The 71,437-nt window shown below is 44.7% G+C and overlaps 5 protein-coding genes across 6 annotated transcripts; 2 read left to right on the top strand and 3 right to left on the bottom strand.

The window, feature by feature from the left end:
* Positions 1-18,190: 18,190 nt before the first annotated feature.
* On the bottom strand, positions 18,191-21,978 carry LOC123449818 (C-terminal binding protein AN-like). Its single transcript, XM_045127159.1, has 7 exons — positions 21,349-21,978; positions 20,809-20,977; positions 20,572-20,702; positions 19,398-20,189; positions 19,226-19,273; positions 18,701-18,823; positions 18,191-18,572 (listed from the first exon to the last, which is right to left on the bottom strand). Exons 1-7 carry the CDS (start codon positions 21,928-21,930, stop codon positions 18,498-18,500), a joined length of 1,920 nt encoding a protein of 639 aa, XP_044983094.1. The 5' UTR covers positions 21,931-21,978; the 3' UTR covers positions 18,191-18,497.
* Positions 21,979-28,012: 6,034 nt separating this feature from the next.
* Positions 28,013-31,692, top strand: LOC123449817. 2 transcript variants are annotated; one of them, XM_045127157.1, is made up of 2 exons: positions 28,013-28,317; positions 28,931-31,692. In XM_045127157.1, the coding sequence occupies exon 2, from the start codon at positions 29,068-29,070 to the stop codon at positions 31,363-31,365; it is 2,298 nt and encodes a 765-aa protein (XP_044983092.1). In that variant the 5' UTR covers positions 28,013-28,317; positions 28,931-29,067; the 3' UTR covers positions 31,366-31,692. The 2 variants fall into 2 exon arrangements, with proteins under 2 accessions (XP_044983092.1, XP_044983093.1); XM_045127158.1 differs by having other exon boundaries at positions 28,047-28,344.
* A 1,807-nt stretch (positions 31,693-33,499) lies between these two features.
* Positions 33,500-40,280, bottom strand: LOC123449816. The gene is made up of 8 exons (XM_045127155.1): positions 39,991-40,280; positions 39,710-39,762; positions 36,542-36,601; positions 36,119-36,196; positions 35,656-35,785; positions 35,366-35,418; positions 34,718-34,882; positions 33,500-34,632 (listed from the first exon to the last, which is right to left on the bottom strand). The coding sequence occupies exons 1-8, from the start codon at positions 40,250-40,252 to the stop codon at positions 34,486-34,488; spliced, it is 948 nt and encodes a 315-aa protein (XP_044983090.1). The 5' UTR covers positions 40,253-40,280; the 3' UTR covers positions 33,500-34,485.
* A 2,492-nt stretch (positions 40,281-42,772) lies between these two features.
* LOC123449815 lies at positions 42,773-46,887 on the bottom strand. The gene is made up of 9 exons (XM_045127154.1): positions 46,545-46,887; positions 46,399-46,451; positions 45,844-45,903; positions 45,294-45,371; positions 44,855-44,984; positions 44,563-44,615; positions 43,647-43,811; positions 43,245-43,553; positions 42,773-43,162 (listed from the first exon to the last, which is right to left on the bottom strand). The coding sequence occupies exons 1-8, from the start codon at positions 46,840-46,842 to the stop codon at positions 43,407-43,409; spliced, it is 984 nt and encodes a 327-aa protein (XP_044983089.1). The 5' UTR covers positions 46,843-46,887; the 3' UTR covers positions 42,773-43,162; positions 43,245-43,406.
* A 21,191-nt stretch (positions 46,888-68,078) lies between these two features.
* LOC123447360 (zinc finger protein 2-like) lies at positions 68,079-68,731 on the top strand. Its single transcript, XM_045123959.1, has one exon. The coding sequence runs from the start codon at positions 68,143-68,145 to the stop codon at positions 68,578-68,580; it is 438 nt and encodes a 145-aa protein (XP_044979894.1). The 5' UTR covers positions 68,079-68,142; the 3' UTR covers positions 68,581-68,731.
* The last annotated feature ends 2,706 nt before the right edge of the window (positions 68,732-71,437 follow it).

The following is a 71,437-nucleotide window of genomic DNA, read 5'->3' as shown; positions in this document are numbered from 1 at the left end:
ATAGGATCCATGTATGAGAACAAAGTGTGGACTTTAGAGATACTACCCGAGGGCCGCTAGGCTATTCAGAATAAATGGATCTTTAAGAAGAAGACGGACGCTGACGGTAATGTGACCGTTTATAAAGCTCGACTTGTGGCAAAGGGTTTTTCACAAGTTCCAGGAGTTGACTACGATGAGACTTTCTCACTCGTAGCAATGCTTAAGTCCGTCAGAATAATGTTAGCAATAACTGCATTTTTCGATTATGAAATCTGGCAGATGGATGTCAAAACGGCGTTCCTTAACGGTTTCCTTAAGGAAGAGTTGTATATGATGCAACCCGAAGGTTTTATCGATCCTAAGAATGCTAATAAAGTGTGCAAGCTCCAGCGATCCATTTATGGACTGGTGCAAGCATCTCGGAGTTGGAACAAACGCTTTGATGAGGTGATCAAAGCATTTGGGTTTATACAAGTGGTTGGAGAATCTTGTATTTACAAGAAAGTGAGTGGGAGCTCTGTGGCGTTTCTAATATTATATGTGGATGACATATTACTGATTGGAAACAACGTAGAGCTTTTGGAGAGCATAAAAGGTTACTTAAATAAAAGTTTCTCTAAGAAGGACCTAGGAGAAGCTGCTTACATTCTAGGCATTAAGATCTATAGGGATAGATCAAAACGCCTGATAGGACTTTCACAAAGCACATACCTTGATAAAGTTTTGAAGAGGTTCAAAATGGAACAGTCCAAGAAAGGGTTCTTTCCAGTTTTACAAGGTACGAGATTGAGTAAGACTCAGTGCCCAGCAACTGATGAAGATAGAGAGCATATGCGCTCCGTCCCCTATGCTTCAGCCATAGGTTCTATCATGTATGCAATGCTGTGCACTAGACCGGATGTTAGCCTGGCCATAAGTATGGCAGGTAGGTTCCAGAGTAATCCAGGAGTGGATCACTGGACAGCGGTCAAGAATATCCTGAAGTACCTGAAAAGGACTAAGGAGATGTTTCTCGTGTATGGAGGTGACGAAGAGCTCGCCGTAAAAGGTTACGTCGATGCAAGCTTTGACACAGATCCGGACGACTCTAAGTCGCAAACCGGATACGTATTTATTCTTAATGGGGGTGCAGTAAGCTGGTGCAGTTCCAAGCAAAGCGTCGTAGCAGATTCTACATGTGAAGCGGAGTACATGGCTGCATCGGAGGCGGCTAAGGAGGGTGTCTGGATGAAGCAGTTCATGACGGATCTTGGAGTGGTGCCAAGCGCACTGAATCCAATAACCTTGTTCTATGACAACACTCGTGCCATTGCCTTAGCAAAGGAACCACGGTTTCACAAGAAGACCAGACACATCAAACGACGCTTCAACCTCATCCGCGACTACGTCGAGGAAGAGGACGTAAATATATGCAAAGTGCACACGGATCTGAATGTAGCAGACCCGCTGACTAAACCTCTTCCACGGCCAAAACATGATCGACACCAGAACTGTATGGGTGTTAGATTTATTACAATGTAATTCACATGGTGGTGTGAGGGCTAGATTATTGACTCTAGTGCAAGTGGGAGACTGTTGGAATTATGCCCTAGAGGCAATAATAAATATATAGTTATTATTATAATTCCTGTATCAAGATAATAGTTTATTATACATGCTATAATTGTATTGAATGAAGACTCATTTACATGTGTGGATACATAGACAAAACACCGTCCCTAGCATGCCTCTAGTTGGCTAGCGAGTTGATCGATGATAGTCAGTGTCTTCTGACTATGAACAAGGTGTTGTTGCTTGATAACTGGATCACGTCATTGGGAGAATCACGTGATGGACTAGACCCAAACTAATAGACGTAGCATGTTGATCGTGTCATTTTGTTGCTACTGTTTTCTGTGTGTCAAGTATTTATTCTTATGACCATGAGATCATATAACTCACTAACACCGGAGGAATGCTTTGTGTGTGTCAAACGTCGCAACGTAACTGGGTGACTATAAAGATGCTCTACAGGTATCTCCGAAGGTGTTAGTTGAGTTAGTATGGATCAAGACTGGGATTTGTCACTCCGTGTGACGGAGAGGTATCTCGGGGCCCACTCGGTAATACAACATCACACACAAGCCTTGCAAGCAATGTAACTTAGTGTAAGTTGCGGGATCTTGTATTACGGAACGAGTAAAGAGACTTGCCGGTAAACGAGATTGAAATAGGTATGCGGATACTGACGATCGAATCTCGGGCAAGTAACATACCGAATGACAAAGGGAATGACATACGGGATTATACGAATCCTTGGCACTGAGGTTCAAACGATAAGATCTTCGTAGAATATGTAGGATCCAATATGGGCATCCAGGTCCCGCTATTGGATATTGACCGAGGAGTCTCTCGGGTCATGTCTACATAGTTCTCGAACCCGCAGGGTCTGCACACTTAAGGTTCGACGTTGTTTTATGCGTATATGAGTTATATGGTTGGTTACCGAATGTTGTTCGGAGTCCCGGATGAGATCACGGACGTCACTAGGGTTTCCGGAATGGTCCGGAAACGAAGATTGATATATAGGATGACCTCATTTGATTACCGGAAGGTTTTCGGAGTTACCGGGAATGTACCGTGAATGACGAATGGGTTCCGGGAGTTCACCGGGGGGGGGGGCAACCCACCCCGGGGAAGCCCATAGGCCTTGGGGGAGACACATCAGCCCTTAGTGGGCTGGTGGGACAGCCCACAGTGCTCTATGCGCCAAGAGAAGAAAAATCAAGAGGAAAAGAAAAAAAAAGGAGGAGGTGGGAAGGGAGGGGGACTCCCTCCCACCAAACCTAGTCCAACTCGGTTTGGGGGGGAGAGTCCTCCCCCTTGGACTCGGCCGACCCCCTTGGGGCTCCTTGAGCCCCAAGGCAAGGCCCCCTCCCTCCCACCTATATATACGGAGGTTTTAGGGCTGATTTGAGACGACTTTTCCACGGCAGCCCGACCACATACCTCCAGGGTTTTTCCTCTGGATCGCGTTTCTGCGGAGCTCGGGCGGAGCCCTGCTGAGAGAAGGTCATCACCAACCTCCGGAGCGCCGTCACGCTGCCGGAGAACTCTTCTACCTCTCCGTCTCTCTTGCTGGATCAAGAAGGCCGAGATCATCGTCGAGCTGTACGTGTGTTGAACGCGGAGGTGCCGTCCGTTCGGTACTAGATCGTGGGACTGATCGCGGGATTGTTCGCGCGGCGGATCGAGGGACGTGAGGACGTTCCACTACATCAACCGCGTTCTCTAACGCTTCTGCTGTACGGTCTACAAGGGTACGTAGATCACTCATCCCCTCTCGTAGATGGACATCACCATGATAGGTCTTCGTGCGCGTAGGAAATTTTTTGTTTCCCATGCGACGTTCCCCAACAGGTTTTACTTTGTGCCACCGACTGGCGGGCGAGGGGCGGACGAGCGCGCGCGTCCTGCCCGTCCGCGCGCTGTCCGTTTCACCCCAAAATCGGCGCAAAGTTGGGCCGGGGATGGGTCGAAAACGGACAAAAACGGACAAACGTCCCTTTGCTCCCGCGCGCTGGGCCGTTTGTTTTGTCCGTTTTGCCCCTAACGGACACGAGCGGGCAGGATGGGGTCGCGCGGTGGAGTTGGCCTGCCCCCGTGGAATCACATAAGTTTTCGATAGGGTTGTGCATCCTATCGCGAGGATCTGCGGCGGTAGGCTGTGATATCCTACCGCCAGGGCCTCCACGGTAGGGTATGATCATAGTGCATTTTTTGCACAATACATGTTTTTTGTCTCAACTTTTTTACCACAACAATATTATAGACTAAAAAACTATAAAATTATGTAGAACAACATAGCACATAGTTTCACATAGTTCAACTAAAAAATATAGCACATAGTTTTTCATAGTTCAACTAACAAACATAGCACATAGTTTCACATAGTAACAAATAGTTTCACATAGCAAATAGTTCAACAAAGAAGCCAACATAAAAAGGTTAACTAGTTCAACTGCAGCAACTTCACTTGCTCCTTCCCTTCTTGGAGGTACGGTCCTCGTTCTTCTTTGAACGGGTCTCATCCACCTTCTTCTTGCGGAGACGAGGACGCGGTTTCTCAATATAAAACTACGCGTCAAACTACACAAGATACATATACAACACGTCGCGATCCGACACGCGGTTAAATATCTACGCTCGTTTGAAAAATCTATATAAACCTGAAATTAAACAAATCCGAAACCTAAAAATAATAAAAAAATCTACCGGGCCTAATCTACTAGCAGGCCGAATCTAGCAGCGGCGCAATATTGCTAAAACGCGCCACGGGCGCGGGATAGAGGGCAGGGGCTCACCTTGGTGGCACTTGGGCCGGCCTGGTCTGGAGAAAAGGCGGCCCACGGGGAAGAGGAGGAGGCCGACTGGGGCGGCCTGGTGCTGGGCCGGCTGCGGGGGCGGCTGGGCCTGGCTCGGCGGCTGGAGCAGGCCCACGGGGGTGGAGAGCGAGCACTGCGAGCTCCCCCGATCGGATATGGGCACGGGAGGCAGGGGCTGGCCCTCCTCGCGACGGTTGACGATGGAGCTGCAGGTCCGGCGGCTGGCAGGGGCGCGGGGAGGCAACGGCGACCGGCGGGGCATGGCGAAGAGGGTCGGCGACCGGCGGGAGGTCCGACGGGGTGAGGCTCGTCGGCGGCTCTCCGAAGACAGAGGCGAGGCAGGAGCTGGCGACGACGGCGGGCGGCGAGGCTGGCGGCGGGGCACAGCGGCGGCATGCTGGCGAGGCGCGCTGGGAAGGGAGGTCGAGGGCAGCAGGCTCCCGACGGTTGGCTCCGGTGGGGCCCCACGGCGACGCGGCGCGGGAACGTCCCGGATCGGGAAGGAGGCGGGGGCGGCTCGGGAGGAAGGAGCAGCTCGGGCTAGCTCGCGACGGCGGCGGATCCGGGCCCAGGCTGGCCGACGGCGGCTGGTGGGAGGAGAGAGGAGGTGGGAGTGGGTTGTGCACGGATTAGGGTTAGCACGGGTTTCGAGGAGGAGTTGGGTGGCTCTCTAAAACAAAGCATGAGGTCTATTTATAGACAAAGGGGGGGCTAGGTTTAGCAGAATTTCGCCCCGGTTTCAACCGCGCGGTCGGAATCGAACAATTCCGAACGCGGGACGGGCTAAGTGGCCGTGTAGAATAGGCTAGCCGGGGAAGAGAGGGAAACGGTGCGGCACGGCAACGTGATCTTTAAAACACCGATAAACGTCCGACGATAGACCGAATACGGTGCCGCTACAGTCGACCGTTCGGGTACCAGACGGACTCCGATTGCGACGAAAGTTGACAGGCGGCCTACCTATAATAAAATAAGACCGCACCTCAAGTTCCAAGCCAATCAGAGAAAGTTTTACACACACTTTTTAAAACAGGATTTTGACGATGCCACGGGCGCGTGCGAGTGCGGTCGGGCTCCGAACGGACAACGACGAGAACCGGCAACTAACAACGGATGCAAGTTTGAAAACTGACAGCAACGGGATGCCGATGCAATGCAGATGATGCGCATGATGCGATGATGATGCGGCAAATAAAAATAACCACACGACGAAAACGAAAATAAAGGGGAATCTTTTGGAACGTCAGCATCGGGTTGTCACATTCTTCTCTAACATGCACACGAGTATTCGGACTGGAAAAATATGCAAGATTTCGGTGTACTTAAACACTGCCCACTATTTCCACAACAAACCTCCAAGACTCTCTTTAATGTGTTTGCATTTTGGACATTTTCTTTCATAAGAATCAGAGAATCATCTGCAAAAAGTAAGTGGGAGATGGTTGAAGCATCTCGGCAGACACTAATACGTTCAATTCCTCCCACTTCTTCATGAGCTAATAAGCTAGACAACCCCTCCGAACAAAATAAGAACAGATAGGGGGAGAGAGGGTCTCCCTGTCTTAAACCTCTTGAGGGTGTAATCTCATCCGTTCCCACTCCATTGAATCTTATATTGTAGGTCACTGATGAGACACATTGTATAATCATCTCCACCCAAAGCGGGTGAAACCCCAATTTCAGCATCATTTGTTTGAGAAAGCCCCATTCTACACGATCATATGCCTTCATCATATCCAGCTTCATTGCGCAAATTACATTAGAGCCATGTGTCCTCTTCTTTATTGAATGAAAACATTCATAAGCAACCAACACATTGTTAGTTATAAGATACCGAGGGACAAAGGCACTCTCAGTTGGAGATATTACCTCCTGAAAGATCTTCTTAAGCCTATTAGCGATCATTTTCGAAATGGTTTTATAGACAACATTACATAACCTGATAGGTCTAAACTGTGTGATCACCTCCGGACTATCAACTATTGAAATTAACACTATAGTCGTCCGATTCCATCCTTCCGGTATTGTCATATTATGAACTGCCTGTAGCACCTCATCCGTAAGTTCATCACCTAAGATGTGCGAGAACCGCTTGAAGAAGATAGCATGCAGTCCATCAGGTCATGGTGCCTTCATATCACCAATCTGAAACAGGGCTTTGCGGATCTCTTCTCCTGAGTATGGCGCCATCAAGAGTGAATTCATCTCTGCAGTGACTTTCGATTTTACCGTATGTAACAGACCTCGCCAAGGCCCTCTTTGAAATAAGGACAATGCTAGGCATCAGACTACTGATGTTTGCATCCCATCAGACTACTCATAGGCCGTTGGATTAGTAGCAGGTAAGCGTCCGATCAACACGATAGACCCACACATAGAGGAGGCTGCAGGTGGCTAGTTTGGATATGCATTAATAGCGATTTGTTTCCATGATGCATCCATAAATCGTTTCCGTGATGCATCCATAAATCATGCTAATCCAGTTTTAACTGTGCATGCGTGAAATTAGCCCCCTAAATTAAACTCATCACTCTTGGTCTCCATACAGGTTTGTTTCGGAAGCAAATATTATTTTCATTATTATTCTTTTTTTTGCGAGAATATTTCCACTATTATTCAAATTGCTTCTGGCTTAAATGCTTTATTTAAATATTTTGCTTCCAGGTGAAAGTTGCTTCCATCGACTCATGAATTGGTTTCCATTAAGAATCAAACTTGTTCGGATCTGATAGAAATTTCAAATTTGTACAAATATGTTGTGAGTTTTTTCACCTTACAAACATCATAAATATTGCTTGCATCGAATAGATAATTGTTTCTAAGAAATAAGACCTTTCCATAGAAGAGAACCATTAACACGAGAATACATGCTTGAAACACAACATGGATGTATTTCCTAGAAATAAGTTATAAAACTGTACTCAGTTTGCTTACATGGGCAGAACATTATGCTTCCATAGTCGTGTGCATATATAATTTTTATTGAATACATGCTCAAACAAACTAGTAATTGCTCCTGCTCACTTCCTACTTGCTGTTGTACGGGATGTGACAACGTGACCGTGAAGTCGTTATATCTGGCGTAGCTCCTAAAGGCGCACATTATTCCCGCGCACGAGCAAGACATCGGTCGGTTTCCGTCAGCTTGAAGAAGTCACTCATCCATGCAGTGGTGCTTGAAACACAGTAATATTTTCTTTCAACGAGGTGGTGCTTCTAACGCCATCCAAATAACCCTGAATTTTCTTGAAGCAAATCACCATTCCAACAGAGGCAATGAGGTTTTACTAGAAGCATATAAGCAAGGTAAGTTTGGCGAACTAGTGTGGAAAAACAACAATATGTTTGAAGCATATAATTTGGAATTTTGAAGCAATAATAAAGTAGAATGGAAGCAAACATTACATATAGTAGAAAATGGATTGGCAATCGGTCATCCTAAATTTGTTAAGCATGGAAGCACAATGTTAAAACAACGGCGAAGATAGCACCTAATGACAGATATAGAACGGGAAATAAATATAGAATGAAGAGTCTAATTACACAAATTAGAGGGGAAATTGCAAGAAAGAGAAATCACACAACTAATGAGAAATATAATGAAGTCTGTTTAAAAAAATATAAAGTAATCTCCACACACGCTAGAAGGAAATACACTGAAGTCAAGGCTCATGATTATAATTCTACATGTACAGGAGGAGCATGGAACAAGCACCTAGGTAGCTGCATGATGCAAAGCAATGATCTTTACTGGAAGCATAGATGTTTTCAAGCAATACTCTGAATGAAAATGTCAATTGCAGAGTTGAATATATATGCATCAAAAACTAGACTGAAGTGGCATGAAGCATCTGTACATATGAAGCTTCTAGGAAGCATGACAAAGGATTGACATCCCATATCCGTACATAGTAAAGCACCTGCAGTGATTCAAATATACAGTATTATATGGGAGCTTGAGTTGTTTTGATGGTTATAACAAGGAGAAACAAAAATAAAATAAAAATTAAGTAGCAACAATCAACGAAGCTTGGATAAGAAACCATACAAACACTTAATCGAGATGTCAGAAGCTCCATCTGGAGTATGCAGGACAATAAGAGACGTGACATAGAACATGAGCTATATATACAGGAGCTCAGTCTGACATGTAATTGGTCACTATATCATCTATGACCATGATATGAAGAGAAGAATCAAGATGAGACGACTCAATACCTTGGTCTCGTTGCTGCATGCGAAGGAGGCGAGTGAATCCTCCAATGTTCTTTGCATGCTGCCTTCGTTCTTCAACCAAGACGACGCTGTCGCGGTGGATCGGACGAGTGAGAACTGGTCGAACCTAGTGCAGTTGTGCAGATGACTAGAAGGGCAGAGGGGTTGGCAGCTCGCTCGTGCGCGTTGTGGACACAACCTCCGGATGGGACGGCGAGCTGGCACATTGAATCTCATGGCCGCTGCGGGTGGCTTGTCATGGCGGCGAGATCTGGCGACAAGGGGAGGAGAGATGGGGACGAGGGTCATGTGAGAGGATTGAGGAAAGTGAGATTAATGCGGGAGCGATTATAGGTGGGACGTGGCAGAAAATCAGCTGGTTTGAAAACACATCACATATTTATGAAAATAATCTCAGCCGTATAATGAAAAAAGCATCGACGTTTCACGACCGGTCTGACTAATGCCTTCTTCCAGACCTCTGATAAGAAGTGTTTCCCTTGAAATAATGCATCTTGCGTGTGCTACTGAACGATTGTGATGGTTTCTATCTGATTTTTCGTAATTAACTTGGCGATTCGGGTTTCATTCGGGTTTTTCTAATTAACCTAGCATTTCTTTTTTCCTTTTAATGAGTTTAGAAGTTCCGGCATTTAAAAAGGAAAAGTACGTTAGGAGCACGACCAAACTCAAGTCCCCCGACTGTTGTAGCACGTGCATATATGCCGCCTTCCTGGCCGTTCAAAGAAGAAGAAGAAAAAGCCTCCAGAGTTTTGTAGCCGAGGGGGAGGAGGAAAACCAGAAAGGGCTCGTGCCCGTGGCGACCCGATCCGGGAGCTCGATCGACCAGAGACGCTCTTACCAAGTTTTTACCTCGCCTGTTGCACGTACGATTTGGTCGTCCTGGCCGTACTAAAAACAAAACCTTTTTATACCCGTTCAAAGAAGAGCAAGAAGAAAAGGCATCCAGATTTGCTCGTTTCTCTCGTGATGATGGTGACGAGCAGAAAAGGCCGACAGCTGATAATTCTTTGCTCGCTTGTCCTGCGCGATCGGTTCACTGTCTCGACTCGATCGCTACGGGCTTCGTTCTAGACCAGACGGCAACTTATCTCTGGGGCCACCGCACCTACCTGCCTGTCTGCCCATGCCCGTCATGGGAGATACTCAAAGATAATACTCCTTTCGTCTTAAAATTCTCGTCTTAGATTTGTCTAGATATAAATGTATCTAGTCATGTTTTAGCATTTAAGTACATTTATTTTTAGACAAACCTAAAACAAGAATTTTGAGACAGAGGGAGTATTTGTTATTTTTTGCTGGGAGGGTGGGATAATAACCAATCCTCTCAGAAATTACATGTTTGTTAGTTCAAAAAAAAAATTACACATTTGCATCACCGGCACATCATTGACTCCCCGGTGCAGATGAAACCATCTTGCATATGTTCCATCACCTACTTGCCCCTAAAAGCATCTACGACCAAACGCCTCAAATAAATTTTTATGCGTTCGTGATGCGTTTGGTTAGTGACCGGGTAATAGAAAGAAGAAAAAAGGTGATCCGGCCAGACCTCATATTATTTTTATATATTTGGATAGTCCGTGAATCCTCATATCCATCTTCAGTATATGAAGGATATAAGGGCTGTCGGACGCATTGGACAGTCACCAATTCGGACCACTTTTTTTTTTTTTTCATTTTTTCTCTTTCTCCTCTTCATCATATGCAAGTGACGAACATATGATGACAAAACGAGGAATGTGGTTGTGCCAACGAACAAATATAGGGCACGTACAATCACTGACTGAACATTTTCGCAAATATGTAAGGAGTATATTTGCTATGCCCAGCTATAAATGCTCTAAACATCTGACGCATCCAAATGCGACCCCGAACAATGCCGGAGGACTTACTAAAAGTCCTGGCGGACATCATACTTATATCAAACTCTTAAATTCATGCAAATTTCACGACAGTACAAATACATCACAATTCAACAATGCAATAATGCAACAAAGCAAAATAATAACAATTTTAGAAATGCCAAAATAAAATTCAACACCGGTACCATGGTTGGCAAATATGATGGATCACTTCCTCGGCGCCATTCAGACATGTGTGTTGCTGCAGATGCCATCCTAGCCGTGTGTGATGCCGCCACCGCTGTCCTAACCGTGTTCGATGTCGTCCGTCGCTGCTCTCGCCCCCTTAGTACTCCCTGTGCATGTTGATCTCCTTTTTATTTCGCTCAAGTCAGTTTTTCCTTCTGCATCCATGAGGCTTGCGTTTGTCAACCTTATCCATGAATCCTCCGAGTCTCGAGCAAGTTACAACCTCTCGTTCTTAAGCTTTATTGATCCAAAAGGCTGGGTCTTCTCGAGCACCATTTGACACACACCTCTGTCTTCTAGATGTGTATTTTTCCCTCTCAATTTACAATTTGTTGTAGCCTCTCCCAGTTCCTATTCGTCATCTCTTTTTTTTTGCATGCAACATGAGTTTGTACCTTTCCTTCCTGATGAAAAATGTCCGTCCATGTGACAGATATTTTACTCGCCGCGACGTTACGGGGGACCCTCCTCTTCTCTCACTTGTTTTCCATCAGTAGATGGTTCTTCATTGGCACGGCGTCTCATTCATTCTCCCCTACAACTTCTTCCATTTTTTTCATCCAGTCCAAGGAATTGACCTTATGCCATCATTTTTCTTCAAACTCTTGTTGTCGTTCTTGAGATCTTCCACAAGAAGTTACCATTTTGGTTTGTCATTCAATTTCATCCAACAATGGCTAAAACTGAATGGCTTCGTCTTGGTTTATTGATACAAACTGGCCTACAACACCATCTATCAAACAATAAGTAATCATGTGAATGCGCAAACAAAACTAGGAATGCAAATAATGACAAGACGAAGCAATTAAACTTACATAACTTGCGACTCAAAACCCACTTTGATTTAGGTCATGCACGGCAGCATAGTGGCCGACAAACTTGTTCACCTTGTCTTGGATGATGGACTATCTATGTTCAAGAGAGGCCACATTGCAGGTGCTATGGATAGGCTTTGTCTCAACATGTTCCTTATGTTCATGATAGCGCATGTGAATTCTTTTCTTATTACTTGTTGTCATTTTACTTCATGCCACATATAGGGTCCATGCTTGTGGACAACCAAGACCCAACCAACAGAACAACCTCAGAGGTTGTGAATGTCATACCTCTTGTCTTAGGTATCTTTGACATTTTTTTCTTGTTAGTGCATGATTTTCCCCTAACATCATACGTAGGACAACTGGTATCCCCCAAGTCAAATTTCATATGGTTTGTAGGCTCTTGACCCTCACTATCATGTATGCCATGAAACTGTGCTAAAATGACCATGATTCCAAATAAAATAACGACATATGGAACTAATTGATCTAATAACATATGCAACAAATCTATCCAATGGCAAAGGGAATAACGAAAGAAGTGATCGAACTAGCAACGCAAAAAGTGCATCGTGTCCTGCTGCGACATTCTATCGAACAAGGATTCTGTGAACCGGGCACCGCCGCTCCCAGGGCTTGTTCGCGCCTATGGAAGTTGTGGTGAGTCGCACACCATCTCCACCGCCTCCGGTTGCGTCCATCCATTCGGAATCTTCCATTAACGTCGGGTCTTTGTCTGGAGGGGGGCTTCCTCGTCGGTGGCAAGGCGGACTCTAGCGGGGATGTCGGGTGCAATGGAGGGGACACATACACGTTGATGTCCACGAACCTCCTTGCGTGGAACTTCCTTCGCCGCCGCTTCCCGCACACACCGTCGGGCACGCCGCTCCCTACGGGCGGCAATATTCTCCTTGCAACTCACCCCCATGAGCGGGCCCCGATGGGTGATGTTGAGGCACCATCTGTGTTGATGATGGGGGATGGGGTACCTCACGAAGACATCTAGGGCGGCGGCGGATCAAAAGCGAAAATGAAGGACAAACACGGGAGGAGAACGATGAATTTGGTTGACTTGGTGAATTTGAGGAGGGTTCTATCTGTCTGGTCTGACAGGGCGGATGCGTCCGGACCTCCTATACCGGCTGAAATAATGGTTAGATATGAGGGGTGCCATTTAGTTTTAGAGGTCGACTAAGTTGTGATTTTGTAACTGGGCCGATTGCACGTAGAATGGCATTTGAGTAGCCACTATAGATGCTTTTAGAGCATCTACACCTGAAACTTGCAAATCCGGCCCCTCAAACGACCGCGGACGTGCCCGGTTAGTGATTGGGCGTGTCTGTTTTGAGCCTCTATTTTTTCGTCTGTGCAGCCACACTTCTCATATTCTTTCTTATATGTCCAGATGATTGATGGAGAAGAAAAAAGATAAAGAAAAGAATGAATAAATAAATAAAAAGGTGGTCCAGAATGAGGTCGCGTCCTACGTGCCTGATTGATCGGGCGTGCGCTGACGCGTCCGCGAACTTTCATATTGTCTTCATATTTGAGATGAATATAAAGGATGCCGGTCACTCCAGACGTTTGAGATGGATATAAAGGATGTGATTGAATTGCCCTGTTATGACCGGTTATTGTCTGGATATTTAAGACGGACATGAGGATTCCGGTTATAGATCCTCTTAAAAGGCTTGGTTTTAAATTATCGTGGAATGGCATGCACAACTAAAGACTGTTCGGCGACCATTGCACATACATGCGTTACCGCGCGTCTGTTGAAAGATGCTCTAAACAAACAGGCCATGCATGCACTCCGTACATTTCCTGCTGGCGGCACCGGGCGAGCACCGCTAGCTCTAGCTGCGCGACCATCGGGCATCGGTCGACGCCCTTCTCCGGACGCCGCTGCTGCTGCCGCCCACCGCTAGCTCTAGCTGCGCGACCATCGGGCATCGGTGGACGCCCTTCTCCGGACGCTGCTGCTGCTGCCGCCGCCCACCGGCCTCGCTTTGATTTTGTGCTGCTCCTCCCATTTTGGGCCCTGGCGTGCGCAACGCACAGGAGAGCGAGGTTGGTGGCGCATGAATGTGCGTGCCAGTACAGAACGATACTACTAGTACTACACTACTACTATCGGTACGAATATTCGTGCGGTTGGTGAGCCACCCTGACCGGTTGCATTGCCGGTGATAGCCCGGCGGCTCTCGAGAGGGACACGGTCGCCGGCTCGCGTGTGATGTCCTGCCAACGGGACAGAGCCGCCGCACGCGATGGCGATGGTGGTAGACGTACGTGGAGAAACCAACTGCGAGTTTGCCTCGACCCCTCTCGCACGTGATTGGCGACGAGAATACTCCACTGCATCATGTTACAATATTACCCGTTCGAACCACCAAAGTCATTTATAAGAGCATCTATGACCGGATCTTTCAAACCCTCCTCAAATACTCAGATAGGTCGTCCGATCAATGTCCGGTCACAAAAATTTGATCTAAATGAACTTTTTAAACCGGTCTCAAATGCCCGTGCTAACCGGTACCCTCCATTTTTCAGCCCAAATATGGGGCGGATATGGAAAAGACCGGGCATGCCCGCATGGCCCACACTAGCCTGCATATATTCGTCATCATTCGTTGGCCGGACCAAACACTAACCACTTCACTCCACTTTCATCCGCCACCCAAGCTCACCTCCGGCGATCTCCGGCTTTCTCCGACATGGCGTCCTGCGGATCCACTACGACCAGTCCGGATCCATCGACTCGCTTGTCGTACCGTACGGAGTGGAGGAGGCAATGGCGGATCGCATTGCACTCCACCGCTCCCACGAGGACAGCACCCGACCGACGGGAGGATATGTCCGCCGCGACTTCATAGCGTCCGCTCAAAGGGCGCTCAATTCCTCTCGGGCGAGATCATCCATGTCCTGGCGGGAGGATCCATCGACCGAACCCGCGGACTTTGAGTCCCACCAGGAACGGGTTGTCCGCCATGGGAAGGAGAGGATAAGGATCGCCGTGGCCTATCTCACGGAGGAAATGTCGGAGGCGGAGCCGGCTGATGCGGTGGCGTGGGTGGCCACAGAGGAGGAAGCCATCCACGCCCGCATTTTGAAGACACGACAACTACAGAACATGCGCGCCCTCGCCCGCGAGCATAATCGAACGGTCCGTGAAATGGTCGGACTGTCACCGAAGGAGGGGGAGGAGGTGAGCGGCAGCGAGGATAGCTCCGGCGACGAGCAGATCCGGCTCGATCCGTACTGCGTCTTTGACCGATACTTCCGCGAGAAGGACGACAAGGGCGTCGAGAAGGACAAGGACAACCATGGATGATCTTCACCTAGCCAAACGTGCCAAATTTTGGTAGTCCGATGGCATGTTTAGCAGTGATGGAGTAGTCGGACGACGTGTGTGCGTCGACGTAGTAATTGCATGGGTTGTACGGATTTAAGATATGAGAGGCGTGATCGATCACAGTCCGTGGACGCGCCCGGGCGTGTCCACGGGCGTTTGAAGGGCCGGATTTGAGGGGTTCGGTTGTAGGTGCTCTAAGTCGAGCTTGTATCAGTTCGTCGAGCAGTTTGCATGTGCTTTTTTCGTAAATTAAAGACAAATGTGGGAGGCTTTGCGGGCGTTCACACAGCACTCACACCCACGTGTGACCGCCTTGGCCCACCAAAATCCCCCATCCCTCACCTGCACGCATTCCAGCCCGGTAACAGCTGCCCGCATTCATGCCGTTGTAGAGCGTCTGTGCCACATCGATGCTGGCTGGGAGCGGACGCAGCCTCTCGCTGGCTTCACCATTGAAGCGGCACACCGGTCGAGGGTGTCGTGATGCGTATTCGGTTTTCACAAATGTTCAATGTCGGAGACACGTTACTGGACAAGACGAGACGGATATCTACCACACTCGTTCAAATGCCCCGTCTGTATGTATGTCGTCGTCAGGCTCGCCAACCGAGGAACCCATTCCGGCGTTGTGCATTGACACACCTGGGCGCATGGCCTAACCGGAATATGCTATTTAAACCCTGGCCACACCGGCTAACTCCACCACAACACAAGTCGCTCGTTCCACATCCTCTTCCCTTGCGGCCACCTGGAAAAGCCGTCATGCCAGGAGGATCGAGGCCAGCATGCCAACCATCTCCCCCGAGATCTTCAACAATGAGGACGACTCCATAAGGGAGTCGGGCTTCGACGAAGCCACACCGGAGCCCGCACCCGTGCATGCCTACTTCACCATGGAGCAGGCGTGGGCGCACCCCATGGCAGAGGAGCACCCTGCGTCGGTGCCTATGCAGGCGTTACAAGAGGTACATGAGGAACATTGGTACAACATGTTCCTCTTCGAGCAGCAACGACCGGCGGAGAGCCAAATCGACGGCGAATGCCCGAGCGAGGAGGCCGTGGCGACCATGGCCGCGTCAAACACCAACTTCGTCACGGAGCAGCGTGCGATCTACGAGGCCCTCCGCGCTCAAGCCAACGCTCGCCAAGAAGTGGTTGCCCCGGAGGTCCAGCTGCACGCAACCGTGCTCGAGAACAACACTAGCTGCACCTCCTACGCCCCGCCGACGAACTATCGGACGGGCCAGTTCGACGACGACAGTGTCAGTGCCACCATCTCCATCGTGAGGTTCACGTCCACAGACTACACACAAGGTACAGACTCCTTCGATGATGAATAGGGCATGGGAGGCGGCATGACCTGGTGCAGTGGCGGAGACAGGACCCAGGCCGGGGGGCCTGGGCCCGGGGCATGAGGATTATTTCCTTTGCTACTATAGCATTTTTACACTGTTGATCAGTGTTAATCATTGTTGTAATGAAGGAGGCCCGGGCCTGATGCTAGCCTAGCTCCGCCCTTGACCTGGTGTCCCATGTGGGTCAATCTGTCTCTCATGTTCTATTTTTCCTTACCAGAGACCGTAACTTCACTCCATTGATCTTGTCACCGGTACTCATGGGGATGACGGATGGATGACGTCAAAGGATTGGCCGCCGGCCGCCGTCGTAGTGTAGGTTTACTGTTAGAACTTTTTTTCTGTCCAAAATGTTGAAATGTGATGAAAATCCAACCTGTTTGTATAAATGCCGTCCGTTTTATATGAAACCCAACGTCTTTGCACGTATTTCGTCCGATTTATTTAAAAATATATGAAGATAATATTGAATGCGGCCTTCGGTATCAGCGTCCGTGGACTGCCCTGTTCAAGAATGAATGTCGAAGGTAATTTGCAGGTCGATGCCATTAGTCGGGAGCTGAAGTGTCGCAGCAATCACACAGTGCCATTCAACTTGCAAAATTGTTATACATATTGTCCGTTGCAGTATCAAATTGGTCTTGACAGAATAGGTACTGTAAAGTTGTACTGCAAAGAAGCGGTGACTCTCCAGCGAGGCTCCGGCTGTGCTCCGGCATCCCGCCTACTACGGTGACCAATGGCCGAGTTCCTCCGCCTGCTCCGGCAACCGCTGTTGAGCTCCTCCGCCTGCTCCAGCAACCGCTGTCGAGCTCCTCCGCCTGCTCCGACGCTGCTCCGTTCGTCCGCCTATTCCGACGACTCTTCGGTGGTCGCTGCCGAGCTCCTCTGCCTACTTCGGCGTTGGCCGATTTACAGTTTCAACATACCTAGGCAAAACGGCTCAAAAACTATAAGTTTAAGATATGTAGGGGAGAATATATGGGGACCTGCAAAAATATCAGAGGTCGACCATTTTACTAGATCTATTTGATGCACTTTGCAGGATCTATATCGCAAATTTAGAGGTTTGATCACTTTTACGGCATCTGCAAGAGATGCTCTGACAGTTTGGTTCACGGCAGGTGATGTCCAAGAGCTAGGTTAGATGACTTGCAAAACCAGTTTGAGAGAGGCTGACCGAGCGCGGCATATGCATCTATATCTATTCTATACTACTATTAAACAAACAAACAAGAACTTTCTTAAGTGCATCCAATAAATTGACCCACAACCAACCAGCATCACAGTCTGATGTACGTTTAGCAATTTATCTTGACTGACCGTACTCCACAAAAAAGAAAATGACGCATCCGCAGCCCCTCCCATCGCGCGATAGTTGCAAAAAAAAAAGGGAAATTGAACCGGCGTTGGTGCCTTCCCCTGCGGCGTAGATGTCGGTGGAGTTGTGCGTCAGGGAGCAGCTGGGGTTGTGCGAGAACATGGAGTAGGAGTAGGACATGTCGTCGGAGTTGATGCTCCGGGTGCGGCCCGTGGTGGCGCTGTAGGTCCGCCTGGGCGGCGACGCAGCGGCGGCCCCGGCCGACGCGGCCCGGAGATCTCCATCGGCGGCGGGGGCCGACGGGAGCTGTTGCCCCTGCCCGGGCCCGTCGGACTGAAGGGAGAGCGAGAGCTGCAGGGAGTCGAGGCGGGGCTTCTTCCCGCCGACCACAGAGGAGTCGGTCCCGGGGGATCGCCGCGCTTGGGCGTGGAGAGGTGGAGGAAGTCGCGCTCGACGCAGAGCTTGGTGTTGGCTCAAAATTTTTACTTCAATTTTGGTTAATCTTGTTATTATCAAAACCAAACCGTATTAAACCGTGTAAACCAAAGTATAAAAACTGTATAAACTGAACCGAATCAAACCAAATGTGCACCCTTAGCTATGGGACGGCTGGGGGGAGGCGAAGTAATCATTTGAGAAGAAGTGGAGGCGTTGCTCAAAATCAAATTCGAGCAAGAGCGGAAACTTTTGTGGCTCAACTCCTCAAAACGGTTTTAACTCCGCAAAAACGAAATATTTTTGAAAAGTTGAGCGTTTTCTAGATTTTGATTAGAGATGCCCTCACAGTGGAGAGGATCAGATCTAGACTAGATCTAGTTACATAACAGATACACACAAAATGCCTACTGGGTCCCTTCTATATTACACACCAAAGCTGAATCGAAATTGGCAGCAGACCACACAAAACCAAACAAATACAGCAAGGAGTCAGTCATTTCTTTCTTTCATCTCAGCACAGCCCAGCAGAGTAGGGCTAATCTAGCCACCGAGTGACTCCATCTTCTTCGCTCGCGGCTGCCAGTACCTCAATGGACACGTCCAATACAGCCTACAGAAACCAGAGTGTTACAGACAACTAGACAAGTGCTTTGCACACGGCTGTACTATTAGGGAAGGAATATAGCAGAACTGGTCTCAAAGCGACATTGAGAATCAATCAATGGCAAGTGTACATACTGAGGAATTTCGGCAGTTGATAAGCTTGCACCCCTCCAGCAAGGAGCCTTCCACTTCCAGCACCCAGCCCTCCCAGACATCGAAACTATGGCTCGCAAACACAAACTCCATCTTCCTGTTAATCTGTTAGCATGTCGAAAGATGGTTGCATGTCAAGCATTGTCAACTGAGGGTATCAGGAACAGATCGGGAGAGAATTTCTATTTCACAACCATTTTGACTAGCTCCAACGGAATCAAGATTGGGACACATGTACTTTAAGATAAAACATGAAATGCACTGGTAGCAATGTGTTGCACGTTTATTAAGAGCAATCAAGGACCTTTACTATAAAATTTCAACACGGTGACGTGCAAGTAGAGTATTCCTACCCACAAAACTAGAGGTGAAACAAGGAATACGGACAAAGTATCAAATCCAAAATTATGAACACACAACATGTGAATGCCACCTTTTGTTAAGTTCAGATAAAAGTATAGTACTTTTTTTAACTAAACAGATAACTGAACAGATTGTGCACATCACCTGCAATAGTTTGCCACCAGCAACAAAGGATCGCAGTCCCATCAGATCCTGAAATGCAATTTGTTTAACCGCTTTAGCACCAAACATGCATCGTACTTGAACAAATTATGAAATAAATAACACTGAACAAGCAACAACGAAAAGGATAGGGGAACAATAACTAAAGTCATACCTTGTTGTTGAAAGTGACAAGGAACTGAGCAGCAGGGTCCCTGTTCGTAGCATTTGACACAACATCAAGGATCCAACCACCACCACCAACAAGTCTTTGTCTTGCAACGTGGAACCCTGAATTATCTTTTGCTCTCAAAGCTACAACATAACCATCTTTTAGTGTATCAGGGCATTTTCTACCAAGCATGACAGGTGCCTTCTTCTCCGAAGTTATTTCCATTGGGGATTCAGCAGGAGATTTCTGCTTGTACTTTGAGTCCTCAGGGGAAGCAAACCGTGAGCTTGAACTTACCACCTGGTCCCTACCACTCGTTGCATTATCATCATCTCTGCGGAAGGAATAATTACTGTCACTCTCTACAGCAGACAAGTCATCCGTTTTCTGGGATCTGCGGTGAGCGGGTCTTTTTTTCCCTTTCTTTCCAGAGCGACTGCGCCTTCCTTCTGTTCGCGAGACACTATTTTGCGATGATTGCCCTGGAGCTTGATGTTCTTTGTGCTGGGATGTGACTCTTTTCTTTTCATAGTTGAGAGTTAAATGGCTCTCATCAGTCTGATCTTCACCATCAAAAACTTGTGAATGGTTATCTTTTGTTCCTCTGTCTTGATCATCTTCATTTCCAGCTTCAGTAATTTCCTCATCTTCATCAGAAATTGAACTACTTGGAACAACACCATCAAAGAAAAAGGACTGTAGTATCGTGATTGCTTTCTCTCTTATCTCCATCCAGACTTCTTCACTATAGTCTGCGCTTCGAGGAAGAATTAGAACATTTGGCATCTCCCGCACCTGTAACAAATACATATTTAGCCATAACTTCTCTGAGGAATAAGTAATACAGTGATAGCTGTGAAAAGGGGCACCAATTGCTTGTCCTTACTTCACACTAATGGTCAGTCTGTTTGGGCAAGAAAGGTCTTGTAGCTAGTTATGTAGTTTTACTGCTACACATCTTAGTGCTATACGAAATGGTCAACTTCTAAATGAAGGAATGTTAAAATAAATAAAATATTTTATCTTTCATCTTGTTTCAGAGATTCCTTTCATTGGAGGCACATCAGGAATAATATGGTTTTCGAAATGATGATGCAGTTTGATCTTAGATATACTTATTCCAACCCCAAGTGGTCATTTATGGACAAAATCCATATCAGAAGTTTAAATTCCATACCCATGCTTCCATCCATTGTGGACCTTCAACGCCATCCAATGCACAACCAGCTATGGTACCATCAATCAAGAGCTGTTTGAGCGCACAGTCATCTATAAGTTGGCAACTACCAGTGTTGACGATGAATGCTCCTGCGGAATTTAAAAGAAAAGAGACTCGCTATTTTAGATTTCAGAGTACTGAAAGTGTCAGTATAATGCAACAAGCAGAAAAAAAAGGAAGCAAGAAAAAACATACCAGGCTTAATGTGCTGCAAACAGTCCCCATTAAGTATATGCATTGTCTCATTTGTTAATGTACAATGCAGTGAAACAAGATCACTTGCTGCCAATAGATCATTGAGAGTATCCATTCTCCTAGCAGCAGCAGGAAATACAATGGCCGGCCGCCGCATTTTCCCTTCAACCTTCACAAGGCATTAGACTGGAGTTAGAGAAAACAAAATACCACTAACATTATACACCCACCTATGCATGCCTCAACACTCACTTGCAGGAGTGTGATTTGGAAGATCACTACAACTTGTACCGATTTTGCATAAGTTACCACTGTTTTATAATTTTTACTGTACTTCTGAACAAGGAATAAATTGATAGGAACCTTGATAACTCAGCAACTTAGCCTAAATAAACAGGCTAGTCTAAATCAGAAACGAACGAGAGCTTTCATCTCACAACAGCATTGCAGCCTCATAACCTGAGTAGCAAGTGAAAGCCTAACCGCGAATCATCGGAAATCAATTCCAGAAACGCAGGAGGCTGCAGATCGGGCGCTTACCAGATAGCGCGGGTCGAAGTAGAGGACGCTCATCCGGAATGCGAGGCTGCGGGTGGCGAGGCAGCGCGCGGCGGCGGAGCGGCCGACGATGCCGAGCACGAGGCCGCGGCAGCGGCGCATCCCGCGGCAGAGCGGCTGGACGGCGCCGAGGCAGCCGGCGGCGGCGGCGGCGGGGGAGGAGGAGACGTGGCGCGAGAGCAGGTGGGTGCGGCGGAGCAGGCCGAGGAAGAGCGCCATGACGGTGTCGGCGACCTCCTCGGCGCGGTTGGCGTCGACGTGGACGAGGCGGAGGCCGAGGTCGGCGGCGGCGGCGGCGTCGGCGGCGCGGTCGGGGGAGCCGAGGCAGAGCAGGAGCTGCCAGGGCCGGAGGCGGCGCTGCGCGGCGCGCGGAAGGTAGGCGAGCGACGGGAGCAGGACGGCGGTCGCGGACTCGACCCGGCCCGAGCCGAGGGCGGAGAGGGAGACGTGCTCCACCCCCGCCACGCCCGCCAGCAGCTCCCGCTCCGGCGACGGGTCGTCCAGGCAGTTGAGAGACACCACCAGCGGCCGCCCCGCCGCGGCGCCGCCCGGCGAGTGGGCCATCGCGGGCGCCGGGACGCCGGTCGGATCGGGGTGCTCCGGCGGGACGGGGCTTTTGCTTTGCTTTGGGGGAACGGGGGAGAGAAGAGAGAACGGACGGATTGCTTGGGCGCGCGACCTGTCAGAGAGGAGGGAGAGGGGTGGGCCCGGGCCGGGCCCTCCTTTCGGGCCCACCGGTTCACGAGGCGAGCGTGCCAACCGCCGGATTCAATTGTCTGCAGATTTCACTGCCGTTCCGTTTCCATCCATCGCTGCCTGGTTTTGGTGTACCAAATCTGCGCCACCGCCTTTTGCTGCTAACAGACGCCTACGGTTTTTTTTTTCTTTTCCGTTTCAAGAAATCCGGCGAAAACCGATAAAAACCAACTCGAATTACAGTATATTACAATCATCTACATTTTCTACACACAAAAAAGGGGAGTGAATTTGAGGAGGTGATGTTCCACAAGCACGTAAAGATTCAAATTTCGGGATCAAAGTCGGTTCAAGGACGATGAGCGATAAAACGGTACAACGCGGCAATTCATGCATTGTTTGTAACAATTCTTTTTCTCCTATTACCTCTCAAGTGCACATGAGTTTGAACTTCTAACTTCGCGTGTTTATCGGTCCACTTCTTTCCGAAACACCTTTTTAAAACAATTTCTCAAAATATTCAAACACGGTTTCCCCGTTATGAAGTTTTTAATGTAACCTGGTTTGCATCGGATGCCTCCTCATTTCTCAGGCGACAAACGCCTTATGTTGTGTTCATTTTGCTCGTGTGGCCAATAAGTGATAAGGCTGGGTCTTAGGAATTGGTTGGAATTTTGGTAGAGGTATTTGGTGTTTAGGATGTTGTTTTCGTGTAAAGTCGAACCACAAGCTATGTTATACTTTTTGCTACATAGTTGCGGACAAGCTAAGAAAGATAAAGACAAAATAAGGAAAACCATTTTCTAATTATGAGCTCATATGCTCATGGCATGAACTATAAATTCAAAAAGAGTATGAAAAAGAACATATTTTTTTGACAATGAAGATGCTCAAGTGTTTTAGGTACGTGCATTTTTTTATAGAGAGATAAGATCTGAGGAGTTACAACAAAAATCCAACTACGAAAAATGGACAATTTGGAGCATTAGTTTTTTTTCTAGAACTCTTGGAATGTTATTTCATCGAAAACTTACACGCATAGAGAACACTTGAGCACCTTCTATTACCAAAAAACTTATTTTTTTTTAAATGTATTGCTTTAAAAGAATCATGCCTAACTAGATGAGCTTGAAGTGTATTTTTGTAATCATAAATACCTAAAACTTATGTGTAATATGGAATAGTTGTAAAGTACACTAAGTTCGCATAAGTTTTCACATCTCTTACATTTAAAAAGACGTAAGGGTGCGAGTCGGTCCACTTCTCGTTCGTCAAACCCTTAAGATGTGGGTCTCGATAACGCCCACACATATGATAGAAACAACAACAACCCACACAATCAATCATCATATGTTATGTCATGTCACCGCATGCATTCACAAGTGACGAAACTGATGATGTCAACATGAATCTTTTGTTTTTTATTTTTTAAAATATTTTATCTTTTAAATAAAAAATCTAATTGAAAAACCGTTTTCACCTTTAAATCCGTCGTGACGAGATCTTTGGAACTAGATCTCATATTGATATGTTTCGACAATTTTTATTTGGGCTAAAAGTTCTCATGTCTATTGCACATAAATTGACATCATCACTACTCTGAAGTTGTTATGATATATTTCAAACTCTTTTCCTTCTACGTTTAAAATAAACTTTGACATGTTATAAAAAATGAAATTAACAAACTAAACTTGCCATGATGAATTAGTATAATTTGTCATGATCTATGAAATAATTTTGACACGGTTCATAAGTAAAAAATAAATATGTTGTCAGTTATTTTAGTAATGCATGATCACTTGCTCAAATTTGCCATGAACCATAAATTAAAATTGTCATGGTGAATTACTTAAATTTGCCATGATAGATGCGCTAAATTTTGTCGTGGTTCATACAATTTTTTTTTCATGTTCAAAATACTAGAATTGTCATGGTCAAAATACTAAATTTGCCATGGTCAAAATACTAAATTTGCCATGAGTTGTAAATTCAATTTACCATCATGAATTACCAAAAGTTGCCATGATCCATGAATTAAATTTGTCGTGGTTAATTACTAAAATCTGTCATGGCCAATTAATAAATATTACCGTAAAAAGTAGTTGAAATATAATGATAGATTTAAATCTAGAAGAAAAAACTAGATGAAACATGTCGTGACAACTTTATTGAAAACTCTATGGCAACTTCAGTGTAAAATATGGTAACTTGTAGCCCAAAAAAATCGTCGAAACATATCAATATGGGATCTAGTTTTAAAGATCTCGTCAAGATGGTTTTAATGGTGAAAATAGATTTTTAATTGGTTTTTTTATTTAAGATATAAAATATTTTCAAATATAAAAAAACAAAAAGATTCCGCTGATGTATGTTTAATGGGGCAAGATGAATGATTACAGAGACGTGTGGACCATGTTTCCTCGTGTCACACGTGTGGGTGTTATCATTTAGGTAAAATGTTTCCTCATCACCATTTTGGTTTTTTTCTTGTTGCTTTGTGTTTTTTTTGCTAGTTTTTCTTGAAAATCGGCGCAACAGCCCTATCACTTATTGACTTTCAAAAAAACTTTGGTAAGCCAATGAGAACTTACCAAGTAATTTTTTGTCAAATAAAATTTGGTTTTTGAACAATCATATTAATAATGGTAGGTAAATCACATGCTACCATATAACAACACATGAACAATTATCTATTTATCTCTATCACTTAAAAATGCAAGGTTTTCATTTCACCTCTCCTTTGTCCAACCTCCTTATACATGTCGCCCTCTTCCCTTCTTCTCTTTGATTTTTTCTTCCCACCTTCGAATTTTCTTTCGTCGTTTTTCTCTGAAATGGAATCAAATGTCCCATGTTTCATTAACCTACCAAAATAAATAAATATAATCTTTGGTAAGTCAATAAATTCTTACAAAAAAGTGATGAGCAATAACATGGTAGGTAAATCATGGCGATTGCATACAATAAATTGGTAACATTTTAGCGCATCAATGTAATAATAGACGTATAGTCACACGCTAATTTATTAGAATGTTAATACCCCCGTTGTGACACCCAGATAATTTTCTTTCCCAACCCACATGCCTCATATAATAATTAGTCACCTTAATTTACTTACCTTCTAAATTAATTCCACTTTAATTTATTTTTCAGACTTATCATCAAAATAAAAGGTAAATTACACATATGGTTCGATAAACACTTATTTACAGGATCGCGGTAAATATGGTCAAGTAAATTACAAACCAACATAATAGAATATTTATATCCCGTTGCAATGTATGGTCATTATCCTAACTTATAAAGATAAAAGTACCTAAGAGCATCTCTAGTAGAACCCTCAAACCCTTAAATCTAAAACCAGTTTTAAGGGTTGAGAATTGGCCATTTTTGACACTTTTAAGGGTTGAAAAACAGGGGCAAAGACTAGAACCCTCAAACCCAACCCTTATAACGGAATATTACTGCGGATCGGCGAGGAGAGCTCGGGCGGCCTCTTGCTGCGGGAGGCGGAGGGCGCGGGGGGTGGCGGAGGCGGCCGGGGAGGTCGAGGCGGAGGCGGGCGACGGACGGGGAGGCCGAGGTGAACGGCGGCTGGGGAGGTCGAGGCGGGCGGGAGGCGGAGGCGGCGGCTGGGAGGCCGAGGCGGGCGGCAGCGGCGGCGTCTCGGGAGGCGTCCGGGGGCGGGACGGCGGGAGTGGCGGTCGGAGAGGCGGTCGACGTGGGCGTTGGAGGTAGTTGGGATGGGAAATTTCCCTCCCGCGCTAGGATGGAACGGTTTGAAGGTTTGGGGTAGATTTTGCTCCCCAACCCTCACTTCTACAGGTCGAGAGAGGGTTTGAGGGTTGGATCCTTTTTTTAAGGTTTTGAGGGTTAAGGGGTTCTAGTCTACGCGTTTTTTTGCTCGCAAACTGTAAAAAAACAGCTATTTTTAAAGATTTAAGGGTTTGAAGGTACTACTAGAGATGCTCTAAGACTCGGCTCTGAGATATCTTCCAACCATAAAACAAAGGCCAAGAAAGCTACGTGTAAACCAAATTACTATCTTGGAAGATAACATCCATGCTTTACTACAATATCAATAAAAGGATTAGAGCATTGAGCATAACTCACAATGGGAAGGGATCAAAAGGGGAAACATGTGAAATTGACATTTAGACATGATGATGGCTATGTTGGAAAAGCTAGCGACTTTTTATTGATTTAATCATAAATAAGTTATGAACATAAGAATGATAATATTAAACTTATACTGATCTTTCATCAGTATAAGTTTAATACTGTCATTGTTACTTATATTGATATTTTACCATGCAAGCACGTACTACGTGTATGTTGTAGATACATCTTGTAATCATCTAGTACGTCCAACAAACATAAACATGAGGGGGATGAGCCAATCATGCCCTCCAATCAGTCAAGCCATAGTCGCAGCGATGACAATATCCTCGGCAACCTTTTTCTCGGCCCCGGTCTGACTCATGATGTTGTCGACGATGATGAGACGTGATCGAAGTAGCAGACAAAGATGATCATCGGTGAGAGTCGCATATAAGACCATCTCCAAAAACCTAATCACCCTTCTTCAAGTGAGGTTAACAAAGGATAAGGGTCCAAAAGCTTGCTTTCCCGTATAGTCATGCATGTGACAGGCGAGGTGGGATTGCCAAAAGCAACAACAACGAGTGAAACGACGGTTGGTTGTGCGCGAGGAGGCAAATGGGATATGATCTAGGTGACAGATAGGGTTACTGATGTCTCCAATTTACAAACCGTCGTGGTAGGGAGACATGCATTGGACCCATGCCCACGTTGGCAACAATCCACGATCACGCATTCCGATTCATAGGGTGTCTGTTAACAAATAGTAATAAATCAACAAATAATTATTTTTTCACCACCAAAAAAATTAAATGCAAACATGAAATCGGTCTGACCTCGGCTCGTTCGCCAAACACGACGTCGCGAGGCGTGGCGGACGACGGAGTAGGAGCACGTAGGAACCACTCTTCTTCTCATGCCATCACAACATGTGAAAGAAAATCCCTTTTAAGAAGGAGGTCCAAAGCTTCTTTCAATCCCGAGGAAGTACTAAACTTCCCACTCCCTAGTCACGATACTCACACGAGCGTTTAGAGAATTTCCTTGAAATTGTTTTATGGCCCATCTATATTTCAACAAGGCTCCAAAGCTTTCTTCAGTGTCGGCGTAGTGCTAAACTTTCCACCACCTATTCACGACACCCACATGGGCTTTTAGAGACTTTTTCAAAAATGTTAATGGGCCTAAAGCTTGTCTATATTTCAACACACTAAGGCCGCCAATGTTATATACTCCCAATTTCTAAATATAAGTCTTTTCAGAGGTTCTACTAGCGAACTACATACAAATGTATATAGACATATTTTAGAGTATAGATTCATTCATTTTGCTTCGTATATAATCGCTAGTGAAATCTATAGAAATACTTATATTTAGGAATGGAGGGAGTAGTTGACACGGTGTGAGAGAGATGTGATAGGGCAAGGGCATTTTGGTCTTTGCATACAACCCCGAAGAAAGCTAGGGCAAAATCGAGGACAAGGGCAAAATCGAGGACAAGGGCATTTTGGTCTTTGCATACAACCCCGAAGAAAGTTAGGGCAAAATCGAGGGCAAGGGCATTTCCGTCTTTGCATGTGAACCTGACGGCGATAAAGGCTAGGGCGAAAAGAGGACAAGGGCATTTTGGTCTTTACGTGTGGACCCGTCGAGAAGACCTAGGGCAAAAACAAGGGAAAGGGCATTTTCGTCTTTACACGCTAAATCGAGAGGAACAATTGAGAAGAAAAGCTAGGGCAATATATATATGCTGCAAAGTAAACGAAGGCAAATCGTCGAAATCCAGCCAAAATCAAATCTCAAAAGACAAAACACTGTTCCCCGACCCCATTTTCTCCCTTGGTATAAACACGGGGCTCGTCCCGTGCTTCCTCGCCGCCGCCGCCGCCGGGCCGTGGCGAGGCCGCCGTCGACGCCCCCGCCGCCTCTCCGTCCTTTGCTTCCCCGACGCTGCCACCTCTCCATCCCCTTCGCTTCTCCCCCCCGCGCCCGGTATCTGTCGCGGGCGCCTCCCCATCTCGCTTCTCCGCCGCTGGCGCTGGCGCGGCGTTCTACCCTTTCCGTGCTTCCCCGCCGCCACCGCCGCCGCCATACCCATCCAGAGCGACGGGCCTCTTCAGCGTCTGCAGATTCCTTCTGTCTCGGTGTGAATAGGTGCAGATTCGGCGCTCCGCAGTGCTAGTTAGTTTCCTGTTGATGAGCTGTTTATACAATTGTTGGAATATCATGGCAAATTGTCGGATTTGATGCTTTCTTTTGAACTAAAATTGCAAGTGCCTGCTAGAATACAAGTGCAAACCGAATACGAGGGCATAAGATGGCTGTTTTCATCCAGCGATTCTCCTAGTTCATTCCCACTAGGGGACGGCGCAGCATCTAGATCCACCGCTGTCACTCATTGGGCACTAGGGCATTTTTTGAGTTGGTTGTAGTTACAATACTAGTCATTCACCCGGCTGGCTGTAATTATACCAGAATTATGTACTCTCTCCGATTCAAATTAATTGACGCAGCTCTAGTATTGTACTAGATCTGTGTCAATTAATTTGGATCGGAGAGCTGTGTCAGTTAATTTGGATCGGAGGCAGTATCTTCAGTTGATCCTTAGTATTTCTGTGTGTTGTTCATGCACCCTAGGGCGTTGTTTGGGTTTTGTGTAGTTACAATTCCTGTCATGATGGAGAGGGTGAATTTGTCAGAAAATCTTTATGCTGCAATTAGTTGTATACTATATGATTTTTGGTAACATTTGTTTCCTTTTGGGCAGGGCTTGGAAGGTACCTGTTTGGTCACACTCTCAGCGCTGATTGGTGGAAGGTGTTGTGGTGCTCCGTTGTCTGATATTTCTCTCGAATCGGTAGCGAGGGCGTGGCTGCTGTTTGTACTTTTTTGAGCTTTGACGGAATGGAGTGCAACAAGGATGAGGCCCTTAGGGCGAAGGAAATTGCAGAGAGGAAGTTCCAATCCAGGGACCTGCAGGGGGCCAAGAAATTCGCCCTTAAGGCCAAGGCTCTCTTTCCGGATCTCGAAGGTATTGTGCAGATGATCACTACCTTGGATGTTTACCTTACTTCGGAGGTGAAGATTGCTGGCGAGAAGGACTGGTACTCTATCCTTTCTGTGGACACGTCGGCAGACGATGAAACTCTGAAGAAGCAGTACAGGAAGTTACTGCTTCAGCTCCATCCCGACAAGAACAAGTCAGTGGGTGCTGAGGGTGCTTTCCAGATGGTTCAAGAGGCATGGACCGTGCTGTCCGACAAAACCAAGAGAGCGCTGTTTGACCAAAAAAGGAAATTGATTGTAATGCAACAGAAGAGATCTCAATCAAATAAGACAAGTGCAGCTCCATGTGCAGCCAATGGCTTTGAACATTTCGCAGCCAAAGCACCCGCTTCCAAGGCAAGTGCAAACAAGGAAAAGACAGGATCAGCAACATCTGCAGTGCGTCAGCACCCGCCCCCGCCTCCACCCCCACAGCGCCCGCCTCCACCCCCACCCCCACAGCGCCCGCTTCCTCGCCATCAGGCTGCTGCTCCAGCTCCACCTCCAGCAGCACAACCTACATTTTGGACCTCATGCAACAAATGCAAGATGAATTTTGAATACCTCAGAGAGTATTTAAATCGCAATCTGCTTTGCCCTAGCTGCCGCGAGCCATTCATTGCTAAAGAGGTGCCGATGCCACCAACTGAGATTGTTCAGGCAGTACGTGATTCAAACATCCGCGGTGCAACTGAAGATGCAAGCGCTGGCAGAAAGTTTCAGTGGGGTCTGTTCTCAAGGACAGCTGGTCCAGCTAGTGCTACTGCATCATCCGCTGCTGGCACTCAAGCTGCTAATATGGTTCATCAGACGTATGAGAAAGTGAAGAGAGAGAGGGAGGAGGCACAAGCTGCAGCAAGAAGGGAAGAAGCTCTTCAGAAGAAGCACAATGCTCTAAAAAGGAAAGCAAATGTGTCCGAGAATGTTAACCATAGAATGGGTGATGTTGCATCTGGAAAGAAGATGAAAACTGTGGGTATAGATGCTGGAGTTGGTTCTTCCTCCATTCTCTCAGGTCCATGGGCCAATTATGTTGGAACTCCAGGTGGAACTATACCATTTTCAACCAACAGTGGAGCCTTTGAGTTTCAAGGTGCTAATGGTGTGATACCCAATTGGAGACCTAGGCCTTCTACTCGGATGAGTGTAACTAGGACTTTCTCTAAGAAGGATATTAGGAACATTTTGATTGACAAGATGAAGAGCGATTTGAGGGAGAAGCTAAAGGAGATAAGAAGTAAACCACTCCAAGTTACAGTTAATGGAAAAGCAAGCGAGAAACATGTGGTTAACGAACATGTTGAGGGTAATGAAACTCTTGCGTCAGATGATTCTACTACAAACAAAGATGTCTGCGCTGATCCAGAGGAGAATGGTTCTGCTAATAGTGCAGATGCTGAAAATGAAGATGACAGCACTTTCTCCTATACTGTTCCTGATCCTGATTTCCATGATTTTGACAAGGATCGTACTGAGGAATCTTTTCAGAGTGATCAAATTTGGGCTTCATATGATGACGAAGATGGCATGCCTCGTTATTATGCATATATTCAGAAAGTTATCTCCTTGAATCCATTTAAGGTCAAAATAAGTTATCTCGCATCGAGGACAAATAGTGAATTTGGACCATTGAATTGGGCTTCTTCCGGCTTCATAAAGACATGCGGTGATTTCAGGATTGGTAGATATGAAACTGTAGATATAATCAACATGTTCTCTCACCAGATTAAATGGGAGAAAGGTCCACGTGGGGTGGTCAAAATTTATCCGCAGAAAGGCGATATCTGGGCTTTGTACCGAAATTGGTCCCCTCATTGGAATGGAGGTACTCCTGATAATGTGCTTCATGTTTATGATCTGGTTGAGGTACAGGATGATTATGATGAAGATAATGGAATTTCTGTCATTCCCTTGATTAAGCTCACTGGATTTCGAACAGTTTTCCAGCGTCATCAGGATCAGGATGTCATCAAGAGGATTCCAAAAGGAGAGATGTTTCGGTTTTCACATCAGGTTCCCTTTTACAGGATGTCAGGGGAAGAAGCTCCAAATGTCCCCAAAGATAGCTATGAGGTAGATCCAGCTGCTATCTCTAAAGAACTTCTTCAGGGGATCACAGAAACTGTGAAGGAGGCAGAGGGAACTTCTAAATGCTGAGTAAAAAAGTTGATGCTGACTCATTTATGCCTTTGTTGACCTGCCGTTTTGAATCAAATATTTGTTGACATTTGCTAGTTTCTATAGTTTCCTAGCCTCTACCACTTTGACAATCACCTTTGTATACAGTTGTTGGTCTGGGGCTAGCCATTCCTAAATCATCTTGTATGGCATCTGGGCATGTGTCTTGTCATCTCAAAACTTAAACAGTGATGCTGATAATGTGAGTTAGAGACATAGTCATTTTGTATGTCACAGATACTTGGAATTACCGATACTGCTACAATATGCTTTCTTATCTCTTGGAATGAAGGTTTTGCTATATTATTTGGTTCCTTGCTCAACATACAACTTACTAGGTTACATTTATGGATGGTTCGGGGCGGTGCTCCAACATACTCGTTCAGGTTGTTACTGGTGAACTGTAGAGTTCACCAGTAGTACTAATATGTGTGGCCGAACAGTGTATTATTCTTTTGTCCTTGTTGTCAGCGAAGCTTTTACCTTTTCTGGAGTTTTTTTTTTTTAATTCTTTCACTGTTAACCAAATCCTGAATGGCATTAATGTTTGGACATATGAAGAAAGTTCTTTGCAGAATATCAGCTGTTTATTTTCAGGTATGCGGACTGTCTACGTAATGCTTACCTACAACCTTTTTTCCGGGCAAAACATGTACATTAGATTGCATAGCTTATTATGCGCAGATTGCCTTTTCTGGACCTCACAGCGGTGTCTCTTGGTTCCAAAAAAAAGGAAGTATCTGGCAGCAATTGAAGGCAGAACCAGTTACTAGGTGAGCCTGATGGATGATGCACGCTTGTGGAGTGTGAGCAATCAAGCATGGTTCAATCCTGAGGCGTCATTGTGGTTGTGGAACTGAGGAACGAAGCAAGGTTCGACCTTAGTTGACAGTGAGTGACCTGGCATGGCTAAGTGGAGCAAAATTGTTTCCTACCATAATTGACCCCAGGAAAAATTAAGGTACCAACTGTCATCTTTGTCCCATCTTCCTGCAGTATTATTTGCTTTTCTTCTGATTTATTTGTCTTTAAATATACTTTCGCTATTGTGTTTCTGTATGAGATGTATATCGTTGATACGAAACTTCCACTAGAACTACTTTTCCTATTAGACTTAGAGGAAAACTTTCTGTGTTGACTGGCTTGGTGTAGCCGCATCTATTTCATTAGTAAAAATATCATCCCTTCGAACATGTAATAATTTAGTGTGTCTGCTGAACTAGCCTATATATTTTCCCAAACGGTAAGTGTCACACGTCAGGTGCGTGGCACTCCGGCCCTGACGTTTTCCGATGGCAATTCCTGTCACGCAAGGATGACAAATTCCAGCGACACACTGCAAGTTCCTGTCAAAAATAAACTGAAGCATGAAAGTTGCCATCCTCGCGTAACTAAACTTGCCATCGAAATCTTTCGGAGTTGCCATGTGCTCGTACCTGACGTTCGGCACTTATCAGGGTCCTATAATTTTTATTATAGAAGATACCGTAATATGTCCTTTTTGGCAAATTCCCCTTAACTTTACTCGAAGAATATTTGAATAGTAATCAAATTGGCATTAAGAGCCATTGGTGAAATAGCCTTTAGGTCCATATCACCAGGAAAGAATCTCTGTCGTAAAGTAAAGAACATAGGAACTTGCATCACATTTCCTTTACCTAAAGTCGAGATGAACGCGTGCGTGCGCTTGTGCTTGGTCTAGTGCGGACTTTGACGGGCACTGCAGATATTTCCTAGGCAGCATATTGCGGTAATGGTGCCACGTGTCTTTTGTCTGTCTTGCTTAAAGGTCATGTCTTACAGTGCCTTGTACTAGAGGTGCGGGAATTAGTGAGCAATTAAACTAAAATTTGGTTTGAAAACCTTGTGTGCTTACAAAGTGTTTGTAACATGCCAGTTACCATATAGGAGTATTTCGTATGACCTACATGGACAATTTACTGTCAATTAGAGTTTAGGCGGGTATAACTAAATCAGCATCTATTTTGATGGCAACAGAGCAGGACTACCCGTTTCCTTCTTGGACTCAACAACATGGTGAGGCTGATGGCGAGCTCACACAATTGGCGTCACATCCCCGGCCCGAGCACGACATGAACAATGCGACGACGTGAACCCCTGTCAGAACATATCGGTTCCCCGAGTGCAGGTCTAACCAATCTTGCAGAATGTTGGAATGGGCTGCCCTTGCGCCCTTGACTGCGGGAGTTGACCTGGCTGACACGGGCCGGTCAGTCAGCACTGATTTAATCTTTTTCATTTATTCCTTTCCGGTTGCCGAAAACCGTGAAGGCCTCGTTCGGTTACACCTCTTCTTAAGAGGATTGAAGGAGATTGGGGTGGATTTTGACTTGTAGGGGATTATATCCATCTCAATCCGTATCAAACCCCTTCTAAATCCCTTTCAACCGAACAAAGCCGAAAGGAGTATCCATCCATCCTAATGGGAATGGCGAGGTCTGAGATGTGATTGAACGAATTGGCTAGCATGTGTCAGAAAACAGATCCTAGGCATTGCTCTCACTTGTTTATTTGGGATTTGTTTTGCTCTCAGTTTTTGTGTCAAACAAACAAGGACAGCCGTGGAAGAATCTGAAGCCACAACTACAAACTGCACTGGCATGCACTGGCAAAGACAACTACAAATTGCACTGGCAGATGCCAACGAACATCGGTTGCCTGCAGAAGCCATTGGACAACGGCTGCTCAGACAAAACAAATGGACTTTGCCACTTTGGACACTGCAAAGACATGGAGATGGTGAATGTGAATTAACAGCAGGTCAGCAATGAATTGTAGCGCGGTTCGTCGCCCCAGCTCGATTTGAGGATCAGCCGCATCGCCTCCGCTGTTCTTCAAACTTGAGGAACATCACCTTCTTCCTTGGACATGCGAGTGCTCACAGATATGGTACTTCTTCAAATGCAGATCGATGGCCTCAAGTACACCTTCAACAAGTAGCAAGTGAGCTATTAACACAATTCAATGGTTCAGATGGGCTCATGATGAATTGGTGCACGGAATGATCAAGGATGCTCAACGGCATGGTACCTGCTGTCTGTTACAGCAAGCAAGGCGCAAGCGCTGAAACGTATGTCCTCACGCGAGCTCACAGGGCACCCATTGTTTCACCCTCGTGCTCAACTCGCTCGGAACCGAGGTTGACCACTCCTCCAGGTCCGGAAGGGGACCCGTCAGCGCCACGTAGTTTACGCTCTCCTTCTCCGAAAGCCTCTTCCAGTTTAGCTGGGTCGTATCATCAGCAGGACATCATTGCGCACCAGCGGTGGAAAATGTAGAGTTTCGGCGGTGCGGTAACTATTACTCTTACCTTCCCAGGGAATGCAGAGCATAGAGCCTTGATGGTAGGGTTCTGCACCCAGGAAGAAACACCCGTGTCGGCGGCAAGAGATACGGCGGTATCTGCTCCCCCGCAGTTGACCATGATTCGACCATCCGGCATCAGCTTTTTCGCAATCCCTAACCAAGTTTCAGCCTGTAGCAACAATGTTAGCATCACGTTAAAGCCAGCGGAAGTTTGTCGAAATGAAGTAGATACTCCGTAAAAGTGCCATTCATCAATTTACAAATCTCGGATGTGCTGTTTGTAGAAACATGCAAAATCTTCATGTACTCATGGGAAACGCTTTGCATTCATTTTGGAATGTATAAGTTTTAGTTTTCTTACGTCAGTTTTTCAATGCCAGTAAATTACATATGAGACCGAACTGAGTATGAGCATTCATTTATACACCGTACCATGCTAACAGTTCAAATTTGTAACCACCATGAAGATATTTGTGGAGGAGCTATGGTGACTCACACATGCATACCATACCACCATATGACCCTGTTGTGTTGTGCAAGGAGCACGAGACAAAGATAATACTGAAAAGTATGAACTCCAAATGCCACCATTGGTAGAAATACAGAATAATTACAAATGAACTTAAAAAGGAATGTCAAGGGCGATATTTACTTCCTGTAGCTGAGGTAAGACTTCTCCATGAGCAAATAAATCAACAACGATACCTGCAGACATGAGCTAGGTACCGTCACACACGAGCAAGTCAGTTCCCGAAACTAAAAACTTTAAAGCCTCTGAAAAGCCAATTATATGTATTCTATCACCAATTGTATCACAAAGAGTATAAATTTACTAGAGATAATCATTGAAAACTTATTACTAGAGAGCTTGACACAATTAAATTCCAAGAAGGCAGTCTAAAAAAATGCATGCATTATGTTTGCATCAGATAAAATGTTCACCAGCAAATCCTCCTTCAACTGTAGCCGATGGGGAAAGTGCATCGCCAATATGCACTGAAAGTGAACCACCTAGTTCCGTGGTCTTCTCTAAAGTGGACATACCAAAATAATCCCTCGACAATTCAATTACCTGTCATGAAACGATAAAATTTTCAGGGTTTTCAGTTATGAAAATATAAATAGATGTCTGTATGACCAGGAAAAGCATAAAACACAAAAAACAAGGTTGAAAAACATGGATAGTTGTAGTTGCATAACCAATCACAGAATAATGGCAACGGATGTTTTCTTGAAATAGCATAAACCAACATTACCCAAAAAAAGCACAAAAAAACATTACAAAAAATTAATGCGCTTCTGAGCAGTTTCCAAGACTACCGTATAACTGAAATTGGTAAAATTCTCTAGACATTCAGTCATGTGATCATTAAACAAATGAAAGGACAGTGATAACAGTTTTCACCGTCGGATCTATCTCCCATCCGATAAGTTGTATCCAAGGCCAAACTTCTAGCATCATATGTGCTGCTGTACCAGCACCCTGAAAGAAGCATGTAGAGAAGAAATGAATCACATCTGCAAGAGATGTGAATAGCCAATTATATTTAAATAAGGAGCGCTATGACGGTTGCTTGTATAAGTAGATCACCTAATGCTCTTACTAGGAATTGTGATCTACTCTACAATACTCTGTACAAACTCGTTGCAACTGGTTGAATATTAAAGTAGTGCGTAAAACAGCAGATTTTCTTTGCTATTTTTTTTAGATTTTATTGTTCATCCGAGATCATGTGAGCCTGAGCTCACAAATTCACTTTCGCTTTGCAGAAATAATGGCGTGTATAGAACATGAGCGTGACTAAGAAATGTCAGAGAATGGATTTACCAAACCTAGAATTGCAACAGGACCGCGTGGAACAACGGTAGGTAGGCTGACGCACTCATCCTGAATGATAGCAAAAGCAAAACGGGTTATAAGAATTTACATTCAGTAGACACTATGAGGGAAAAAATGGTAGTACTATGTAGATACAAGCGGTGAAAGAATAATATATATGATGCCTTCATTAAGAAATTAAGCCCTTGCATTGCATGGCCAATTGGCGATGAATGATGATGCCAGCAATGATCAGTGTTCGAAGCTGATTGAAACATTTTCTGCGTGATAAAACATATTTTCCGTGCGATGGTTCTATGTAACAAATCATGCGTGGTAAAGACATCTTTTCCGTTGTCACACCGAAAACTAAGATTTGGGTACATTTATAACTCTAATAGAGTAACAAACCTACTGGAAGCATTGATCATAAATTCCTAATGCCTACAGCCTACTAGGTGCTCCGTAATATGCTTATAACAATTGTGTATTCATATATATCGGTTAGCATGCTTTGTCTATGGACCCTCTTATCCGACGACCGTTCAGCGTTCGCCGGGCTGGGGTAACATTTTCAAACATTTTGATGACAATTTTAGTTGGTCGGAGGGTTGCAGTTTACTTAGAACAACATGAAATTTTCTGGAATCAAAACTCAAAACTGCCATCCTCTCGGAAAATGTGTGCTGTACGAAGTAACTGACAACCCCTGTACAACTAAAACTGCAGGAAATACGTTCGAAGCATGCTCTTCCAGTATTGAGCCTTTGGTTAGGCACTACTAGAATCGTCATTATTGTCGAGTTTTCAATGAAACTCGACGGAGCACATATTAAATTCGACGAACTATTTATGGAGTTCCAAACTCAGCGCAAGACACTCACCTGGACAGCCTCCGGCAATCATTACTACTGTTGAGTGCTTTCTATCGCGAACTTAGTAAATATATATAAAAAATGTTTCTCGAGTTCCAGCTAAAAAAAACTCGGCGAACCACACCGTCAGACTCGACGTGCCGTTAACGAAATTGCCATGTGGACAGCTCTTTGCTGAGTTTTGCGTGCACAAACTCGGCAAACCTTGACCAACCAAAATTAAGAAAAAAACATGATTAAGTGATTATTAAGTGATCATAGTAGAGGCATATCCTAAATATGCCTGCTAGATCTCATTTTTTTATGAAAATAAAGGTAGTCAATTTGACTGGACTTAGAAATAGTTCACGTAGCAGCAAACATTGTCCAGTGCAAAGTATCCACCGAATTGGTCATCAAACCGATTGGGCAAAATGATTGCCGAGTTCTACACTCGGCAGTATACTATCAAAAAGGGACAGGCCGCGTGGCACATCGTCTTTACCCATTGCCATATTTCGTCGAATTTTTGAGTCTGCTGAGTTTGTTTTGTTCTCTGAGTCGTTTTCCATCAGAATCTGGCAAAAGCCACTGTTCCGCTGAGTTCCTTACTACCGCCGAGTCTAATTTTGAATCAAACTCGCCAGACAGAAGTTTGCCGAGTGTCCGACAAAATGCACTTGACGAAGAATTGAAACGGGACAAAACACGATTCTAGTAGTGAGGTTGTGAGTTCAAATCATGTGGATGCAACATGCACAACGCTGGTCAAACTGATTTGGAATGGTCCGAGGATGGTATTTCATCTGTTTTGAGACTGCATAAAATGCAACGATGTATCATTTTAAAAATATTCAAAAAGGCCCTAACTTTTTAAAATACAAAAATCGGCTCTAATTTTCAACTTATATTCACCTCCATATCTTTGATAATTCATGATGATTAGTACAAACAGAAAAAATAATTGAAATTATTATGAACTAGAAAGATGTTGGTAAAGAAACAAGAAGAAGGTGGACTAGAACTTAACGCAAAGGCATGACAAGATCGAACACTCTACGAGAATAGACCATATGATCCATCGACCTCCTCTATAGTGCCAATGTGACCGTCACGAACGAGGTGAACCAAGAGCCAGAGAAACCTTATGCTTGATTCAGACGACACCACCATAGCCACCACAATGCCATCGCGAGGGAACCAAACTCTAACCCTAAGAGACCTAACTTTAACGACACAACATATATACGTTCAACATGTTAATGGAGAGGGATATTGAGGGTTTATGGAGAGGGATATTGCTACACGACCTATATCGTTATGTCAATCTCAAAATTCCCCTTTCGAGTAGGGTTGTACACTTTGAAATTTTGAAACAAAAAACAAAAACAGCAGAAAGTTTGAACATAAATGTCTCTTAAATTGACTTCCGTTGGTTCATTTCAATTAGGAAACATTAACGTACTTGATATATATCATAGAAACCAAACCGGACCATAGATCAAAGGAGAAAAGCTAAAACTAGCCTTAGTGGTTTTTAAGCATAACGACCATTCCCATCACCAAACTAGTGAAAACCGGTTGAACCGTTTGATTTATAGCGAACCAGGAAATCCAATCTCCATCCACAAATATCGTTCAATATTTTTATGTCGTGCGGAAAATACTCCCCCTTCCTAATTATAAGTCTTTTTAAAGTTTTTAATAAGGACTACATATAAATGCATATAGATGATTTTAAAATTTGGATTCATTTATTTTGCTTTCTATGCAATTCATATTAAAATCTTAGAATAAACATATACTTCCACCGTTCGTAAATATAAGACATTTTAAGATTTTAATATAGACTACATACGAAGCAAAATGAGTGAATGTACACTCTAAAACTTGTCTATATACATCTGTATGTAGTCCATATTAAAATCTTTAAAATGCCTTATATTTAGAGACGGATGTAGTATTTAGAAACGGATGGAGTATATGGCTAAAAACAAGAATAGTAAAGAAAACGCGTTAGCTATATATGTTTCCTTATCTGGCCTGGACCATGTGGTTTGGGGCCACTGTTTTTGGAAATGGGGCCGTTTCCTAATTATGTGGCCCGAGGTAAGAGATGACCGGCCAAGGCAAATATATTTACACACCGTCTTGTCATTCCAAATAAATAAATAAAAAACACACACCGTCTTTCCGAAAAGAAAACAGGTCTACCGTCGTACGTACTCAGATGATGGATGTCGAGCAGTAAACAAAATATCGGCTCATCTAAATTCCGTTAGATTATCCTAAGAAAAGATCTGTTTATACTTTAGATACCTACCCAGTAGGAATTGGTCCAGGCGCTCTTCTTGGGGAGAATGCTGTGGACGTTCCCTGCACGAGACAATCAAGCACTCAGCAAGCTATCAAATCAAACTAAATCATAGTCCTATGAACCTCTACTACTACCTCCTTCGGCAATTAGACGACGAGGTAGCTCCTCTCGTAATTGAAGATACCCATGCTTATTTAGCTACTCCAACGACCTATATTCCGGTACAGAGAAAGTAGATGACATATAGCGGTTCGAGGGCGAACGTATGCCTAGGTGCATATACGTACGAGTGGGGTCGAGGACGAGGTAGCGGTTGGAGGGCGAGTCGATGACCATGATGACCTCGTTGAAGTCGGTGCGGTAGGATGCGAGGAGCACCAGCTCCTCCTCCTCTTCCCCTTGCTGCTGCTTCGCCGCGATCTCGTCGGGGACGCAGCGGAGCCGGCATGGGAGGCGGGCCGTGGAGCGGGGCTGCTGGACCTTGGCTTGGCGGCGGCGGAGGAGGAGGAGGTGGGGCGGGGAGAAGGTTAGCGGCATGGTGGCCGGCATTGCTGCTGCCGGCCGGATAGACCTGGGCCTCGACTAGCTCACGTCACGCACGTAGTAACTTTGCTTTAGTGGTTGGGTTGCAGCTGAAGGGCTCAGGTCCTTATATAGGAGGTGACGTTGAGCTGCACGTGTGCTAGAAGCTAATGCTATGACACCTCAACTTTATTTAGCAATATAACCAACCACCTTAAATGGTAAGGTACGCAGCCCTGCCGACGTCCTATATGAGGATATTTTTTTCTCTCCAGATATTTGTGCATTGCCGACATGCATGTTAGATATTTCCAGCAATCAGTTCGATGCATGGTAGATGCACTAAATTGCCAGGCAACATGATTATTTGCAACATTTCACGCCCTTACCATGTTGCCTATCTTTGATATTTTGTGTGCCCATTCGCTCACTTATTTATTTTCAGGAACTTGGGGTCTGCCGAGGGGGGTTCAGTGTGAGAATATCTGCTAACTTATCATCTTTAGTTGTGACGTACTCCACCTCGATTTCACCATCTTCCACACACTCACGTAGGAAGTGGTACCTTGTGTCGATGTGTTTGTTACTGTCGTGATAAACCGGATTCTTGCATAACACAATTGCTGATTTGTTGTCCACCTACAGCGTAACCTTGTCATCTGATTGGATTTTTAATTCATTAAGCAGGCGTGCAAACCAGATACCTTGACAAGCTGCCGTAGTAGTAGCAATGTACTCCGCTTCAAATGACGACAATGCTATTCTATTTTGCTTCCGAGACCCCCAAGTTTCCAAATTTGGACTAAGAAAAAATATAGTGCCAGTAGTGCTCTTCGGTCATCAACGTCCCCAACCATGTGACTATAGCTATAGCCCACAAGACCAGAATTTTCCAAGCCCTTTCTCCGATAATGACATCCAAAATTCATTGTAGCAAGCCCACAAGATTTGCTTAACTGCAGCCATATGTTTCTCAGTTTGTGTTTAATTCCATGTAGCCACTCACAATTTCTACCGCATAAGCTATGTATGGTCTTGTGTTCACCAACATCGAAGGGCTTTTAGCTACACTGCCGCAGCATGTCTTATCAACAAGGGGACTCTTGCTGACTGTGAAAAAAAAACAAGAGGACTCTTGCTTGATTTATTCAACCTTAACCTCGCCTCCATCGGTTGTGACGGGTTGCAAGTAGCAAGCCCACACTTCTCTAATATTTTTGCTGCATAAGATGATTGGCACAAGAGAATTCATCCATCTTTCTGTTTTAATTACCTCAATACTCAAATAATAGGTTAACAATCCGATGTCGCTCATGCTGAATAATTTCTTCATCTGCATCTTGAATTTTGCAATTTCAGCTCTGCTCGTTCCTGTGATAATCAAGTCATCCACATATATACCAACTAGCTAGGAGACCTGTATCACCTATAGTTCTCTTGTACAGGCGTGCTTCTCTCAAACCTGAGTGACACTAGGCTTTTATCAAGTTTTGTGGACCATTCTCTTGGTGCTTGACGAAGTGGATATTCAATTTGGGTCTCGGGTCCAGAAAGTCCTGAAATCTAGACCGCTCCGATGCTTGAAGATTCGCGCTGGCTGCTGTATTTCATGCCGTGTTCGGTTGTTTAATCCGTCTTTCGAACAATGTGCTCGCCCACAACTGTGACGCGTTTAGTTCTGGGTGTAGCCGTTTCATTCATGTAGGTAGGTAGGTACCTCGTGCATCAAACAACTGTCGAAGCAACAATCACTCTCTCCCACCTTATATCCATGAACGTTGCTACACGCACGTCAACACACATGATACATGGACGTCGCTGCATATATACCCCGTCATCCATGTAAAGGACCAAAATGCACAAAGCTGCTGCATTGGCCATTTCGTGTAAAGGATCTTCCCATCATATTTCGTGCGTGAAGTAGTTTAGCATAGCAATTGCGATTGCGTCCTCTTAACCTTACTCCTCCCCCTTGTTGAGGTAGTAGGAAGTTGCTAATTTCTGTCGCTAAGAAGGGGAGCATCTATAGCAGATCCATTAAAAATTCCCAAACCGTAAAACCAACTTGCGGTACCTCCGAAACTGGTTTTCCGGGTTGCAGAAGCTTCAGTCGGAACAGATCCCCTAGACGGCCCTGGCTAATTCAAAAAAAAAAAAAATCTGCGCGGGAATAATTTGTTTGAGATCACGCGGCAGTTCATCACAAACACAATGCACACAAACGGAGACGGTATCATCAAACATACCGACAGGATTACGTACCAAGGAACCTTACCCCTAATCCTAGCTCGCACGTCGTAGCCGAGGTAATGCTTCACGGCTGACTTGTCGTAGCCGAGGTAATGCTTCACGGCTGACTTGCAAAGCGCCACCGCGAGTATAACAATTATGTAGCTGTGTAAGAACCTGATGCTGAACAACAACATTACAGAATTACACTGGAAAAAGACTGCAAACCATGGCTGGCTTTGATTCAGCTCAGCCACGACACGAATCGGTCATGTAAACAGCAGGAAAATAACAGGTTGTTACCTAAAAAAGAGAACAAATGTATGTAACACGCGTTTACTAATCAGCAACTGAACTTGGCACTTTGTGACACCATGAAGACATGGAATGATGAATGGCAATCAACAGCAGGTCAAAAGGACATGCCAAAAATTGTAGTGCTATGCGTTCTTCCCTCGGCTCGGTTTCAGGATTACACGCATCAATCTTCCCTCGGATCGGTTTCAGGATTACACGCATCAATCTTCCCTCGGATCGGTTTCAGGATCAACTCCATTAAACAGACATGTCTTCACTTCACTGTTCTTCAAGCTTCGGGAGCCAGATAGACAACCTTCCCCACCGCAATTCCTTCCTTGGACATGTCACATGTGAGTGCTGATAAGATATGGTACTTCTTCAGATGCAGACAGATGGCCTTATGTACACCTTGAGCAAGTAACAATTCAACAATTAACATAATTCAAAATAATTAAGTGTACGGTATGTACTGGCTGCAGCAACTACTTGCCTTAAAAGGACCGTGGAGGGAGGAGACAGACAAAGTTGTACTCCCTCCGTTCCTAAATAATTGTAGTTGGAGAGAACTAGTCTAGTTCTTCTCAACTACAATTATTTAGGTACAGAGGAAGTAGAAGCAAGCAAAGGCACCACCAGAAGAAAACACACATCCTCACGCAAGCTTGCAAGGCACCCATTGTTTCACTCTTGGGCTTAGCTCGCTCGGAACCGAGGTTGACCACTCCTCCAGGTCTGGAAGGGGACCCGTCAACGCGACGTAGTTTACACTCTCCTTCTCCGAAAGTCTCTTCCAGTTTAGCTGCGATATAGGGTTGTATCATCAGCAGGACATCATTTCGCAACAACGGTCGAAAATATAGAGTTTCAGGGGTCTGGTGACTATTACTCTTACCTGCCCAGGGAACGCAGAGCACATAGCCTTGATTGTAGGATTCTGGACCCAAGACGAAACACCCGTGTCAGCAGCAAGAGATACGGGGGTATCTGCTCCACCGCAGTTGACCATGATTCGACCATCTGGCATGAGCTTTTTTGCAATCTCTAACCAAGTTTCAGCCTGTGACAATGTTGGCATTACATTAAACCCAGCGCGAATCAGAGTGTACTATGTAGTTTGCTGAAATGAAGTAAATAAATAGTCCATAAAAATATACTCCCTCCGTCCCAAAATTCTTGTCTTAGGTTTGTCTAGAAATGGATGTGTCTAAATACTAAAACGTGACTAGATACATTCATATCTAGACAAATCTAAGACAAAAAATTTTGAACGGAGGGAGCAGTATTCAAGAACTTACAAATCTCAGAAGTACGCTTTTTCATAAGAATAGCTTTATATAATTTAGTTTTGGTATAAGCATTATGCCGGAGTATCCTCGAACACAACACGCTAATGTTTTCTGAAACACGAGAGTTGCTAAGGTTGCAAGAAGTAGCTAATTTTTGTTAGTGTCTCCCTAGAGCAGAGTATTCTCGAGGTCCTAGATCACTTTTATGCATTTGCATGTACTCTATTTACTTTGGGATGTGTAAGCATTTTTATGTCAGATTTTCTACGTCGGTAAATTAAATACCAGACCAAACTTAGTTTGTGCACTCATTAATACAACATGATAACAGTTCAAATTCGTAAGCATAAAGATATTTGTTGTGGAGCTATGGTGGTTCCTGCATGGTAGACCATACAACAATATGACTCTGATGTGTTCTGGAAGGAGCACGAGACAAATATATATAGTGAAAAGTACAAACTAGCCATGGTAGAAATAGAGAATAATAACAAATGAATTAAAAAGGCATGGGATATTTACTTCTTGTAGCTGAGGTAAGACTTTTCCATCAGCAAATAAATCAACAACAATGCCTGCAGGCATGAGCAAGGTACCGTCAGGCTAAAACTCTTGCAAGTCAGTTCCCTAAACTGAAAACTCTAAATGCTTTGAAAAGCTAAGTAAAGGCATTCGAAACTCTAACCTAATAACACAGAGTCTACAATTTATTACAGATAATTATTGAAAAACTGTTTACTAGAGAGCATGTCATAATTCAATTCCAATAAGGCAGTGAAACATGCATTATGTTTGCATCAGATCAGATGTTCACCAGCAAATCCTCCTTCAACTGTAGCCGATGGGGAAAGCGCATCGCCTATACGCACCGAAAGTGAACCACCTAATTCCGTGGTCTTCTCTAAATTGGACATACCAAAATAATCCCTCGACAATTCAATTATCTGTCATGAAACGATACAGTTTTGCAGGGGTTTCAGTTAGAAAATATAAAAATATAAACAGATGGCTGTATGATTAGGAAAAGCATAAATCACAAGAAACAAGGCTGAAAAACATGAATGGGTATTGCATAACCAGTCACAGAATACTGGTAATGAATGTGTGCTTGAAATAGCATAACCAACATTACAAAAAATCAATGTTCTTCCGACAAGTTTCCAAGACTGCTGTATGACGAAATTAGAAAAATTCTGCAGACTTAAGTCATGTGATCAGTAAACAAATGAAAGGACAGCGAGATCAATTTTCACCGTCGGATCAATCTCCCATCCGATAAGTTGTATCCAGGGCCAAACTTCTAGCATCATATGTGCTGCTGTCCCAGCACCCTGAAAGAGAAGAAATAAATCACAGCTGCAAGAGTGGGAAGAGCTAATTATTTAAATAAGGAGCGCTATGACGCTATGTTGCTTGTCTAAACAGATCACCTACTGTGCTTACTAGGAATTGTGATGTACTCCCTCCGTTCCTAAATATAAGTCTTCTCAGAGATCCCACTACGGACTACATACGAAGCAAAATGAGTGAATCTGCACTCTAAAGTATGTCTATATACATCCGTATGTAGTTCGTAGTGGAACCTCTAGAAAGACCTAGGAATATTTAGGAACGGAGGGAGTACAATACTCAACACAGACTCATTGTAACTGGTGGAATGCTAAAGTAGTGCTTAAACATCTCCTCCTCAAGTCCCCCCAAGCATACTAGGATGTTTGCTTATCATGCACTGAAGCAGCTTCACATAGCAATGACTTACAAAGAACAGGAGCATAGCTAAGAAATGTCAGAGAAGGGGTTTACCAAACCTAGAAGTGCAACAGGACCACGTGGAACAACGGGAGGTAGGCTGACGAACTCATCCTAAATGATAGCAAAAGCAAAACGGGTTATAAGAATTTGCATTCAGTAGTCGCTTTGAGATGAAAAAATGGTATGTAAATACAAGACGTGAAAGAATAATATGATGCCTTCATTAAGAAATTAAGGCCTTACATTCCATGGTCAACTGGTGAGGAATGGTGATACCATCAATGAGCAATTGAGCAGAGTGTTGGAAGCTGACTAAAACATTTTTTCTGCGCGATAAAACATATTTCCGGGCCATGAAAACATCGTCTATGTAAAAACTCCAGTGGGATAAAAACATCGTTTTTGTTCCCATGCAAAAAAACTGAGACTGGAGTGCATTTCCAATGGTAACAGCCCTACTGGCAGCACCGAGCATAAAAGTCCTAACACCTACCAGGTGCTCGATATTATGCTTGTAACAATTATGTACTCATAGATACTCCATGGCACGGATGATAGAGCATTAATCAAAATGTCGGCTCAGCTAAATTCTGTCCAGATACCTACCCAGTAGGAATTGGTCCAGGCGCTCTTCTTGGGGAGAATGCTGTGGACATTGCCTGCACGAGACAGAGGTCGAACGCACTGTGTTCTTCAGATTTAGAAACCAACACAATCATAGTCTGCCGAGCAACCCGTGAACTGATACTTACGGCTGGGGTCGAGGACGAGGTAGCGGTTGGAGGGCGAGTCGATGACCATGATGACCTCGTTGAAGTCGCTGCGGTTGGAGGCGAGGAGCACGAACTCCTCCTCCTCCTCCCCCGGCTGCTGCTCGGGCTCGGCGGTTGTGGCCGCGGCATCGTCGGGGCCGCAGCGGAGCCGAGCGGCGCGGCGCGGGAGGAGCGCGAGGCGGGCGGTGGTGCGTTGCTGCCGGAGCTTGGCCTGGCCGTGGTGGTGGTGGTGGAGGAGGCGGGGCGGGGACAAGGTTAGCGGCATGGTGGCGGGCATCGCTGCTGCTGGATAGAACTGGGGCTCGGCTCGCTGTTAGCCGTTGATGTAGATGACGGGTTACACACAATTTTTTTTAAGGGAATGCCACTTGGCACTTTTATTTCATCCTTAAGTACTCCCTCGGTACCGAAATATTTGTAATTTTCGTATAAAAAATAATTGTAATTTTAATAAGTTAAAGTATAATGAAAGAAACTTCATGAACAACCAATCTGGTTCATGAGTTGAAGTCTTCGTCGTACAACATTCTCTGCATGGGTTAAAAGGTTCAGCTACACCCGTCGTTGCCTTACCCTCATAATTCCGCACTATCGCTGTCATCGCTCCCGAACCATCCTCGAAGAAAGATGCATCTGCCTTTAGTCTATAGGTTTCATGGCAAGGTTTCTCCCATTCACCCTTTAGTCTATAGATCTTGCTTGAAACCATTTGTTGGCTTGAAGGTTACTAGAAGAAGATTATGTGTTGACCAAGGTGCTATTTAAGGAGTTATCTAAAGATTGTTCGTGAAAAAGATATGATGCAATGTTGATCAAGACTAAGTCCAAAGATTGATTCAAGTTGATCAACACATAAAGCATAGAAGATGTATCAAGCGGGATCAAGTGATCTCATGATTATGTAAGTACTGTCCATTACGCTTTGTGTACTAACTCATGGTCTATGCGAGTGTTCTTTGTATGGTTAGGTATGTTTCCATGAGTATGTATCAAAAGGAAGATCTCATATGACCCATGGATGTTGACATCGTGTGGTGATCGTCATCAAGGTAGCGATGTGCAAGTGGATCATCGTAGAGAGACCACACGCTTTAAGCTTGCCGTTCATTGTGGTGACAATGGACATGTGAATATGTGCCGAACAGAGGATCACTCATAGTGGAGTGGGGGAGCAATCTACAAGTCTTGATTGAGCATGCGCAATCAAGAAAGGTGGTACAACTTTAGGCGATCAAGATCATCATCCTCCTGCTTAAGTGGACTATGTGCAAGGCAAAGTTTTATACTTGGTAGGTTTTATGTTTCACCTGTCTCATGGTGTTAGTTGGGAGACCGGGTTATAGGTTTGATAGTCGTACTATCAAGGGGGCTCTCTCGAGTGAGTAGCTTGATTGTATCGTTCATAAAGAGCTCAGACCATTGCATTCTTGGCATCATCATATTTCTTGGTTCTTGTTTGGCTTTTCTCTATCTAAGAATTTAGAGCTTGTGTATGTCTTCTTTTCAAACTTAAGCTCATCAAGAACGAAGTTCATATGCATCATTTTTGCATTTTTTATGTTGGAGAATTTGCCACTTCATATTTTGGGAAGGTCCTCTACCGTATCCTAATGGAATTTGTTATCAATTGCTTGTTCTTATTATATCAAGCTTGTACTTGTCGTCTTCTATCCAACAAGCTTGAGTTTGCTCAACTCAGAGTTTGTATGCAGAAGTTATAGCAGTTTTAGTGTTAGGACATTTTTTTCTCTCCTTGGGCGGTAGTACCGCAAGTACCCACGATAGTACCGCTCCGATGATAGTACCGTCGGGTACTACTGTGCTAATAACGCTTGGGAATTCTCGAGCGTGCAACATTCTGTTGTTTTCCTGTCTACGGTAGTAGTCCAGTACTAGCAAGGTAGTACCACGAAAGCGGTACTTCCGCTCCTACTACCGCTTGAGGGATTCCCCCCCTTGCTACTTTATGTTTCCCAATTCCCCTTAGCGGCAGTAGAGCGGTACTACCGCTTGCCCGAGCGGTAGTACCGCTTTAGGCTGGGGCGGTTGGATTTTCCCACCTCTAAAAGGGGTTTTCTTCCGCAATGGATCTTATCATTTGAGCTCGTATTCTTCACCCATTGTTGACCCTCTTAGAGCTTGCTAACTCTCAATCCCTCCAATGATTGTTGCTCCTTTTGAGGGAAAAGAGAGAGGAGATCTAGATCCACATTTCCACCAATCACTTTGTCCTCAACATGAGGGGAACCCCTTGGATCTAGATGTTGGAGTTCTTTATGTTCTCCTTGTTATTCCTCTCATATTTCTTCATATCTTTTGTTGTTGTGTTGGAATTTGAAAGTGTGGGACTTGACCACTTTATGTGTTCTTGCCATTGCATTAGTTGCATCGATTTGAGTCCTCCATGGTGATACGTGGAAGTGAAAAGTTGATAAGCTTGTTACTCTTGGGTGTTTGGACACCCAAGAGCTTGTGCCTCTTGGGCTGATTGAGCGCCCTAGACGGTTGGTGGTGCCACAAAGCTCAATCCTTGTGGTTTAAAGCTTCGGACAAGCGTCGGGATCTTCAATTAAGTTGTGGAGATTGCCCCGAGCAATTCGTATAGGTACCGGTGACCGCCCCCAAGGGTTGCCAATTGTACTGGTCCATTGACCGCCCTGAAGGGTTCCTTAGTGGAATCACGACTTCTTTCATTGTGCAAGGGCATGAGGAGATTACGGTTGTCCTAGTGCCTTATTGGGGATCATTCTGCCTCCACACCGCTCTGGATGGAGATTAGCATCCACAAGGGTGTGAACTTGGGGATACACCGTCGTTACCGCGTACATCATTTATATCTTACCCGAACCTTTTACTTTGTGATAGCCATAGTGTTTCACGTTATATATCTTGCTATCACTTAGTTTTTTTATCTTAGTTAGTTTAAGTTATGGGTACACATATGTGAGCCTAGTTGTTTTAGGTTTGTGCTTAACAAATTAAACCCTAGTTTTATTCCATATTTGCTAAAGCCTAAACCATAACTATTGTAAAGCGCCTATTCACCTCCCTCTAGGTGACATCCACGTCCTTTCAGAAAGGAGACCAAGAAACGCCACACACCTGTCTATGTAGTATTGTTGCTATCATACCGAACATGCACCATATTGCAATTAATGGGAAATCGTCTGCGTATTCAACTCAATCAAATATTTTAGAGGCTATTCTACAATAATTAAAATTACCGTGGAATTTACCTTTCTTTGGCATGTAACTATCGAATTTACTTCACATGTATGAGAAAGAATTAGAATTATTTGTGTTGTTGTTATTGTTATTTCACAATTTTTTGTTGTTGATGTTGGTATACCTAGGATTTTCTTCCCTCACTATTTAGGAACCAAGAATGTTGTGGTGGGAAGGGATCCCTCTCACATGGCTGCCTATCTGAGTCAAAAGATAGAATTTTTAAAAGGCTCTACCCTCATATAGTGCGGGGGTCAAACCCTCCTCAAATGCGTGGGCAGGCCGTCTGGTCACTGCTCGGTCACAAAAAATCGACTCAGACGGGCCTCCCAAACCGGCCTCAAACGCCCGGGCTGACCGGCACCCCATTTCCATCTCAAATATGGGGAGGATATGGGGGTGCCTTAGCGCGCTAGGCACGCCCGACACAATGGACTGGCGGCTTGGCCCCACGCGAACTCGCCCAGAAACTTGATGGTTCGGCAGGCGCCTCAACCGTCGGCGCGGTGTGAATGTCGCGTGGCGCCGCTACGTCTCCCCGCCCGAGGTAGGGGCCGACTATTTAAGCCATCCGACGCCCCCAGCCCTAGCACATCCGCCTCCTCCTTCTCTCCGCCGCCACCCGAGCCCGCCCGCCTCATTTCATAGTTCCCTTTCCGTCAGGATGGTCTAACGGCTCATCACCACCTACACGTAGCTCACTCTGGAGCGGCGCCTTCAAATCGACGCGCAGATCCAGGCTCACTGCACCGCTCGCATCGCAGCGTGTCTCCCCCCGGACTCTCCGGAGATGGAGGAGGAGGAGGAGGAGGAGGAGGAGGGGGAGGAGGAGGAGGACAAGCAGCAGCAACAGCAGAAGGAGGAGCAGTCGGTGAAGGCACATATGCTTCCTTGGTGGTTTTGATAACTTATGACAACATACATTGTCTCTTGGACTAACACCTTTACCTAGTATATTTTAGATATAGTCCGGAGAGAGCATTGGCTAAAGGATTGTGAGGAGAAACCCCTTGGTGCAGGGAAAGGAATAGGATTGGCTCAAGCTTCAAGCAAGAAGACTCTACATTTTACATTTGTGAGAAATCACTTTGAGTCCATAGGAAAGCCAATACTATTAAAAGGGGCGAGGTATTATGATGAATTGGTTGCTCAAGTGCTTAGAGATAGCCACCAAAAATATTCACTCATTCTCCCACAAATATCTTTGTCCCAAGCCAAAACAGCAAAATCGGTTCCACCAACTTTTCCCACTCGACCCTACCGATTTTTCCAGTGAGAGATCCTTTTGACAAACCCTAATCTCTCGGTACCACCAAGTTTCATACCGGTGCCACCGAGAACAGTGACCAACTTTCGGATGTCTCAATTCGAAGAATCGGAATTTCCAAGATTGGAATCGGTCTCACCGAGATTTGGAAACTGCTCTAGGTCATCGTATCGATACCATCGAGATTTCTATATCGATCTCACCGAGAATTCAAAAGTTGCCACATTTAGTGCATCTCGGTACGACCGAGATTCATTTCAATGTCACAGAGTTGTAATGGTTGGATTTTGGGGGATGCCTATGTACCCATCCACCACCTCCCGCAATAATGTGCTCCGGAAGAAAGCCCTATTTCCTACTAGTGACTTGATATGCTTAGTAATCTTAAAACTATAAATATCATCATTAGAAAGGTGCATTACTTGATATGCAGAATTTTGAGTGTGCTCATACTTTGTGGGAAAACTTAGAGAAAATATATCCAAACTAGTCCCTGAAATATCTTGATATCATTTTCCATAAATGCATCACCTTTCACAAAATGAAGCCAAATGATCCAAATTTTGATAAATGTCTATTTGAGCTTCATGACCTCATGCATGCTAAAGGAGATGTCATTGCCATTAACAATGTCATTGTTGAAGCCATTCACATGCATAAACATGAACATTGTCAAAGTCAAAATTCTGATTAAATTCTTGATTCTTATGACGAGGATATTACGTCCGACGATGATAATGTGGAGCATGGCTATTACAATGAAGATGAGGAGTTTGACATCGAGCATGAGAAGACCATGATGAATATTAGTCTTATGGAAAACCTTAGAGACTACGTGGCCGGAGGAAACCAATGGATACTTGAAAGTGGATGCACCGATCACATGACCGAAGATAAAAGACCTGTTCTGTGAGATCACACGAAATCGTGGACCTCGAAGGTATGTGACTTTTGGAGACAACTCCAAGGGTAAGGTACTTTGCCTTGGTAAGGTGGCCATATCTCATGATAGCTCCATTCAAAGTATCATGCGCAGGTGTTTTGTAGAGTAGTATAAAGCTTGCTTGTTGAATCCCTTGGCTACAATCTTTTTTCTGTATCTAGACTAGCAGACTTTGGTTTCATTGTGCTATTTACGAAAGTTGACTCCCAAGTGTTTCGTAGCGACAATCATAACATGGTCTTTATTGGTTTCCGTAGAGGTGATCTATACATTGTCGATTTCACTAAAAAATCCAAACCCCGTACATGTCTTATTGAAAAATCTTCTAAAGGTTAGTTATTGCATAGAAGGCTAGGACATGTTGGTATGCGTAACCTTGACATGCTTATCAAAGGTGATCATATTCTTGGTGTTAAATATATTATCTTTGACAAAGATAGACTTTGTAGTGCTTGTCAAGCAGGAAAGCAGGCCAGTAGAAGTCATCTCGTGAAGAACATCATGACTACAAGAAGGCCACTCAAGCTGCTTCACATGGATCTCCTTGGTCCCAATGCTTAGAGGAGCCTCGATGGAAATTCTTATGGTTTAGTCATTGTTGATGATATTACAGATTTACGTGGGTATTCTTTCTTGATGATAAGTCGCTCGTACAAAAGATCTTCTAGAACTTCGCTCGGAAAGCCCAAAATCAGTTTGAAGTGAAGATCAAGAAAGTTTAGAGCGATAACAAAGCGGAGTTCAAGAACACAAATGTGCAAAGTTGTCAGAATCGAGATTCTGAATCGGATCGAAGTTCCGTTTGTAGGATCGTGAAACATAGAATCCTACGTACATGAATCGTAGAAACTTAGATTCTATAAAAAAATCATAGAATCGGAGGGCCTAGTTTGAATCATATGGTCATAATATTCTAAGACTTGAGTCACGATTCTAGCAAATTTGCAAATGTGGATACTTTTTGTCACGCCCAAGATGCGACCCTATCCTCAATTTGGCACGAAGGCCTCGTCAGGGATAGAAGCGCATCTCGTCATGTCGCAAGAATGGATATCGTTACAAGTACATGTACTGAAAAGATGAGATATATATATAGAATTGGCTTACACTCGCCACAAGCTACATCAGAGTCACATCCGTACATTACATAAACATCAAGAGTAAGAGCAGGGTCCGGCTACGGACGAAAACAAACAACAAAAGAAGAACGACGTCCATCCTTGCTATCCCAGGCTGCCGGCCTGGAACCCATCCTAGATCGAAGAAGAAGAAGAAGAAGAAGAAGCAACTCCAAATGAACAATCAACGTGCTCGCGTCAAGTAACCTTCACATGTACCTGCAACTGGTGTTGTAGTAATCTGTGAGCCACAGGGGACTCAACAATCTCATTTCCAAAGGTATCAAGACTAGCAAAGCTTAATGGGTGAGGTATGGTTAAGTGGTGAGGTTGCAGCAGCGGCTAAGCATATATTTGGTGGCTAAACTTACGAGTACAAGAAATAAGAGGGGGAAGATCTACGCATAGCGGACGGGAACTACGGATGATCAAATGAATGATCCTGAACACCTACCTACGTCAGACATAACCCCACCGTGTCCTCGATCGGAGAAGGAACTCACGAAAAAAGACAGTCACGGTTACGCACACAGTTGGCACATTTTAATTAGGTTAACTTCAAGTTATCTAGAACCAGTGTCAAACAAAGTTTCCACGTTGCCACATAACCGCGGGCACGGCTTTCCGAAAGATTTAACCCTGCAGGGATGCTCCAACTAGTCCATCACAAATTACCACAAGCCGCATAGAAATCCTCAATCACGAAGCTCGCGATCTCGTCGGATTCCCTAGTGGAAAACCTCAACTCTGAGATTACCCAAAGCATCATCGGAATCCCGATGCACAAGATATCTTGTCAAAGGTAAAACTAATCCAGCAAGGCCGCCCGGCGTGTCGACGATCCCGATAGGAGCCGCGTATCTCGTTCTCAGGACACGACGGATGGAACTAGCTACGAGTGCCAAACCTCGATTTCCTTGCGGTGGCCCCGCAGGCAGACCGTTTGGGACCAATACCATCAGCACTGGCCCCTCCTCTTTATGTAAAATTACTCCTGGGTAGCGCTAACTCCCTATGCATTTCAGTGTTATCAAATTATTATGTTGGGCAAATGTAAAACCAATGTTGGGCCTTGCCAGACCAACTTTAATCTAAAACGAATTATCAAGGGGGTCCCCATAACAACCTCGATCGTGTTAGGAGCGCTCAATTATGGAACATAACACCGGTAGCCGAAACTAAGGGGCAAAGGTGGAACAAAACACCAGGCTAGAGAGGCCGAGCCTTTCACCTTTTACCAAGTATATAGGTGCATTAAATTAAATAGCATTTAATATGGTGATATAACAAGTAACCCATGCTTTCACATGGAAGCATCTGCACCTGCAACTAGCAACGCTAACAACATGGATAAGCAAGCGGTAACATAGCCAATCAGTGGTTTGCTAGGTCGAACAGGTTGAAGGTTATCATGGCATTGTTGAGAGGCTGGTATTCAACATGTGTTAGGCAACGAGACATAATCGATAGAAGCGATAAAACTAGCATGGCAATGATAGTAATGGTATCTGGGGAAATGATCATCTTGCCTGAGATCCCGCTTGGAAGAAGAATGCCTCCGTGAAGCAGACGAACCGACGTAGTCGAACGGGTCCTCACAATCCGGCACGATGCGGAACTCTATCGAGACGAAGCAAACCGGAAACACACATCAACACACGAAATTCACCACACGATGCACACCACATATGATGCATGAGCAGCTGAATGCAAGCAAGTCACAACATGACAATTCACACAAACAAACACTACCCCTTAAGTGAAGTTCAATATGCAACGAGTTGCATATTGACGAAACTCCACGCTTATTTATTTAGTTCTATCCTGATTATTTACACGGCAATATTAATTTTGTCATACATGCAAGAGGTGAAGCGGAAATTAAACTACCTATCTAGACATTTTAAATGAGGTCGGAAATGACATATAGCATCTCCGAGACGACCTCACATGTTAATTTACAATTCTGTCCAGATCTGAATTAACACATTTAATTAGTTGTTAAACAGCAAAATAAATAGGTTCACGTGGTTCTACGCGTCACGGCAAGCAATCTAGACATAAAGAACATCTCCAACGGAGCTACGGGTCAAAAGTTACAAGCATCGCAAGATATGATGGCATGAATGCAATATGTGTGCAACGACGGCTACGAGCACTTCAAATCATACAACCAGCAGGAGAAAATGAAACTACACGAGATTCTAAGCAATTTTCATGTAGGACATGATCACAACGGATCTACGGATCCACATCTACGAGCAAAACGAGAAATCACTACAACCTGCCAAAAACAGCCACATAGCATCTTCTACACCCCACAACTACGGGCTACACTACTCTGAGAAACTCAAGCAAGGCATGACACGGAAGAGGGCAAGAAGCACTACTACAAACAACTAACAACAACTAGCATGGCAGCAAGGAACACTAGGAAAAGAAGTCACAAAATGGCATCCCACAAACTATTTCGGACTTAGTGAGAATTACACCTCATGAAAGTGCAGTTTTCGATCTGAAGCCATATTGACAGCAGCAAAACCAATACCTACAGGCCCCCAAACGGCATGAAAATTTACAGCATGCTAGAGAAACACAAGGGCTACAACTAATTCCATTGGACCAACCTCAAAAGAGCTACAGATCACAAGATGCAAGCAAGACAAGACAACAACAAAATATAACAGATTCCAGACTTAGAAATATTTCAGCTCCTCTAAAACAGCGCTATCTCTAGCAAGTTGAGAGCAAGAAAAACACACCTAAACATGCATTTCTATTGCAACTAAAAATACCATAGGCTATACAAAACATCCAAGATCAAATCTCTAGTTGACAATTTAATCAAACGGAGCACGGAATAAATCCTACGAATTAAACAAAAGGGCATCACGGCAAAATATCGTGCGAACTAACTTGCTCTAATGCTAAAACTAATTGCACAGAAAAATCCATGGGTTTGCAACACAAAATAATGCCGCACATAAATGCGAGAAAATAACCTATACGCGGGAAAATAAATTACCGGCAAATCCCTACACGTAAGAATACAAATGACCGCTCTAAAATACATTCAAAAAATGATTCCTATAGCATGGACATTTAATCTACGGTAGGCGGGCAGTCTGGACACGCGCGAAAAAATATTACGGGACGCAAACATAATAGGACAACACGCTAAACTAGGTGTTTGGCACGTAAAACTTCATCAAGTAATTATGCATGTTACAAATTTGGATTCTACGCGCAAAACTACACAATTTTCATATAATACACGTTCCGATCCGACTTACAAATAAAAAGATACGGGCGAACGAATATTACTATTTTCCTGAAAACTATCTAAATCGGAAACTCCATTAAAGCCTATTGGGCCGAAAGGGTAGGCGACATGTATTAAAATGCGCTGGGGGTGGGGAATACCTCACCTAGGCCTGGCTGGCCTGGAGGGCGCTGGAGCTGGGCCGAGGCCTGGTGGAGCTGGGCCGGGGCGGAGGGGCAGGCCCGCGCGCTGGCGAGGCCCAGCTGGGGGCTGTGCACCAGCGGTCACGGGGAGGGATCTCCTCGCCCTCCCGTGCGGGATCCCCTGGCGGTGGCGACGGCTGCAGGCGAAGCATGGCGGCGGAGAGGCGCCAGAGGCGGCTGGGAGGCGGCGGCCGAGCGGATCCAGGGCCATCGGGCCCATTCCCGCCAGTGGGAGCCCGAACCGGGGGCCAGTGGAGGAGGTCGCCGGCGGCTTGACGTCGACCAGAGAGGAGATGGCGAGACGGCGAGGAACTGACAGCGGCCAGTCGAGCGACGAGCAGCTGCACGGCGGCGGGACTAGCGGCTCCGGCGGCGGCCGATGGTGAGCGGGGATGCGCGGGCGAGGCAGCCTCGGGAGGTGCGGCTTCCTAGAGACGAGGACAGGCGGAGGCGCTCCTGAGCTGCGCGCATGCGGCTGGCGGCGGCGGGGATCCGGGCCCGGCGGGCCCGATCTGGTCTTGCGGGCCCGCGGCGGCTGGGGCTGGGGAGAGAGAGGTGGGAGGCTAGGGTTTGGGGCTGCATGGATTTCGAGGCACAGGGGGGGTGAGGGGGCTGTCTCAAATGCACCAGGGGGGTATTTATAGACATATGGGGGGGCTAGGTTACCCGGAATTTCGTTCCGGATCCAACCGTGCGGTCGGATTTGGACGATTCTGAACGCGGGAATGGGTAGGCGGCCGTGTAGAGGGGATATCCGGAGACGAGAGGGAGAACGGGCGGCGCGACACGAATTTTAAAACACCGACATACGTCCGACGGTAGACTGAATACGGTACCGCTACGGTCGACCGTTCGGGTACCAGACGGACTCCGATCGCGACGAAATTTAACAGGCGGCCTACCTATATATAAATAAAACCGCACGACAAATTCCAGCTCAATCGGAGAAAGTTTTATACACGCTTTAAAACCAGGGTTACGACGGTGCCGCGGACGCGTGTGTGTGCGGTCGGGCTCGGAACGGACAACGACGCGAACCGACAACTAACAACAGATGCAACTTTTGAATACTGGCGACAACGGAGATGCCGATGCAATGTTGATGATGCGCATGATGCGATGATGATGCTACAAATAAAATAAGCCACACGACGAAAACGGAAATAAAGGGGAATCTTCTAGGGCGTCGGCAACGGGCTGTCACACTTTTCTTGACAAAGAAGGTATTTCACATGAGTTCTCAGCTACGTACACACCTGAACAAAATGGAGTTGTTGAGAGGACGAGCCAAACTCTCATAGAGATGGCAAGAACGATGCTTTACGAATACAAGACGCCAATACTCTTTTGGGCAGAAGCCGTGGAAATAGTTGACATGCCATAAACTGACTGTACTTACACAAGCTTGTTGGTAAAACGACATATGAGCTACTCACCAGTAACAAACCCCAAGTTGGATACTTTCGGGTATTCGGCTCAAAGTGCTATATTCTTGACAAGCATCGTCGTTCTAAATTTGCTCCTAAATCTCACGAAGGTTTCCTACTTGGTTATGGATCAAACTCTCACACTTACCGTGTCTACAACAACTTCACTAGAAAAGTTGAAGTGACGGTAGATGTGAAGTTTGATGAATCTAATGGTCCGCAAGTCGAACAGTTGCCAAATGATGTAGGAGATAAGGAACCTTTAGAATCCATCCAAGATCTACCTATCGACAAGATTGGTCCCATGGAGGTGAAGGAGAGCACTTCATTAACTCAAGTGGAAGCTCCTACTTCGTATCAAGGCGAACCACAAAACGACATGGAGGCATCCACGAGTGGTACACTACATGATGAAGAAGAGGAATAAGTACATCATGAAGATCCACCTCAACCTTTCCCACCACCACCTCAAGCAGATGACACCCTCAACGACAACAAACAAGAAGATGATGATGAGGAAGCTCCACCATCCAACAAGAAGAAGCTGTCACGAGTTCGAGCAAGAATGGACAAGGATCATCCACTGAATCAATTTTCCGATGACATACAAACCGGAATAATCACTTGCTCTAAATCTCGTTTAGCCACCTTTTGTGAGCATTACTCATTTATCTCTAGCATTGAGCCCATGAAGGTTGAATAAGCCCTTCAAGACCGGATTGGGTGATGCCATAAACGAAGAGCCACACAACTTTGAGAGGAATGAAGTGTGGACACCTGTTGAGAAGCCAAGGACGATCACAACATCATCAGTATAAAATGGGTGTTTCGGAACAAGAAAGATGAAGATGGTCAAGTTGTACGCAACAAGGTGCGTCTCGTAGCCCAAGGTTACACGCAAGTCGAAGGTATGGACTACGGTGACACTTATGCCCACGTTGCTAGACTTGAAGCCTTTCGTATTCTTCTTGCTTATGCCAATCACCATGATATTACTCTTTACCAAATGGTTATCAAAAGTGATTTTCTAAATGGTGAAATTGAGGAGGAAGTTTATGTCAAACAACCTCCCGGCTTTGTGAACCCTAAGAAACCTAATCATGTTTACAAACTCCGCAAATCTTTATATGGTCTTAAACAAGATCCTAGAGCGTGGTACAAATGCCTAACGAAGTTTCTCATTGAAAAGGGTTTTGGGATTGGTAAAATTGACGCAAATTTATTCACTAGAAGAGTTAATGGTGAACTATTTGTGTGCCAAATATATGTGGATGCTATTATCTTTGGTTCTACTAACCCACATTTTAGTGAGAAATTTGGAAGGTTGATGTCACAGAAGTGTGAGATGTCTATGATGCGTGAGCTGAAATTCTTCCTTCCTTCGCAAATCAAACAATCGAGAGAAGGCACGTTTATCTCTCAAACCAAGTACACCAAGGACTTAATCAAGAAGTTCAACATGCAAGAGTGCAAAGGTATAAAAAAACCCATGCCTAGTAGTGGACATGTTGACCTCACTAAGGAGGGCAAACCGGTTGATCAAAAGGTTTATTGATCAATGAACGGTTCATTGCTATATCTATGTGCCTCCCATTCTTACATCATGTTGAGTGTTTGTATGTGTGCCCGATATCAAGCGACACCTAAGGAGTGTCATCTATTGGATGTGATAAGAATTGTGAGATACTTGATACATACACCAAACTTTATCATATGGTATCCCAAGGGACCGTCTTCTAATCTTGTAGGCTATTACTGTTGGGTAACGTTGCATGGGAAACAAAATTTTCCTACGCGCACGAAGACCTATCATGGTGATGTCCATCTACGAGAGAGGATGAGTGATCTACGTACCCTTGTAGATCGTACAGCAGAAGCGTTAGTGAACGCGGTTGATGTAGTGGAACGTCCTCACGTCCCTCGATCCGCCCCGCGAACAATCCCGCGATCAGTCCCACGATCTAGTACCGAACGGACGACACCTCCGCGTTCAGCACACGTACAGCTCGACGATGATCTCGGCCTTCTTGATCCAGCAAGAGAGACGGAGAGGTAGAAGAGTTCTCCGGCAGCGTGACGGTGCTCCGGAGGTTGGTGATGACCTTGTCTCAGCAGGGCTCCGCTCGAGCTCCGTAGAAACGCGATCTAGAGGAAAAACCGTGGAGGTATGTGGTCGGGCTGCCGTGGAAAAGTCGTCTCAAATCAGCCCTAAAACCTCCGTATATATAGGTGGGAGGGAGGGGGACCTTGCCTTGGGGCTCAAGGAGCCCCAAGGGGGTCGGCTGAGTCCAAGGGGGAAGGCTCCCCCCCCAAACCGAGTTGGACTTGGTTTGGTGGGTGGGAGTCCTTCCTTCCCTTCCCACCTCCTCTTTTTTTTTTCTTTTCTCTTTGATTTTCTTTCCTAGGCGCATAGGGCCCTTTTGGGCTGTCCCACCAGCCCACTAAGGGCTGGTGTGCCACCCTCAAGGCCTATGGGCTTCCCCGGGGTGGGTTGCCCCCCCGGTGAACTCCCGGAACCCATTCGTCATTCCCGGTACATTTCCGGTAACTCCGAAAACCTTCCGGTAATCAAATGAGGTCATCCTATATATCAATCTTCGTTTCCGGACCATTCCGGAAACCCTCGTGACGTCCGTGATCTCATTCGGTAACCAACCATATAACTCAAATACGCATAAAACAACGTCGAACCTTAAGTGTGCAGACCCTGCGGGTTCGAGAACTATGTAGACATGACCCGAGAGACTCCTCGACCAATATCCAATAGCGGGGCCTGGATGCCCATATTGGATCCTACATATTCTACGAAGATCTTATCGTTTGAACCTCAGTGCCAAGGATTCATATAATCCCGTATGTCATTCCCTTTGTCCTTCGGTATGTTACTTGCCCGAGATTCGATCGTCAGTATCCGCATACCTATTTCAATCTCGTTTACCGGCAAGTCTCTTTACTCGTTCCGTAATACAAGATCCCGCAACTTACACTAAGTTACATTGCTTGCAAGGCTTGTGTGTGATGTTGTATTACCGAGTGGGCCCCGAGATACCTCTCCGTCACACGGAGTGACAAATCCCAGTCTTGATCCATACTAACTCAACTAACACCTTCGGAGATACCTGTAGAGCATCTTTATAGTCACCCAGTTGCGTTGCGACGTTTGATACACGCAAAGCATTCCTCCGGTGTCAGTGAGTTATATGATCTCATGGTCATAGGAATAAATACTTGACACGCAGAAAACAGTAGCAACAAAATGACACGATCAACATGCTACGTCTATTAGTTTGGGTCTAGTCCATCACGTGATTCTCCTAATGACGTGATCCAGTTATCAAGCAACAACACTTTGTCCATAATCAGAAGATACTGACTATCTTTGATCAAGTGGCTAGGCAACTAGAGGCTTGCTAGGGATGGTGTTTTGTCTATGTATCCACACATGTAAATGAGTCTTCATTCAATACAATTATAGCATGGATAATAAACGATTATCTTGATACATGAATTATAATAATAACTATATTTATTATTGCCTCTAGGGCATAATTCCAACAATTACGGCTTGGACTATGCCGGAGACAAGATTGATAGAAAATCCACCTTGGGTACATGTCAATTTCTTGGGAGATCTCTTGTGTCTTGTTCATCCAAGAAACAAAACTCGGTATCATTAACCGCCGAAGCAAAATACATTGCCGCGGAATCATGTTGTGCGCAATTACTATGGATGACAGAAACTCTTAAGGATTATGGCATTCATGAGAGACATGTTCCATTGTTGTGTGACAATGAAAGTGCTATTAAAATTGCCTATAATGTCGTGCAACATTCATGAACTAAACTTATTCAAGCGCGACATCATTTCATTCATGATCATGTTTGTAAAGGAGATATAGATCTCAAGCATGTTCGTACGTACCAACAAACAATTAGGTGATATCTTTACCAAACCACTTGATGAGAAAGTGTTTTGTCATTTGAGGGGTGAGTTGAACATCATTGATGCTTCAAACTTGAGCTAGACTTACTCGGATGCATGCAAGGGCATGAGCTTGATTGACTATTCCATGATGCTAGTGATACTATCTTAAATCTTGGAAAAACTATGAGTATGACCTATGATCAAGCGTTCTTGCTTGACTCCTCAAGTCAATATACTCTAATATAGGTTACCTAGTCACCGCCCAACATCTAGATGAAGATTCTTGTATGGTGCATGATTTTGTTGCTTGATTTCTTGGAAGCATTCAACTCTCATCTATATGAATGTATATGTTTCAAAAAAATCATTATATTTTTCCTTTTCCAATCTATTGAATGAATTCTTTCAAATTAAATTGAGCAGTTGATTTTCATTACAACTCGGCTTCACCGATCTGGAAAACTCGGTCTAGATTTCTTACAAGGCCTATTTTCATTCTCGGTTCTACCAAACCATATTGCCTCGATGACTCTAAAATTTATCACTGCCTATGATCTTTTGGAACTTCTGGATTTATCCTACAAAGGGGGAGAAAACTTTTCAATGATCCCAAATTTTATTACCTCCTGATCTTTAATTGATCATTTCCATTTTTGCCAAAGGGGGATATAGTCTTATTTCCCATGATTTTCTAGAAGGAGAAAAACCTCTAAGGGGGAGAAAACTTCTATGAACATACAATATAAGAGGGAGAAACATCTATGATCCTTAACAAAGGGGAGATAAATCAAGGAACTCTTATCTATACTTAAGGGGGAGAAGAATACAAGGAACCCTTACCAGAGAGAGTAAGTCTTGAACATGGAAATCCTTTACTCACATATGTTTGATGCATATAACCAAGATTTACATGACTTGTCTTGTCCTTTCTACCATGTGTGTGCCCATGCAGTCCAAAGCAAACATCTCTTAAAAGGGATTACACACATTTAGGGGGAGCTTGTATAAGTCATGTATCTTTCAAAGCTGTCATATTCTAATGCTTATCTTTATTTGAAGCTTTGATTGTATGTTATCATCAATTACCAAAAAGGGGGAGATTGAAAGAACATATGCTCCATTGGTGGTTCTGATAATTCATGACAACATACATTGTCTCTTGGACTAACACCTTTACCTAGTATATTTCAGATATAGTCCACAGTGAGCATTGGATAAAGGATTGCGAGGAGAAACTCCTTGATGCAAGGAAATGAATAGGATTGGCTCAAGCTTCAAGCGAGAAGACTCTACATTTCACATTTGTGAGAAATCACTTCGAGTCCATATGAAAGCCAATACTATTAAAAGGAGGGGGTGAGGTACTATGATGAATTGGTTGCTCAAGTGCTTAGAGATAGCCACCAAAAATATTCACTCATTCTCCCACAAATATCTCTGTCCCAAGCCAAAACAGCAAAATCGGTGCCACCAACTTTTCCCACTCGGCCCTACCAATTTTTCGAGTGAGAGATCCTTTTGCCAAACCCTAATCTCTCGGTACCACCAAGTTTCATATCGGTGCCACCGAGAACAATGACGAACTTTCTGGTGTCTCAATTCCAAGAATCAGAATTTCCGAGATTGGAATCGGTCTCACTGAGTTTTGGAAACTTCTCTACGTCATCATATCGGTACCACCGGGATTTCTCTACCGGTCTCAGCGAGAATTCAAAAGTTGCCACATTTAGTGAAACTCGGTACCACCAAGATTCATTTTGGTGTCACCGAGTTGGGCAATAATGTTGTAATGGTTGGATTTTGGAGGATGGCTATATATACCCATCCAACTCCTCTCATTCGCAGACAGAGCACTCAGAACACACTTAAACTTGCCAGATCCATTTTTTTTGAGAGAGAGCCACCTACTCATGTGTTGAGATCAAGAGATTCCAAACCAACCATTTGAAACTTGATCTCTAGCCTCCCCAAGTTGCTTTCCACAAAATCAATCTCTCCTACCCATGCCAAATCTGTGAGAGAGTGATTGAGTGTTGATGAGACTATCTTTTGAAGCACAAGAGCAAGGAGTTCATCGTTCTACCGCATCTATTACCTTTTGGAGGGTGGTGCCTCCTAGATTGGTTAGGTGTCGCTTGGGAGCTTCCTACTTCGTGTTGTGGAGTTGAACCAAGAAGTTTGTACGGGTAAGGAGATCGCCAACTTCGTGAAGATCTACCGTGAGTGAGGCTAGTCCTCTGTGGACGTAAGCCATGGCGGAATAGACAAGGCCGCTTCTTCGTGGACCCCTTGTGGGTGGAGCCCTCCGTGGACTCTCGCAGCCGTTACTCTCCGTGGGTTGAAGTCCCCACTAATGTGGACGTACGATAGCACCACCTATCGGAACCACGCAAAAAATCGCCGTGTTCATCTTTGCGTTTGATCTTCCTAAACTCTACTCCTTACTTACATGTGCATTGTCTTTACTTTCCGCTCCCACATTTGTTGACTAGCTCGTGTAGGATGCACTAGACTTGTTAGAATTGCTAAAATCTGCCAACCATTAAAATTGGAAAAGGCTAGGATTTTAATTTATGCAAGTAGTCTATTTACCGCCCTCTAGACACCCCTTCTATCGATTCAACAGCCGGAGGCCATGGAGGAGGAGGCTCCTGGCTTGAGCATGGTGGAGACGGAGGTGGAATTCGCCGTCACCCAATCAGAGGAGATGGCGGAGCAGCAGACCCTCCTGGATTCCATCCGGGATGAGGCCGAGGTGGAGGCCAACCGTCGGCTCATCCAACAGAGGTAGGCGGAGGCGAACACCCTATTCGACAAGCTGGACGCGAGATTGAGGTGGAGGAGGCCGTCGCGGAGCAACCGGAGGCATCGGAGGGGGCGGAGCTGAGGCAGGCAGCCATTTATCCGCCGGAGGGCACGATGATCGTCGACATCTCCGGCGAGGAGTAGACAGGTTGTATGTAGTATGTAGGCTTCATTTCTTGCATGTTTTTTGTATGAATTTGAGGATCCTAATATGAGTTGTTCGGATGTGGAGTGCAATATTTGACGCGTGACGTCCGGATGTGTTCACGAACGTTTAAGGAGCCGAATTTAAGGGATCGAGTGTATATGCTCTAAGTAGTCTGTAGTCTCTAACCTGCACTATCTTGGGAATGCCTAGAGTCCCTTCCTTCGTTGTTGTCTTAGCTTCCTCTGCCTCTGCCGACATCGTCTTTGCTGTCAAGTTTTCCTGCGCTCTTTGTCTTTGAGTCGTGCGTGCCCATGTTGCAATGATGCGAGATGTGGCATCCTGTCACCTCTGTGGGGAAAAATTGCTGGGCTGTTTAGTTAATCCCCATCCCACCTCTTAATACACTTTCTTCCTCGTTGCCTCTCATAACCCATCGACCAACGTCCATGAAAGAAATGCCATGATGACTTGGCGCTCTTGGCACTGCACCATTCAGGAGCAGGGGGTGCCTGCTCGCTATTGAAAACATGTAGTGACCCTGTAGTAGATCTGCCAATAATCATAAATATGATGCAGTTTTACGAACACAATTCGACCCGAACCAATCATTGACGAGTCGGCTAACTACATCGTGGACAACACATGACGTCCATTTATGCTGAAAACCTAAACCGTGTCGCATGAACTATTCGTGTGCCGTCATATTGGATCACTTGTGTTGCCGCACCAACAAGGATCTCACTGGCTTAAGTGGCATCGTTGTGTCACCAACATGAGAGAATTTCTTATTTAACTGTTTCTCAAAATCTGGTTCCCTATTTGACCCTATAAATTTCATTTCTCCCTTTTTGACACGACAACTTTATTTTCTTCCTTTTACGGCACTTCCGTCACTTTTTGTTATTCACACCGTCAACTGCAACTTGAAAAGTCATATTTGTCCCTGCTTTTGCATGCTGGAAAAACGCTAGAGAAGTCTTCTTTTTCACCTTACGCGCGCTTCTCTCCCGACCCCCCTTCTCTCCCAATCCCGATTCATTAAAAAAGGATGAACTTTTTTATTAGGATAAAAAAAGAACAATTTTTAAGGAAGGACCAAATAAAAAATTCTCTTCACAAACATCATCTGTCATAATCATACGACCCATTAAATATTATATTCATTAAAATTTATTGAGTCGTCTAAATTTGTTACAATATTATTTCTTTTTTGTGTGGGCATATGACCCAGGTCAACCCTACATAGGACAGAGCCCTCTAACAGGAGACGTTGGAAGCAAGTAGTTAGCGAGTCATCATTCGGGAGGCTTCCAACGATCACGCACCGTCACTTGGCGCGTTCTCACTCGCTGTCACGTGTGGCATTCTGAGTGTTTTATATGTATTTTTTATTTTTTGCACGAGTTTTCGGCTTTTTAGATTGATTTTATCTGTTTTTTTGGTGTTTCTTATTTTCATCGGTCTTTCTTAGTTTTTCCACAATACAAGAAAAAACATATTTCTTTTACGAGAGACAGGGTTTTACTTTCATGAAAGACATGATTTTAATTTTACAAGAGATGTTTGAGGGATGGTTGTAGATATTCTAGAGCAAGTTTGTCGGAAAATACTATAGTGGAATACTGACGACATTGGTCAGCCACACGAAACTTAGCCCGTTCGGGCCATGTTTTGATTTTCTCGATAGGTGCTCTCTTCGTTTTATTAGAAAAGTGAAGGGTTAAAATAAACATGTCCGGACACAGATTGAACGGGTCAGGTAGAGGGATCACATGTATGCTAAGAGCAACTCTAATTGGATGATCCATTTTCGTCCCGCGCGTCCGTTTAGGTCGTCGCGGACAGAAAACACGGCCAAACGCATCGACCAACGGATGCGCGCCCGTTTTTGTCCGCTAGTGACTCATTTCAGACCTATATTTGGGCCGCATTTGCATCCGGGCAAACACGAAGCGGACACACGCCTCGTCCGCGTGCTCCTTCCCCGGGCCCACCCGTCGGCGACACAACCTCTCCCTTTTTATATCCCATTCCCCACTCTTCGCCGGCAAGTGTACGAACCCTAGATCGACGTCCATATTCCCATCCACCTTGCTCTCGAGCACCCCTCCTCGACACAACATCACATCATGGGGGGGGGGGGGTGTGCCTCCTTCGTGCTGGTATGGAAGGCCGAGTGGTGGATCTGCGGCTGCTACGTTGAGATTTGGCGAATCCGGCAGACGGTGGACTGCGCTTGCCATGGGTTGGCCGCGTACCGGTCCACCCAGCCTAGGCAATGGCTCGGTGCCGCATGCAGGCGCTCAATCCGCCTCTAGCCTCCCGGATCGGTACCATCATCGGTCCGCCGACAAAGCCACGTCGGGTCGTCGCTGGCCCAGAGGCTTGCCGGCTCGCCTTTGTCATTTAGAAAGTGCGATGATAGCCCGCTGCAGATCGTCCGACGCGTTCAAGGTGTAGATGTGAGTAAAGAAGAGATCAAAGGAGAAGCATCGTCTAATTCTTTAGAACCAAAGAAGAAAGACGTTGTTTACCTTTCACAGATCAACAACAAAGACACAGAAAAGACCTTAGTCCAAATAGTAGGAGTAGTTATGAAAGTTGGACATCTCTTAAAATATTTAACTGTGGTTCTCGTATTCTTTGATCTTGTACTCGTAGAGAAGAATTGGTAAAAAAATATGTATTGAAATGCATTTGATGAAATAAAAATAATGTGGAAATTCCAAAAACGAAATGTGTGATAAAAAATAAATGACGACCAACCGTAAAGACAAGATTTGGGTCGACGCATTGGACGCACGGTCGATTCATTTACAAAAAGAAACGAAGGTATCAATCCAATCCAAACGATAAAAATCAGACTCCATTTAAATGGCGCGGTTGGAGGTGCTGTAAGCCCGTCTTAGAACACTACCATTGGAATAGTGGCGACACGGGTCAACCTCACGCGCCTGGCCCGTTTCGGCTATGCTTGGATGGTCTGGCCGCCAGGTGCTCTCTCCCGTTGCCACAGACGCAGCAAATGGCTGGAAATGTGCGCAACGTCTGTCCACACGAGGAACAGTACACCACGCCCGGCTCCACTAACCTGATCGCGAGGAACAGTGACCGTAGCACGGGCACGTGCTGGCTATAGCATTTAACATCCTTTGCCTGGCACCTCAATCTCTCATTCGCAAATCACAAGCTCTCCTTCTCTCTTCTCACTCGCATTCGCTACTGCAAAGCCGTCTGTACCTAGGAGTATAACAATGGAAGAGCTACACAGTGGCAAGGACGAGCAGGAGCAGGAGCTCAGCCTCGACCTCACCCTCCGCATCAGCTCCGCAGCCGAGGCGGAGCAGGGCGGCTTCTTCCTCTGCGTCCACTGCGACCGCAAGTTCCGCAGCTCGCAGGCGCTCGGCGGCCACCAGAACGCGCACAAGCACGAGCGCAGCCTCGCCCACCGCCGCCGGGAGATCGCCGCCGCCACGCGTGCACACGTGGCCCCCGCGCCCAAGGACGAGAGGCCCAGGTACGGTTTCCTCGAGTCTTCCGCTGGGCGCCCTGGGAGGATGGAGGCACGTACGTGGAACGCTGCTGCTGCTCCCTTGCCTCGTGGCAATGGCACGGCGCGCATGCCCGCCGGGAGGGGCTCGTCCGAGTACGACTACCGCGCCGACGATGTGGATTTGTCTCTCAGGCTATGACGACCGATCTCTTCTTGTTCAAGCTACCTGAATTTCTCTCATGGAATTCCCACCTGCGCGCGCGCGTGTCGCGCCGTATTTTGGGCTCCTATCTCTTTTGTATTCTCCGATCGGTCTATTGAATGCACTTACCGAAATTTTACTGTCTGTGAAATTTCTTCAAACATATATACATGCCAATATACCTTGAAATTTGAAATCCAAGATTCATGAAAATTCATATTTTTAAGTTTTAAAAAATTCTGAAAATAAATACGGAGATAAGTGACGGCGTAACACATATATGTGTAAATTTTCAGAAAAAATATGTTGAAATGGGGCCTGTATAAAAAAGAGAAATCTGAAGTTTTTTAACACAAAATACTATTCTTCGTCTCCGGCCGTATTTTTTTTTGTGCAGATCGTATTTTAAGGTATTTCATCCTTTAAATTTAATACACATACATGTACCATCCTTCTTTACATGTATATTTTTTTCAGAATTTTTTAAAACTGAAAAGTTTGAAATTCAAAATTTTAAATTTTTTTGAGCTCCATGGAGCTAGGCCTCCAAACGTCCATTCTAATATACCGGAAATTGCTTTTGGACCTCGGCCTTCATGAAGGCCTTGACATTTGAAATCTAAAATTCATGAAAATTCATTTTTTTAAGTTTCAAAAAACTCTGAAAAAATACAGAGATAAGTGACGGCGTAACACATATGTGTGTAAATTTTCAGAAAAAAATACGTTGAAATAAAGCCTGTACGAAAAAGAGAAATCTGAAGCTTTTTAATACAATATACTATTCATCGTCTCGGATCATGAATTTGTTTTTTTGTGCATATCGTATTCCAAGATATTTCATCCTTAAAATTTACACGCATATGTGTGTAAATTTTTCAGAAAAAAATACGTTGAAATGAGGCCTGTATAAAAAAAAGAAATCTGGCACTTTTTAACAGAAGAAACTATTCATCATTTGCCATGAATTTGATTTTTTACGCAGATCGTATCTTAAGGTATTTAATTCTCAAAATTTACACGCATACACAAACCATCTTTTTTTACTTGTATATTTTTTCAGATTTTTTGAAAATAAAAAATTTAAAATTTGAAATTTTCAAAAATTTCAAGCTCCATGGAGCTCGGCCTCCAAACGTCCATTCTCTCCAATATACTCTATACTATCTCTACTTTGAGCGATAGAGGTATAGTGTATGATACAGAGCGAGCGGAAATGACCGTCCTGTCGTCCTTTCATGTGTAGAAAATAAAAGTAAAGTAAAGTAAAATATAATAAATAAATTAATGCAATGCATGCAGGTGCCCTTTAAAGTTAATTAAAACATATACATCTTGATGGATTCACAATGAATCGCCCAGAATGGTACTTTGACTGATTTTTTCTGTTTTAAGCTCACTTTGTAATTGTTGAACTGTGTTGTGCTGTCCTTACTTTATAATCTGCCATGAGCAAGTTGCCACGAAACTAGAGGCAAGTTGCCACACAAGTAAATAAGCAAAATGATACTATGTTCACAAATATAAGATGTTCTAACTTTTTGATGTGCTTGTTCACTCATTTCAATCTGTATGCAATCTATATTAAAATATTCAAAATATTCTATATTTATGAACGTAGGGAGTAGTTGTATATGAACTGGATTAGCATAATCAACGGTACCATCAAACACAACCTTACGAAAAATCAGAGTACATCCGTCCAGTTCGCTATTACTCCATCTGTTCAATATTAAGTGTTGATTTATTTAATACAGATTTATACTCCCTCTATCCCAAAATAAATGTCGTAAATTTATAACTAAATTAATACAAATTTTATACTAAATCAGCGATACTTATTTTGAGACAAAGGAAGTATTAATTAAACTTGTGACACTTGAAATGGAACAGAAGGAGTCCTAATTCCGTAATAGCATATGACATTCACACTAAGTAAATATTCCTACTATCATCTACACCTAGCTATCTTTTTAAAAAAGTCTACACCTAGCTATCCTTTAAAAAAAATCTACACCTAATTATATGATAGATCGCTAAAAAACATCCACATGCTAGGACCCATCCCACCCTTCCCTCCTCTCACCCCCCCTTCGCGCGCGTGTGTCCTTGCACTCTCTGTCTCTCTTCATTCGTGTGTGTGATATAGAAGGCGAGAGCACAACTATCTCATTATCAGGGTCATTATCTGTGGTTTAGCCGTCTTTGATGATCACACCACTGACAAACAAATGAGCTACTATGTACTATACTTTTTTCACAGTGAATCACTATGTAATATACTGAGTAACCAGATTTATTTTTGTCAAAGAGCCAACCGCAAACATTACTCCCTCCGTTTCTATTTATTCTAAGGGCATGTTTAGGACACATATAGATGTTACATAGTTATTGCACATCTAAATAACTAAATCAAGCATAGGGAAAAAAGAAAGAAAATACCCGCACGAATCTCCTTGTAAGAGCAATGATATGAGATTTAGATGTGCAATACTTATCTCATATCTAGATGTGTTTTAGCAAAAAGTTATTCTACATATTAGTTTTGTCTCAAGTAAAACTTTCTAAACTTTGACTAACTATATGTAAAAAGAGTTGTATATCAATACACATAACACCAAACCGGCTTCATTATAAAATATAGTTTTATATTCTACTTATTTAGTATTGCGGCTGTTGATATTTTTTTGACTAATAGTTGTCAAACTTAGCAAATTTGACTTAGGCAACACTGAAATGCACTGTAAACAAAAGCAGAAGAACACACGTGGGAGTTAAAATTTTCTTGTACGTATGTCAATGGACGTGTCGTCTAAAATGCTAGAGTTGAACGATATAATAGTTACTATTAAGG

The sequence above is a fragment of the Hordeum vulgare genome, chromosome 4H, assembly GCF_904849725.1.
Source record: "Hordeum vulgare subsp. vulgare chromosome 4H, MorexV3_pseudomolecules_assembly, whole genome shotgun sequence".
Lineage (NCBI taxonomy): Eukaryota > Viridiplantae > Streptophyta > Magnoliopsida > Poales > Poaceae > Hordeum > Hordeum vulgare.
Note: the sequence above shows the minus strand (reverse complement) of the source record. Positions and strands in the feature narration are given on the sequence as shown.

What these genes read in the sequence shown, in the direction of transcription:
- LOC123449815 (XM_045127154.1), bottom strand. Translation starts at nt 46,842, where the DNA reads ATGCCCGCCACCATGCCGCTAACCTTGTCCCCGCCCCGCCTCCTCCAC. An exon ending in CTGTTGCACTTCTAGGTTTG is followed by an intron (nt 45,372 to 45,843) that starts GTAAACCCCTTC and finishes CTTCTCTTTCAG; the next exon opens with GGTGCTGGGACAGCAGCACA. An exon ending in GCTCTGCGTTCCCTGGGCAG is followed by an intron (nt 43,554 to 43,646) that starts GTAAGAGTAATA and finishes CCTATATCGCAG; the next exon opens with CTAAACTGGAAGAGACTTTC.
- LOC123449818 (XM_045127159.1), bottom strand. Translation starts at nt 21,930, where the DNA reads ATGGCCCACTCGCCGGGCGGCGCCGCGGCGGGGCGGCCGCTGGTGGTG. An exon ending in TTTGCAGCACATTAAGCCTG is followed by an intron (nt 20,703 to 20,808) that starts GTATGTTTTTTC and finishes TAAATTCCGCAG; the next exon opens with GAGCATTCATCGTCAACACT. An exon ending in CACAATGGATGGAAGCATGG is followed by an intron (nt 20,190 to 20,571) that starts GTATGGAATTTA and finishes TATTTGTTACAG; the next exon opens with GTGCGGGAGATGCCAAATGT.
- LOC123449816 (XM_045127155.1), bottom strand. Translation starts at nt 40,252, where the DNA reads ATGCCGGCCACCATGCCGCTAACCTTCTCCCCGCCCCACCTCCTCCTC. An exon ending in TCTTACCTCAGCTACAGGAA is followed by an intron (nt 34,883 to 35,365) that starts GTAAATATCGCC and finishes TTGTTGCTACAG; the next exon opens with GCTGAAACTTGGTTAGGGAT. An exon ending in GCTCTGCATTCCCTGGGAAG is followed by an intron (nt 34,633 to 34,717) that starts GTAAGAGTAATA and finishes GATACGACCCAG; the next exon opens with CTAAACTGGAAGAGGCTTTC.
- LOC123449817 (XM_045127157.1), top strand. Translation starts at nt 29,068, where the DNA reads ATGGAGTGCAACAAGGATGAGGCCCTTAGGGCGAAGGAAATTGCAGAG.
- LOC123447360 (XM_045123959.1), top strand. Translation starts at nt 68,143, where the DNA reads ATGGAAGAGCTACACAGTGGCAAGGACGAGCAGGAGCAGGAGCTCAGC.